The following is a 72,089-nucleotide window of genomic DNA, read 5'->3' as shown; positions in this document are numbered from 1 at the left end:
TGCCAACAAAGGGTATAATAATTTGCAATTAAATTCATTAAAAATCCTACAATGTGATTTTCTGGATTTCTTTTCTCATTTTGTCTGTCATAGTTGAAGTGTACCTATGATGAAAATTACAGGCCTCTCTCATCTTTTTAAGTGGGAGAACTTGCAGAATTGGTGGCTGACTAAATACTTTTTTTGCCCCAAACTGAGACAGGAAACTAGTACCTACTACTTCAACTGAACACAAGCCATTCAAGATTAAGGTTAAAGAGTAAGCCACACACTAACCTTTCCCTGACCCATGACCCTTTGTGATACAGTGAGAAAGACACATGAGAAGGCATGTGTGAGTTCAGCCCTCTTTAGGGCATGTAAAGTACACAGCCCCCTTGAGGGATTTGCACATGGTGTTGAGTGTGTCCTGTTGGATGTGTTGTGATGAGGGAGGAAAGGGTTGAGAACACCTCAGACACAGCTTGCCCTGGCACTGTCCGTAAGACTTCATTAAACAGGAGGAATTTAGGATCAGTCTCAGTGAGCTACAGAGATATCTGTGGAGAATGGGTTTAAATATGTCCAAAACAGTAGGTTGTGTCCCTGTGAATTTCCTTATAAGGCAATTTGGAAAATATAATAATACACCGAGGTAGACACTTGTCAAAAGTGAATGAGGAGAATTGGAGGTATCTGCATCTGTTGCTGTTGTTAGGGGTCACTGAATGTTTAAAAAGGAAGGGTTGACCTTTGCCCTCTGGGTCCTGAAGTTTGACCAAATGCTTTTGATCTATGTTGAGTTCTAACCAACCCAGGGCATCCAATCACCAGTCAATCCCTCAACCATGACGCCAACAGTGTCTGGTACTGTATAAGACTCGAAGCAGGAGACTCATAGCCTTCATAATAATTACCACAGGGAGAGACAACAGAGAGAACCATACAATGTAGCTGAGAGTGACTCGACTGAACTGGGCTGAACAGCTTGTGCTGTATCTGTGCTTTGCCTTTATATCTTGTAAAGCTGCAGAGGGTAATGGAACAAAAACTAATCTTACTACTTCTTCAATAAACTATAATTACTGTTATTGTTATCAAGCAGACTGAAATCGTCCATTTCAGTCTGTTTTTGCAACAAACTAAATGGCACTCTGCCTTATGTTATGGTAACAGTAATCATTAATGTGCTGATTAAACATCTTTCACATGACATGAGAACATTACAATGACTGTCTGTCCTTGAGATCATTAGAGTCGTCTAGAATATGCACCAACAACAGGGGAGAATGATGTCTGTATCATGGCAATAGTGAAAAGATATAAAAAGTGGAGTACCCAAAGATTCCGATAGATGCAGTAAAGAGGTCAATGGAATACAGACCGTGGGGGATAGAAGGACGCTAGATTGGTGCACATTTAACAAATCTGATCTAGCAAAGTAGATAATTATCAAATCCGTCATGATTGATGTATTGTAACAGGCCTACAATGTGGTTACTAAGTCCAATTTGGATATATTTGTCTGTTTTCTATGCATAACATTTAGAAGTGCATGCTAAATATTAACTCTTGTTAGTGTAAGCTGGTAGCATCGCTAGTATACAGAATTCGGTGGTGGTAGTCAAAGTCGTTTTTTAACTGCAAAGAAGTTGATTGGTGAAGATGACATGTGTTTAGGTTGACATCCATACAAGCATTATACTCAGATTGTTACCTCAGATTGTTATACTCAGATTGTGAAATACACATGTAAACAATAGCCTAAATGTGGGTTAATTTTGCTGAGGGGCAATGAGAAGATTTGGGATCTTTCTCCCACGGCATATTCCCCCCACACGTTTCCATGGCATTTCTATTGTTTGGGTCTAGTTCCATTGACCTATTTACCACATCTACTGTAAATCAAATTGAGCCCAACCCTGATGGACAAGCAATTGATAAGAGGCTGGCAGAGCAGCAAACCTAGACAGAAGGCTGTACCAGCCAGGCCAGGTCACTCACCTTTCACCTGTGGGTCACACTTTGATCCCAGACCATGCCAGGCTGAGGCTGGTGTCAGTGCAGCCTGTGATGGAACTACAACATGTCCTGTGTCATCCATCCTTGCTGTCAGACATCTGTACCTGGCATGTGACCCAGTGTCGTAGTACTCGAGACCGGTCTCACTGAGACACTCAATACGGATGCTCAATACGGATGATCAAACTAGCATGGGCAATGATCACAAGCCAGTCATAACGTGGCTAATAGGCTAGCCTATCTATTTATGTAGCAAGCTAAAAACACGGAGACTAACGTTAGCTAGCTAGCTGTTAGGAGGATGTCATGCCATTGGAGGAGTGGGTGAGTGACTGACCTTTTCCCCTCATATCGTTTTCAGTGGCTATACACAGCTAAAGATGCAGGTGTCATTTGTTTAGCTAGCAAGAGCTTGAACGACTATTATCCAGTTATCATATCTCTTGGGTTAGCAAATTCACTCTGGTTATCTACTCCAATCTCAGAGCACTTTCGTCGGAGTGTGCCAGAGAGCAGAGGAGCTGATGAATTTACAAACTAGCAAAACCCAGTTTAATATGACCGGTGTCAGTAAACATAGGCAAAATAAGTAATAGTTATATAGAGATTTCTTGACTAACATGTAAACAGACTAACCAGCTCTGCTACAGCGAGTAAAATGGGTAGTGAGGTTTCATTTGTGTCTGGAAGAAGCTATCTAGCAAGCTAGCCAACGTTAGCCAGTTAGCTTGGGTGCTTGGTTGGGACAAGCATGCATTAGCAGACAAGCTGCAGAAGGACGGGGAGGCTACAATTCCCCATTGTTTATCAGTGCAATATTGACAGCCAACTAGCTGAAAAAGTTTGAGTATTTTTATCTAATGTTCCTTTGTTAGATTTTAGCTCATTTTGCTTTGGCTAGCATTAGTTGTTTAACTTGTTGTTGATGTGCATAACTGAGGGAGAGAGAGAGCCTACCTTTTCATAGTTGTTTCATCAATAGGACTGTAAAGATGACTTCCACATATAAGAGGACTTCCATGGTGTTTACATATATGCAGAAATCCATTCAGGTGATTTTTTTGGTGAATGCGTTCTAATGATCTAAAGTCGCACTGTTGCAACTGCTTGTAAACACACAGTCCAGTTCAAAGTGAATTATGGAAGGCACCGTGGCAAATGGCTTGTTTGTATAAAGCCCTACTGTAGCTCTGATTGGCTATAGCGCACCGGTCTGTGTAAACTCCGGTTTTATTTCCTGCAGTGTCTATTAATTGTCCAAACGCATGGCCACTTTCCCAATCTATTGCTATAGAATTTTCACAAATGCCTTAGTACAGGTTTTGCCCCAGGGGAACGCGCAATTCCGTTGAGGGTACGCCAACGGCATTTTCAAACAGTACATTTATTTTTTCCAACAGGGCTATACGTTTGGGTGAGTTTTTTTTCTCACCTGAGTAGCATCGTTTCACTGCCAAAAATAAAATTAAACCATCAAGTGTTCAGCGAAATAACAACACAATGTAAAATATGGGTAACCTAGTCAAATAATTTACATCCAGTCACATTAACCGTTACTTTCTCGTGGGAAACCTTCACTCTTGCCTGGGAAACCTTCACTCTTGCACAGACATTTAGAAACAAAACATGACAATTTGAAAAATAAGCCACGCAAGTTTTTTGAGCGAGAATAAAGACGACTTTCGAGTAGTAAGACATGTATAAAAGCAACAGATACCATTAATAAGAAGGGGCTAGAAGTGTCTTATATGGTGAGCTACCGAGTGGCTAGGACAGGTAAGCCTCATACTATTGTGAAGGACTTAATTCCTCCTGCTGCCATGGATATGGTGGATATGGGGGGACAATGCTGGGGGGAAAGGCAAAACAACTATACAGACAGTGCCTTCATCAAACAACACGCATCAGTGACATGGCAGGAGATGTTTTGAAACAATTACTGCTTCGCATACAAGCCTGTGAATTATATGTGTTACAGCTGGATGAGTCAACAGACGTGGCGGGCCTGGCACATCTCCTGGTATATGTCCGTTACGTTTATGGGGGGGTCAATTAAGGAAGAGGATATTTATATACATGAGAGGATATTTTTAAAGTACTGTACAGCTTTGTGACATCAAATGGACGGTCAATGGTGGTCAAGATGTGATGGTGTCTGTACTGATGGCGCAAAAGCCATGACAGGGAGACATCGTGGCGTGGTAACGCACGTGAAAGCAGTTGCTCCCGACACCACTTGGGTACACTGCAGCATCCACCGAGAGGCTCTTGGTGGCAAGTGAATGCCTAACAGCTTGAAAGATGTTTTGGACACTACAGTGAAAATGGTTAACTTTCTTAAAGCAAGGTCCCTGAACTCTCGTGTATTTTCTGCATTATGCAATGATATGGGCAGCGACCATGTAACGCTTTTGCAACATACAGAAGTGCGCTGGTTATCAAGGGGCAAAGTATTGGCACGTTTTTTGAATTGAGAGACGAGCTTAAAGTTTTCTTTTACTGACCGTAATTTTCACTTGTCTGACCGCTTGCATGATGACCAGTTTCTCACACAACTGGCCTATCTGGGTGATGTTTTTTCTTTCCTGAATGATCTGAATCTAGGATTACAAGGAATCGCCACAGCTATATTCGATGTGCGGGACAAAATTGAGGCTATGATTAAGACGTTGGAGCTCTTCTCTGTCTGCATTAAACTTCTCTAGGAAAGGGGGCAGCATTTGGAATTTTGGATGAAAAGCATGCCTAAATTCAACTGCCTGCTACTCATCCCCAGAAGATAAGATATGCATATTATTAGTAGAAACTCTGAAGTTTCTAAAACTGTTTGAAACATGTCTGTGAGTATAACAGAACTTATGTAGCAGGCGAAACCCCAAGGACAAACCATTCAGATTTTCTTTTTTTAGGTCACTCTCTTTTCAATGGGTTTTCATTGGGAACTTGCTTGCAGTTCCTACCGCTTCCACTGGATGTCACCAGTCTTTAGAAATTGGTTGAGGTTATTCCTTTGTGTAATGAAGAAGTACGGCCATCTTCAACGAGGGTCACTTCATGTGTACTGTTTGATAGAGGCGCATGACCAGAAAGCATGCGTCAGTTTGTTTTCTTCCTGTATTGAACACATATCATCCCTGTCTTCAATTTGATCGATTATTTACTTTTAAAAATACCTAAAGTTGTACTACAAAAGTAGTTTGAAATGTTTTGGCAAAGTTTACAGGTAACGTTTGAGATATTTTGTAGTCACGTTAAGCAAGTTGGAACCAGTGTTTTCAAACGTGCCAAATAAATGGACGGAATTAATCGAACAAAGGGACCATTTGTGATGTTACATTTTTATTTCTGCATTTTGTGACGCGCCTGCAGGGTTGACATATGTTCTCTCTCTTTTGTTTATGGAGGTGCCATCCTCAGATAATAGCATCGTTTGCCGAAAAGCCTTTTTGAAATCTGACATGTTGGCTGGATTCACAACACGTGTCACTTTAATTTGGTATCTTACATGTGTGATTTCATGAAAGTTTGATTTTTATAGGAATTTATTTTAATTTGGCGTTCTGCATGTTCTCTGGCTTTCGGCCAAGTGGGACGCTACCGTCCCACATATCCCAGAGAGGTTTAACAAGGACAACACACAGGTCTTTCCATCATTTTTACATTGGATGAAAGTAGAGAGTTGGGGCTAGAAAATGTTATGTCATACACTGCAGTTGAGGAACAATAGGAAAGTAATTCTGCTTTGAAATTTGATAAATTTCTAACTACACTTTTGAGAAAATGGCCTTTGAATGTAATGGTACACCTACACCTACTGGAGAGCTCTTCTTGGTTTACACCCATTCAGCATCGTTCACACCCTCTTAAGCCTTAGCCCCACCAATCTCTTTAAAGATTCACATTTGGCCATGTGGTAAACACACGCTACATGAAGTTTATTTGTCACATGCACAGGATACAATCACTGCCCCAGGGCAGTGATTGGGGACACTGCCCTGTGTAGGGTGCCGTCTTTCGGATGGGATGTTAAACGGGTGCCCTGACTCTCTGAGGTCATTAAAGATCCCATGGCACTTATCATAAGAGTAGGGGTGTTAGTCTTGGCTAAATTCCCAATCTGGCCCTCAAACCATCACCGGCACCTAATAATCCCCAGTTTACAATTGGCTCATTTATCCCCCTCCTCTCCTCTGTAACTATTCCCCAGGTCGTTGCTGCAAATGAGAACATGTTCTCAGTCAACTTACCTGGTAAAATAACAAATAAAAAAATAAACGGTACACTGAAATGGTTCATTGCATAGTAGCAATATCAAAAACAGAAAGTGTCCAGATAAAAATATTTTATAATTATTATATGACGCTTACCCTACACACGTCTCTAAATTGATGGGACGTGTGAAGGAAATGCTATAACCATCCCCCAGCCACATCTAGCTGTGTATGGGTCACTATTGTCTAGACATTTACGTTCAAATGCCGCTCCTGTAAAGTAGTGATGTGCAACATACGCCTAGTTTCCTGAAACCAGTCACATCTTAGTGGTCGGTTGTCAGAAAATGTTTTAAAAAGTGTCATATTCTTCCCAGTGGTGTAAATTAAAAGATTTTAATGAGATTTCAAGTTGCTAAAATGCTGTCAGTTCCACTTTAAATGCTACAATGTTTCACGCACATAAGTTATTTTCAAAGAGATGGCGAACAACAGTAAGCACGCTGTAATAAACAACACAGTTTCACTCACCAGATGTCAATAATTTGAAACATAACCTCTTGTTGAAAGTTATTCTTGAAAAGGTAGTTGCTAACAAATTTGCAACACCTGATAACACCTGCTGCAGCCGCTGCAAACTAGCCAACAACAAAAGCTAGCTAGAAGTTTCCATGTGTTTTTGTAAAAACAATCCCACCCATTAAGTCAAAATGTGATGGGTTGATTCCACTGTCACTCCAAAATATTGCCCTAATATAGTTGAATGGCAGATGTCTTTATATAGCTAGCCAATGGCTGACATTGCTAGCTCGATTTATCTCCCCAGAGACCAGCAAAGAAAAATCCTGATTGGATATTGTTTTCTATTCAGTGTTAACCCTTTCCTTTCCAACAAAAACTGAACAGATTAAATCAGATCATTGAAAAATAACAATATAACTATAATAATTATTGTAGAAATCCTTAAACCTTCTCTGAAGGCGTAGTAGGCCCATTGTTCCCCACTGTGTTTGGGTTAGTAATCATTTGTAGACTCGCTCTATTTTCCCTCAGTATACATTTTTTCACTATTCTGAATGTCTGAAGAATCCATACATTGTTCTGAAATATGAACACAGAAATATTGGACATGTTGAACTCTGTTATGGTGGTGATTTGACAAAATTACAGTCATGGTCTTGAATGGTACTCTCATTTTTCTGGTCTCTGTCTTGCCTCGGTCTCGAACCCCTTGTCCCCCTCCTGGTCTCGGTCTTGAATTGGTCTTGCTTTAGGTGGTCTCGAACACAACACTGATGTGACCTACAGGGGCCCAGCTGCAGATTTATAGGACCAGATGGTGTTTGTGTTTACCTGCATGGCCCTGTCCTCATAACAAGCTCTTCTGGCTCCAGCATATAGGACATTATACTGAAAACAGTTCAAATCCCTCAGAGATCTGTTTATTCACTGAAGCATATGGTTAGTGCCCGACAATTACATGACCTGAAATGGTACTGTAGCTGTAATGAGCTTAGTTATCTTTAGCGTGCCTTGCTCTGAAGTTAATTACTGCCACCACGATCTGTAGAGAGCAGAGAAGTATACCTGTTTCTCCACTAGGTGGCAGACTCAACTCAATCTGATCATGTAAGAATCTGAATCAGTAACATTGGGTTTATTGTGTGTTGTTGTTGAGTGTCTGTGCGTGTCTGTGCGTGTGCGTGTGCGTGTGCGTGTGTGTGTGTGTGTGTGTGTGTGTGTCGTGCATGTTAAAGCCTGTTGCAGGAAAGGGAACGCTTTGTAGTTTACAAGGCCTCCCAGATCTGAACGTTACATCTTAAAACCATCTGTAAAACATTGTGTCCTGTCTAAGTGCATTACTTTTCCTTCCTGGAGGGTAGCTGGAATAGTGGAACATGGTTCATGTTGAGCTGTGATGACCTGTGGTGCAGAATCTGCCTTCCTGAGAAGACAGGGGGAGGTGAGAGTGACTAATGTACTGGCCTGAGGTGGGCACTGTCCCTAAGAACTGATCCGCTTCATGGCATGGTTCCCATCTTTGTTGTGCTGTGACCATCGAAGGCTGGGATTCAATCCGACCGGCAGTAGATCTGGGGCAGCAGGTAGCCTAGTGGTTAGAGAGTTGGGCCAGTAACTGAAAGGTTGCTAGATTGAATCCCTGAGCTGACAAGTAAAAATCTGTTGTTCTGCCCCTGATCAAGGCAGTTAACCCACTGTTCCTAGGCAGTTATTGTAAATAAGAATTGGTTCTTAACTGACTTGCCTAATTAAATAAAAAATTAAATAAAAAATACAAATCTGCGTTACAGCGCACTTGGCATTTAACGGTAATTTCCAATTGAGCCGACATATGCAGCATTTAATGTGATTGCAGTCTCCGTGAATGTGGGAACATTGTCTTATAGACTTATTTAGGAAAAGATAAGGACAGAGAGGGGCATGGAAAAGTGTATTTAGTAGCACAGACACATGCTGGTGACAGGCCCTTCAGCAGTGTACAACATGGTCAGTGTTTCAGTTTGCCCACTGATTACTCCAGTTAGGATTTGGAAAAGCTATGTTAGTTCCTTGGTAAGTCAGGATCTACAAGAGGTTTGTTTTGGGTTTGCCAACTGGGTCTCTATTTACAGGGTCCTGACTGTTTTTGTTTAATGAAAACTTGGGGTGGGTTTCAAACCGATCGTACTTTGCACCTTTTAAATAAACAATGCATTTGTTATGGTGAGTGAGCGTTGCGCCTTTTCCTTTTCAATGTCTTACTACAGGTGTCAGGTTCTAAATCTGCATTTTGGAGAGTATGTCAAGCCAACAATCTCTGGGGCAGTAGTTCCCTCTGTCTCATCTAATGGTAGTGTCCTGAATGCTGACAAGCTCTTCACCTTTCATCTCACTAGGAGAGCACTACGTTAAGGGGCTTGGTGAAGGCTGTCACCTTTCACCTTTCATCTCACTAGACTCAGGGGACTCAGCGCAAAACAAAAACGGTTGGTGAAGGCTGTCACCTTTCACCTTTCATCTCACTAGGAGAGCACTACGTTAAGGGGCTCATATGACTCAGGGGGCGTAAAACAAAAACGGTTGGTGAAGGCTGTCACCTTTCACCTTTCATCTCACTAGGAGAGCACTACGTTAAGGGGCTCATATGACTCAGGGGGGCGTAAAACAAAAACGGTTGGTGAAGGCTGTCACCTTTCACCTTTCATCTCACTAGGAGAGCACTACGTTAAGGGGCTCATATGACTCAGGGGGGCGTAAAACAAAAACGGTTGGTGAAGGCTGTCACCTTTCACCTTTCATCTCACTAGGAGAGCACTACGTTAAGGGGCTCATATGACTCAGGGGGGGGCGTAAAACAAAAACGGTTGGTGAAGGCTGTCACCTTTCACCTTTCATCTCACTAGGAGAGCACTACGTTAAGGGGCTCATATGACTCAGGGGGGGGGCGTAAAAACAAAACGGTTGGTGAAGGCTGTCTCCGACATCTGTCTGTTTGCTCTGACCTCTCCTGCTAAAAAAATACATTGAAACCTAAAGAATATTTCAGTGAGTGTGGGTTTTACGTTCTCATTGGGAACAGTAAAACGTCAAAATCCCTTATGTAGGGAACACAGTGTACTGTACTGAGGCAGTGTCAGCTACAAGACTTGATTTTGTAATTAGAGAAATGTATATCTAAATGTATTTATTTATATCCATGGTTGAAATGACTCGTGTTGACACAGTGTCCAATATTCAAATATTCAGTAAGACTCTATTCAAAGGGATAATCCAAACATAATCATAACTTTGTGTAATTATCATGATATACTCACATTTTGTGTGGGTGCATGTGTGCCTGCATACATGTTTGCGTATGTGTAACTGAGTGCTTAACTGGGCGTGAGCGGGTAATCAGGCAATATCAAGGTTATGGTTAAGGTGCGGGTTCAAGTTAGAGTTAGTAGTTGGAAGGTGCATTGCGTGTGTACTTTTCTAGCAACCCTACTCTCCTGTCCACGGCCTCTGCTAACAGCCTGTGTCATCTGGGTAACCTGACTACCCTGAGGGGTGAAACCAGAGCACCAGATCACCGGATCAGGGTCCAAATTGATTTGACAAAAAAAGGTCAAACCTCTTTGTCTCACCCCTTATTATAGGGTTAGAGGTATAGAATCACTTTCTGAGTCTGCTTAATAAAACATGAGGGAAATCAAACAGGACTCTGATTGGAAAGGTCAAATGACCACTAATGGTAATGAGACACTGGGCCAGGGAAAAACACAACACAACAAACACATTCTAGACCCAGGTCAGCCAGCCTGCACAGTAGGGACTTGGTCCAGTGCTTCCAGAACGGATTTAGACCAGGAATCCTCCAACTGGGATTTCTGGAAAGTTAGCAGAATTTTGCAGCCCTACTGAGACCTGTTTGGATTTAAATGTCCACTTACAGAAGCAAGCCACGAACCAGACCTGTTTGGATTTGATTGTCCACTTGCAGAGGCAAGCCACGAACCTTGATACACTCCTGGGGCAGGAAAATTAAGAGAATAAAGTTATGGACACGCATAATCACCGAGATCAATACGGAGCTTACTGTTCTTTATTCACACAGCTCATAGACGTTGTGAGGTGACTCATCAATGAGAGAGGGGTTTATGCAGTGTGGCTGTAAATATGGAGTTTTTATTCCCTCTAAGCTCATTTAAAACTTGACTCAAGTGTTATTAGAACAGGCTTTGCTTCTTATATCTTCTTAGTGAGCCCCTGGTAATCATAATACTGCTTAGAGCAACTATGTTGTACTTTAAAGCAACGAAAGAGAGCATGAATATTAGGAGCAATGTGTTGTAGAAAAAAATTATTATTTCCATTATTACTATTACATTTTAAACAACATAAATGTATTCCATTTACCAATTTAAAAACTAGTCTCTAGACATTATCATGACTGAAGCCTCTATTTTGATCATGTTAGAAAAAATAACATGCATAATAGTACATGATACAATCAACAGAGTTTAGGTATTTTCCATGTGAGGTCATCTATTATTCATGTTTGTTGCTGTTTGTCATATTTACAGAACATTTTTTAGAGTACATGAGGAACACCCTGTCCCAACACAGTGACAGAGACACATTTAGGAGAAAGAGATCATTCATTAAAACACTGCCCTCCCCAAACCTCCATTCCCCCAAACTCTCCATTTCCATGCACGACACAGAATTTACCCTGTACCCCACCAGTGGATTAACAGAAATGCCCCCACCCCCAGTAATGCCAGGGAGGTAGGGGATGGGGGGGACTCAAGACAGTAAGGGCCTTGTCACCAAACCAAGCCTGAGAAAGCCTCTCCTAGCAACCGTAGACGGCAACACAATATCCTTTCACACAGCCGAGAGGGCGTCCAAAAGGACCTTTGAATGGAGCTCAGCTCACCCCTGTGAAGAGGCTGTGCTGCAAGGCTTCAGTATGGACAACCAGGCCTCTGGGGCACTGTCAGAGAGAGAGGGATGGGGAGGGAGAGAGAAAGAGAGAGAGGGAGGAGAATGATGAACAGGAAGGGATGTGGGGAGCAGAAGGAAAGGGGGAGGAGCAGTAACAGAAGGGGTGTAGAGGTATGGGGAAGAGGAGGGATACGGTGAGGAGGAGAAGGGATAGAGGATGGAGGAGGAGGATGAACAGGAAGGGATGTGGGGAGCAGAAGGAAAGGGGGAGGGGCAGTAACAGAAGGGGTGTAGAGGTATGAGGAAGAGGAGGGATACAGGTGAGGAGGAGAAGGGAGAGAGGATGGAGGAGGAGGATGAACAGGAAGGGATGTGGGGAGCAGAAGGAAAGGGGGAGGAGCAGTAACAAAAGGGGTGTAGAGGTATGGGGAAGAGGAGGGATACGGTGAGGAGGAGAAGGGAGAGAGGATGGAGGAGGAGGATGAACAGGAAGGGATGTGGGGAGCAGAAGTAAAGGGGGAGGAGCAGTAACAGAAGGGGTGTAGAGGTATGAGGAAGAGGAGGGATACAGGTGAGGAGGAGAAGGGAGAGAGGATGGAGGAGGAGGATGAACAGGAAGGGATGTGGGGGCAGAAGGAAAGGGGAGGAGCAGTAACAGAAGGGGTGTAGAGGTATGAGGAAGAGGAGGGATACAGGTGAGGAGGAGAAGGGATAGAGGATGGAGGAGGAGGATGAACAGGAAGGGATGTGGGGGCAGAAGGAAAGGGGGAGGAGCAGTAACAGAAGGGGTGTAGAGGTATGAGGAAGAGGAGGGATACAGGTGAGGAGGAGAAGGGAGAGAGGATGGAGGAGGAGGATGATGAGAGGAATGGATAGAAGTAAAAGGAGTAAGAGGAGTAGAAGTGAGAGAGATGGAGGAAGAATGGAAGGGTGAGAGGGCCAGTTTAATGCCTGCTGTCACTGTGTGCCAGTGGCCTTTAGCTGTTTATAGCCCCCAAACCGGTAATGTCCATTTAAAATCAATGAGGAGACACTAATGACATCACAAGCATGCTGGGCGGATGTGAGAAATGGCAATGATCAGGGTCTGATGTATCGTCTGAACCCATTTCTATTTCTCTACCATCCCACCCATTTCTCTCTATTCTTCTTTCCCTCTCTCTACAGAAGACGTATAACATCAACCAACAGCAGCAGCAGCAGCAGTGTGTGAAAAACGGAAAGCACAGGAATGGCAGAGGTACGTCTGGCCCTCTCCGGTTACTGTCTCATGGAACAATAACATGCCTGGGAAGTAAAGCCAAGCAACTCTGAGTTACCATCTTGTGTTATCACTGCCTCTCATTGTACACAGCAGAGTAATGGACCTGGCCCTCCAATCACTGTGACCATGCCAGCCAGGTAGAGGTACTTCCGCACACTTGGCACGTTTGGCTGTCCACTGGTCTGGTTACACTGTTTGTGTTATGTATAAAAAAAAACGTTTTTTAAAGGGCTCAAAGCATCCAGTAAGAACCTTAAGAGTCTTAAAAGAGTCTTACAATTTAGTGCCTGTGCTAACATGATAAACTCTGATTACGTTGATTTTGTGAAAGGGATTTCGTGGTACTCGACATAAACTAAAGTGTCCAACTTTGAGATCAACATGTCTTGGAGAGTTTTCATCAGTGCTGAAGAGATTTACATTTCTTCCTAATCCCATGTCTTACTTTGTTGACAAATTTAGGATATTTTTCTATCAAAAGCATTATTTATAACTAACAAATAAGTCAGTGAACACCTTGTCACTTGTCACCCAGTTATTTTCTATAGTGGTAAGTGCACCTCTCTTTGTCAGGAAAAAAATATCACATTGATACTGACATCCCTCATAATCTCTATCTAGCTAACACTGTATACATTCTACATCCCCTTAAAGCAGAGGCATTGGGAAAGCCATGTGTAGATGAACAGCCCAGTGTGCTCTCTCCCAGTACTGCCAGCCTGGCTACTGTACTACACTGCTGAGTATGAAAGCACCCAGATGACTTATGGTTAATATGAGCATTAGGCGAGAGAGCTTAAGCCTTCTGCTAATCCTACCAGCTACAGACCACTGAGGATCAGAGAGAGGGAGAGGGAGAGAGAGAGGAGTGAGAGTGTGAGTGAGAAAGAGGGGATAGAGTGGAAGATTGAGAGAGAAAAGAGAGGGAAGGAAAAAAAGAAAGAAAGAAAGAATGGAGGAGAGAACTAGAGAGATTGAGAGTAGGGGAGAGAGGGAAAGTGAGAGCATAGAGAAAAAGACAAAAGAAAAAGAGGGAGAGAGAGTATCTAACAGCAGGCTGGAGACAGAGGGGAGAGGCAATAGATAGAGTAATAATATTAGAGATAAAGAGTGAGAGAGAGAGAGAGTGCGAGGGGTGTGAGAGAGGGAGGGGCGGGCAGTGGAATGCCTGGGGGTCATGTGACTGTTTACTCTAGCCTGGGCAGAGAAGCATGCTTAAAGGAGTGCTGAAGCAGGACACACACAGATACACCCGGACACAGAGAGAGGGAGACAGACAGACACCAAGAGAGGCATGGCACAGAGAGTCACCCACAGTCACAGCCTGTTCCCTTCTGGCCAGGCTGAGAGGACCAGGGATGTACTGGTCAAGTCAGGTAAGACCCATGCAGAGCTATGCTCCACTCTGTCACTATGACAGAACAGCAGGGCTGACACAGAGGCTTCAGCAGAAGCCAGATTTCGCAGGACAGTGGTTAATATGTTATAGGCTCTGTTTATTTATGGGAAAAGGAAATTGTGCAAGTAGAGAGAAGGTGGGGGAACAGGAGGGAACTTTGTAGATACTAGATGTTGTTATCTGCTACAATTGTCTCTACTTATGGGGGAGAAGGTATTTTAGACAAATTTAGGAGGGCTCATTGTTTGGGCCTGGAACAGACAAACATGAACTGAAATGTACTGTACATATATGTGTACTTGAGACACAGAAAGCATCAGGGGGCGGCAGGGGCAGCAGGGTAGCCTAGTGGTTCGAGCGTTGGGCTAGTAACCAGAAGGTTGCAAGTTCAAATCCCTGAGCTGACAAGGTACAAATCTGTCATTCTGCCCCTGAACAGGCAGTTAACCCACTGTTCCTAGGCTGTCAGTGAAAATAAGAATTTGTTCTTAACTGACTTGCCTGGTTAAATAAAGGTAGAAAAAAAGATCAGTTTCATAGAAAAATCCACTAGAGGACAGGTAGCTATGTCTATAACTTATGCATTGGTACAGCAGCACAGATTGTCATGTTAACAGTTTGGGAACGATGTGCTGGACACACGAAGGTATCACCAGGCACAATGACTTCACATAGCAAAAATAATTCAGATAATGTAATTATAATGCTTAAGCAGGATTTGCTTGTTTTGTACTCTTGAGTCTTGGGACATTACATGTTCTTTGTGTAGAAGAGCCATCTGTCCTTCAATTGGACAATACAGGACCACTTACAGTTGAAGTCAAAAGTTTACATACACCTTAGCCAAATACATTTAAACTCAGTTTTTCACAATTCCTGACATTTAATCATAGTAAAAAATTCCCTGTCTTAGGTCAGTTAGGATCACCACTTTATTTAAGAATGTGAAATGTCACTATAATAGTAGAGAGAATTATTTATTTCAGCTTATATTTCTTTCATCACATTCCCAGTGGGTCAGACGTTTACATACACTCAATAAGTATTTGGTAGCATTGCCTTTAAATTGTTTAACTTGGGTCAAACGTTTCGGGTAGCCTCCCACAAGCTTCCCACAATAAGTTGGGTGAATTTTGGCCCATTCCTCCTAACAGAGCTGGTGTAACTGATTCAGGTTTGTTGCTTCTTGCTCGCACAAGCTTTTTCAGTTCTGCCCACATATTTTCTATGGGATTGAGGTTAGGGCTTTGTGATGGCCACTCCAATACCTTGACTTTGTTGCCTTTAAGCCATTTGCCACAAACTTTGAAAGTAGGCTTGGGGTCATTGTCCATTTGGAAGACCCATTTGTGACCAAGCTTTAACTTCCTGACTGATGTCAGGGGTGGCAGGGTAGCTTAGTGGTTAGAGCATTAGACTAGTAACTGAAAGGTTGCAAGATCAAATCCCCAAGCTGACAAGGTAAAAATATGTTGTTCTACCCCTGAACAAGACAGTTAGCACACTGTTCCTAGGCTGTCATTGAAAATAAGAATGTGTTCTTAACTGAGTTGCCCAGTTAAATAAAGAAAAATGTCTTGAGATGTTGCTTCAATATAGCCTCATGATGCCATTTATTTTGTGAAGTGCACCAGTCCCTCCTGCAGCAAAGCACCCCCACAACATGATGCTGCCACCCCCGTGTTTCACGGTTGGGATGGTGTTCTTCGGCTTGCAAGCCTCCCCCTTTTTCCTCCAAACATAACGATTGTCATTATGGCCAAACACTTCTATTTTTGTTTCATTAGACCAGAGGACAATTCTCCAAAAAGTATGATATTTGTCCCCATGTGCAGTTACAAACCTTTGTCTGTCTTTTTCATGGCGGTTTTGGAGCAGTGGCTTCTTCCTTGCTGAGCGGCCTTTCAGGTTATGTCGGTATAGGATTCATTGTACTGTGGATATAGATACTTTTGTACCTGTTTCCTCCAGCATCTTCACAAGGTCCTTTGCTGTTGTTCTGGGATTGATTTGCCCTTTTTGCACCAAAGTACGTTCATCTCTAGGAGATAGAATGCGTCTCCTTCCTGAGCGGTATTTTTAATTTTATTTTACTTTTATTTAACTAGGCAAGTCAGTTAAGAACCAATTCTTATTTTCAATGACGGCCTAGGAACAGTGGGTTAACTGCCTGTTCAGGGGCAGAACGGCAGATTTGTACCTTGTCAGCTCGGTATGACAGCTGCGTGGTCCCATTGTGTTTATACTTGCGTACTATTGTCTGTACAGATAAACGTGGTACCTTCAGATGTTTGGAAATTGCTCCCAAGGATGAACCAGACTTGTGGAGGTCTACAATTTTTTCCCTGAGATCTTGGCTGATTTCTTTTGATTTTACCATGATGTCAATCAAAGAGGCACTTAGTTTGAAGGTATGCCTTGAAATACATCCACAGATACACCTCCAATTGACTCAAATGATGTCAATTAGCCTATCAGAAGCTTCTAAAGCCATGATATTATGTTCTGGAATTTTCCAAGCTGTTTAAAGGCACAGTCAACTTAATGTATGTAAACTTCTGACCCACTGGAATTGTGATACAGTGAATTACCAGTGAAATAATTTGTCTGTAAACAATTGTTGGAAAAATATACTTGTGTATGCACAAAGTAGATGTCCTAACACTTGTCAAAACTATAGTTTGTTAACAAGAAATTTGTGGAGTGGTTGAAAAACGAGTTTTAATGACTCCAACCTAAGTGTATGTAGATTTCCGACTTAAACTGTATGTGCATTTTAAACTGATCAATGGCAGCTCTGTTGTCATATGTCTCAAACTTATTGAGCCACATTTCACAAATTATGTGTGTTCACTTGCAGTATCTGGATGTCTTGTTTATTTAAATAGTATAACACTGGGTTCACCTCTGTGGTATGGCTGAGTTTTGATCAAGTCAAATAAACTGTGCTGCCTGCCGGACATGTTTGAACAGTTATCAGGGGATTGTGACTGACTGTCCTGAGGACAGAAACAGTAAAATACTGTACTTAAACAAGCACACCATGTACTGAGGTCCCTTATTCAAGCAGCATGTCTGTACTGTTCTGTCTGTATAACTGATTCATTCAATTCCATGAAGTTTACTGTATGTTCTGTATGATTCTGATGGCATGTCTGGTTAGTGGCCTAACGTGCGTCCTCGTTGGCTTCTGCTGTTATGTTAGACCCTTGCCTATTTGAATGATAATGACTTCATGGAGCCTCAGTCTGAATTTCATGGTGTGTCAACAATCTGTATTCACAGTGTATTCTGGGAAAACAACTCCCCCGCCCTGTCCCTTGGGAGACTGGGTGCTTTGGTCATCTTAGGGGCTAAGCCTGCGTTGCCACGACGACAACCAGTGTTCTGTTTGTATACAATCTGAGAACCCTTTCACTCTCAGATTTTTCCTCCCAAGGTGCATAGCGTCATAAAATGAGACAGGAATGAAATAATTTCCCTACCCATCTGCATTCACCTGTTGGGGTAGCAGTGAAGTAAATATCACATAACAAATGTGAATGTGCTTTGGCAAAAGTCAAAAGGAAATAGTTGGTTGACAGACCCAGCTATTTCACCATAATTTCCCATACTCATTTATAATCAAACAATGTGTAGCCTGCTTTGACTCCAATAACCACTTACTCAGAATATGCAAACATAACCTAATAGTGACATTATAAAGCATTTCAAAGAACAAACAGCGACTCAAATGGCATTTTACCTTAAAATGGTTTACTGCAAAGATTGTGGGATAATGAAGATTGAAAAGGCTCCTGTTTCTCTAGCCACTCTGTTGTAGCCTGAGCCTCATCCCCTGTCATAGACACCCAGAGGAAAATATGATTTGCCATACTCCTCCAGGGTTATAAGAGATCCATCTAAATGCATTGTGCCAATGTAACTGGATGATGGACTCAGAGCAGACAGATATTACTAATTTACCCAGGGTGCACTGAGATGACATCTAGCATGTCCTAAATGTCAAATCAATACAACCACAGCCAGGATTATATGACTCAAGAACTACCGAATTATCGTACATGTCTGTCTCTTATGTGACTAGGGTTGCAAAGGGAGGGTATTTTACTGGAAATAAACGTTTTACATTTACCAGTAAACTACCAGAAATGTGTAAATGTTCAAGGATTTTATGAAATCTATCACATCTAGTGGCCCTTTTGCGAACTTCAGATTTTTACAGTTGTTAGTAATTATCTTTGGTCCTCTACGAAATAATTCAATAAGATTAGAAAAAAACTAATAGAATTACAAATCTCTAAAACATTATCCTAAATATAAACCATGAACTTAGTGAATACCATTGGTATTTAATATGAGTCTTTCAGCATGAAATATAAAAAAAATTACACAATATTGTATTTATTTTTTGTAAGGACAGATGCTGGGAGATAAGAAGCAAGTACAGGGATGGGACGTTTAATAAATAACCGACATGAAACAAACAAGGACAGCATCATGACTGGAAGCATAACGTCAATAATGCTGACACGGGGATCAAACCGAGGAACAGACAGATATAGGAGGGGCAAAGTAATGGAGTCCAGGTGAGTCCAAAGATGTGCTGGTGCGCGTAATAATGGTGTCGTGTCTTTACAATCATTAACTGAATACTTTTAGTTTTTTTATCAAAGATTCTCTGTAATTAGCATTTCGTGATTAACTAATCAGGCACATGTAAATAACTAGGAAGTCAGGGCACCAAGGAAAATATTCCGATTACAAAGTTATAATTTTCCTAGTACAACTTTTCAGATATTTTAATATCTGATCAATTAGTCTTCTTAATTAATTAATTATTCATTTTACCTCACGTTAGTCTCATTCCAAATGTCGTAAATTGTTGGCTATCTGCACAAACCAAGTCTTCACTATGAGTCATCAATTGTCTTAAATCATTTATTTACTAATTTAGTAATTCACAGAAATGCATAAACAAACAGTAGATAGTTATAAGGAAATGATAATGGAGTTTCCCTAGTGGGATAAACTGGCATCGTGGTTTGGTGTACAAAAGGGAAGTGGGGGTCGACTGAGATAAGACACAGAGTTGATAATTATAACAATTAAAATGCTAATCCTTTGCACATGAACGCTCACTCATTCGGGAACAATTTCAATCAATCAATATATTTAAGCTCTCAGTGTGTTGTCGGGATCTCCGCTGAAAAGTTTGTTTCTGTTGGAGAGTTTGTCCTCCCTCTCTGTCGTGGTTAGAATGGATAGTTCAGAGTGACATTCATTCATGTCGTTATAGAATAGATGGTTCGGCGGTTGTCGTCTTCGCGTTCAATGATACCGAATTCCTAGCTGCAGACTAGTAATTAATATCAAAGACTTGTTCTTATTCTGTCGGTATCGATAGTCTAAGAGTTTAACCACGTGGGATGGTTAAAAGATTCACCAGTCTGGTCTCAAACCTTGGTCCTCTCGTTATCGAGGTAAGCTGGTCTGCAACCTTTGTCCTCTCGTAATTGAGAGCAACATGGTCTGTTGAGAAATTCTCAAGGTGGGGGTTTTATTCGGAATTGCAGAAAAAGCTGTCTCATGACGTCAGGTCCTAAATGTGCTCATGGGCGGTCCTCTGATTTAGTTCAACTCAAAAGGGAATTGGAGTTTCCTTCATTAAACAGTCCAAAATCACATTACACAATTTTACAAACAGTATCATCCTCAGTCATTCATCTTATACAACAATTAGATGTAAACCTCATATCTGAGGCTATTATATAAACAGCGTTATGGGAATGTGGCCATATTGCCTCCCATGAGTTTCACAAAATTGTACCAAACGGACCAGTTCGTAGCTGGATTCTTCACCAATCTTTTATACCTTCTCCAGAACCTAAATGTTGGTCGGACCTCAAGTTCTGTGAGGCGGAAGAAATTCCTTTGTTCTCTTCTATGAAAACTCTACTCTCTCTCTATACTGTGGCCATGAGGAGATAATCTCCTCCAGGATTTTACGACCTCACTCTGACCACAGCAGCCTGGGTGTAGGAGACAGGGAGAGGGGGATGGGGCTTGCTGTACCCAAAGAGGGAAACGTCATGACAATGGACAGCCTAGTGCTCTCGAGCGCCAGGGAGGGGGAGGAGGAGCAGGCGTGACAGTACCCCGCCGCTAGTGGCACCACCCTGGGTGAGCCTGATGGGCTTGCCGAGACATGAGAGTTGGCTGAGGCGTGGATGCCCGACGAGCCGGCTGAGGCGTGGGAACCCGATGAGTCGGCTGAGATATCGTGTGTGACTAAATAGTTAAAGATCATTACTATAGCTCCTGTCTTGGGCCAATGAGTTTAATTTTGTAAATGCCGGATCTCTATGGCAAGATACATCATTCACTCAAGTTTAGTAAAAATCGGCCCAATACTGTCTGAGATAACGCGCGTTACTAACGAAAAAATGGATGAACGAATGGACGGAGACAGATTTAAAAGTTATTCAAGTATGAATTACCAAATTTACGATAGATTGTCATCGATTTCTGTTAGTTACCAAAATGACTGAAGATTCCGGTAACATTACAGGTAGCTTTACAACTCTATTTGTGACACTGCATGTCTGTCTTGATCTTTTGAGGGAGACTTGTCTATTTTTATGAAGGATAAGCAAACATTCCACACAGAACTTTGTGGACTTACATTGCATAACAAATGACACAACTGGCCTTCCTTTTATGTTTGTTGCCAGCCTGGTCTCATAGACGAGTCGTAACATAGTAAATGTAAATCCGGGACCCTCAAATTAGTATGATACGTAATGTTTGGTGTGGTTACATAAGACAGATTTTACCTTTATTTTACTAGGCAAGTCAGTTAAGAACAAATTCTTATTTTCAATGACGGCCTAGGAACAGTGGGTTAACTGCCTGTTCAGGGGCAGAACGACAGATTTGTCAGCTCAGGGATTTGAACTTGCAACCTTTCGGTTACTAGTCCAACGCTCTAACCACTAGGCTACCCTGCTGCCCCGGGTAGTTAACACAGTGTCCAAAGAAGCGCCAGAAGTATACAGAATGGTATCGTCTGCGTAGAGGTGGATCAGAGAATCACCAGCAGCAAGAGCAACATCATTGATATACAGTATACAGAGAAAAGAGTCGGCCAGAGAATTGAACCCTGTGGCACACCCATAGAGACTGCCAGAGGTCCGGACAACAGGTCCTCCAATTTGACACACTGAACTCTATCTGAGAAGTAGTTGGTGAACCAGGCGAGGCAATCATTTGAGAAACCAAGGCTGTTGAGTCTGCCGATAAGAATGCAGTGATTGACAGAGTCGAAAGCCTTGGCCAGGTCGATGAAGATGGCTGCACAGTACTGTCTTTTATTGATGGCGGTAATGATATCATTTAGGACCCTGAGCGTGGCTGAGGTGCACCCTTGACCAGCTCGGAAAACAGATTGCATTGTGGAGAAGGTACGGTGGGATTCAAAATGGTCTGTGATCTGTTTGTTAACTTGGCTTAAGAATATTTTAGAAAGTCAGAGCAGGATGAATATAGGTCTGTAACAGTTTGAAGAGGGGGATGATAGCGGTAGCATTCCAATCTTCGGGGATCTCAGACGATATGAAAGAGAGGTTGAACAGGCTAGTAATAGGGGTTTCAACAATTTTGCCGGATAATTTTAGAAAGACAGGGTCCAGTTTGTCTAGCCCAGCTGATTTGTAGGGATCCAGATTTTGCAGCTCTTTCAGAACATCAGCTGTCTGGATTTGGGTGAAGAAGCGGAAGGGCCTTGGGCATGTTGCTGCAGGGGGTGCAGAGCTGTTAGCCAGGGTAGGGGTAGCCAAGTGGAAAGCATGGCCAGCCCTAAAAAAATGCTTATTGAATTTATTGATTATCGTAGATTTATCGGTGGTGACAGTGATTCCTATCCTCAGTGTAGTGGGCAGCTGGGAGGAGGTGCTCTTATTCTCCACGGACTTTACAGTGTACCAAAACTTTTTGGAATTAGTGCTACAGGATGCACATTTCTGTTTGAAAAAGCTAGCCTTAGCTTTCCTAACTGACTGTGTATATTGGTTCCTGACTTCCCTGAAAAGTTGCATATCGCAGGGGCTATTCGATGCTAATGCACAATGCCACAGAATGTTTTTGTGCTGGTCAAGGGCAGTTAAGTCTGGGGTGAACCAAGGGCTATATATGTTCTTAGTTCTATGATTTTTGAATGGGGCATGCTTATTAATTTATGATGGTGAGGAAAGCACTTTTAAAGAGCAACCAGGCATCCTCTACTGACAGGATGCGGTCAATATCCTTCCAGGATACCCGGGCCAAGTCGATTAGAAAGGCCTGCTCGCTGAAGTGTTTTAATTTGTGAGATTGAGGGCATCTATCTTAGATTGTAGGACGGCCGGGGTGCTAAGCATATCCCAGTTTAGGTCACCTAACAGTATGACCTGATAAATGACTATTGTAGCTTGAAACAGCTGATTTTTTATGGAATATCTACGTAGGCGTACAGAGGCCCATTATCAGCAACCATCACTCCTGTGTTCCAATGGCATGTTGTGTTAGCTAAGACAAGTTTATCATTTTAAAAGGCGAATTGATCATTAGAAAACCCTTTTGCAATTATGTTAGCACAGCTGAAAACTGTTGTCCTGATTAAAGAAGCAATAAAACTGGCCTTCTTTAGACAAGTCGAGTATCTGGAGCATCAGCATTTGTGGGTTCGATTACAGGCTAAAAATGTCCAGAAACAAAGCACTTTCTTCTGGAACTCATTTGTCTATCATTTGTCTATTCTTGTTCTGAGAAATTAAGGCTATTCCATGCGAAAAATTACCAAGAAACTGAAGATCTCGTGCAACGCTGTGTACTACTCCCTTCACAGAACAGCGCAAACTGTCTCTAACCAGAAAAGAAAGAGGAGTGGGAGGCCTCAGTGCACAACTGTCTAGTTTGAGAAAACAGACACCTCACAAGTCCTCAACTGGCAGCTTCATTAAATTGTACCACCAAAACACCCGTCTCAATGTCAACAGTGACGAGGCGACTCTGGGATGCTGGCCTTATTGGCAGAGTTGCAAAGAAAAAGCCATATATCAGACTGGCCAATAAAAATAAAAGATTAAGATGGGCAAAAGAACACAGATACTGGACAGAGGAACTCTGCCTAGAAGGCCAGCATCCCGGAGTCGCCTCTTCACTGTTGATGTTGAGACTGGTGTTTTGTGGGTACAATTTAATGAAGCTGCCAGTTGAGGACTGGCAGTTTGTATGTAAGCATTTCACTATAAGGTGAATACGTACGTGACAAATAATATTTGATTTGATTTGAACCTTTTTAGCTAACCCTTTTCTAACCCTAACATAACTCCTGAACTTAACCCTAACCTTAATCCCTAGCCTAGCTAACGTTAGCCAGAATTTGTAACATATTGTAAATTCAGCAAATTCATAACATATAATACAAATTGTAATCCGTATCATACGAACATATCATACGTAATGGGTCTTCGACAAACACAAATGAATACATACCATACGAAACGTAACATATCATACTAAATAGAGTGTCCGTATGTAACAATACGAAATTCTCTGAGACCAGATTGTTGTTGCTGGTCAAAACGAATGCACAGGAAAACAAGACCAGCACAATATGTTGCACATACAGATGTGAATGTACACCCAAACAGTACAATACATACTCTCAGCATGCATGTTCATTAGTATGTCCTGTAAGTGTTACAGTATAGCCATAGAGAGGGTATGAGTATTAGTGATTGTGTAGGGATCCAGCAGAGAGCTGGAGCACAGTAAGCTGCTTTAGACATCGCTACTGCTTTAGAAACCTCTCCCTCCATTTACCTCCAAGGCATTAGAAGGCATCTGTGATTACAGTGAGTCTGCATTGCTGGACCAGCGCTCATAAAAAAAACAATTACCTTGGGCTTCTCTTTCTCTCTCTCCCCCATTCTATTTCTTTCTACGTGTCCCTCCCCTTCTGTTGCTCACGTTCTTTTATGACCTTTATATCCTGTCTCTCTCCGTTCCCCTGTCTCTTTCATTGTAATACTTCTGTTATCTCCAGCTCTCTGTGTATTGCTCTCTTTCTTTTTATTACTTTCTCTTTCATTTCCTCCTCTGTATTGCTTTCTCTCTTTCTATTACTTTCTATCTTTCCCTCTCTATGAATTGCGTTCTCCCTGTGCTCTCCCTAATGCCCTATTAATCCTCAGACAAATGACACAGTCTGGATCACATGTTTCTGCTGTTCCTTCAGAGTTACTGCAAGTTACTGCACTGTACAAGGCTAAAAATCAATAATTGTACTGTAGTTGTCAATCTGCTGTTAGTGGCATTCTGTCAGAATGAGAATGAGGCAGATAAACAAAATGGCCCAACTAGCATTTCAAGCAATGGCCTGAATTCAATTACCTGTATTTGCTAATGCAACACAGGAACCAGATGTATTTTTCCATCTAAAATGTGTTGATGTGTTTGTTACTGTTTCCAATGCCCAAATCATCTCCTGTTGGCTCCAGCCTATCAACAACCTGTCACTAGCCCTGATTGGGAAAAGCTGGAACAAGACAACCACAGCTCATTTCATTTTTCTGAAATATTAAGTAGCAGAGATGGTATCTGGTTGCACTTGAGAAAGAGTCATTGTTCTGAGCTGGCCTGCTTGCGTATGACATCTGATCTCTCTCCAGAAACACTCTAGCACAGATCAGGTGCCTCTTAATCTGTCTGTTCTGATGGAACAAAACCCACTGAAATATGGAAAATACAATGGGCTGGGACATTTGGTACAGACATTACGAAACCATGTCTATGCTTGAATGTATCTTTGTATGTTCTGATGGGACCATTCACATCCTAACGACGGAACCAGCATTCTATGAATGATCCTATCACTTCCATTGAGAGTGCTGCAGAATGACTAAATCCCATGCACGTCACAGATGTCACTGAGGGAATGAGTGGTAGTTGCCCCACCTTTATGGAGTACCTAATAATTGACGCAGAAAGTTAAAGCTCGGTGAACATGACATTCCCAAAGGGGGTTGCTTGCGTGCATGGTTTACAGTGAGCAAAGAAGGTGTATCCTAGTGTGTCAGCATCTCAACCCACAGCAGAGAGGGGAAAGGGGATATGGAATTTCCTCTAGCTCTAAAGAACACAAACGGAGCCAAGTGCCTGGCGGCTCACCTGCCCTTGCTCAACTGCTGCCCGGCTACTGTGTGAAAATGAGCTGGATCCAGAGATTTCCCCATGATGGGACTTTGGAACCTCTGCTATGGGCAACTTCCTGTTACCTTCAGTCACGCCTCAATTTCTAGGATACGTTTCCACTGTTTGTTTCTTAATCACTAACACTGTTGTCTTTCTCTGTCCATTTCTCCTGTCCCACCCTCTCTCCTCCTCTCTGTCATTCAGCGTCAGCCTATGCAGACCTTCAGTGGGAGCAGCAGCCCAGGCAGGATGGGAGCCACCCACCTCAGGACTACCCTCACAGGGACCACCCCCCCGTGGCTGGCTATGTCCCCCAGCCAGATTACATGGAGGGAGATGATGATCTCATCAAGCCCAAAAAGCTCCTTAATCCAGTGAAAGCCTCCAAAAGCCACCAGGAGCTCCACCGAGAGCTGCTCATGAGCCAGAAACGGTACAACTCCCACCCAACAGAGTCCCATACAAGATCTAAAACTAACAGCTGATTTAGCTTATTATCCAGCCATCTAGCTATTGGTATGATTTCAACACTTTCACTGTGCTTGTTTGCATGTTTATGCATCTGTGTGTGCACACAGACAGTCAACCTGACAAGTCATTCAGAATTCTCAGCCAAGCCCTCTGTAATGTTTTGCCTCACATATACTTATATTATATCACAGAGGATGGATATTTCCGACTGTAATTCCCAATTATAGATTCATATGATATGATATTTTAGGCACATACCCATATCATGGCATTACGTAAATAAAGAAATACAGGATTTCTAGTGATCACTGTACATGCCTCAACATGTATGGATTTACATAAAAGGAGAAGTACATTCTAAAACATAAACATGAGTCATGAAAGGTCAGATGACAAAGGTGTAATCTAGCTTCTCATTTATATAAGCCAAAGGTACTGTATTGTAACAACATACCAAACAGAAAGGATAGGTTTAAAAAGGGTCATAATGATCGAAAGTGTGATCGTAGGCAGCATTCCCATTTACCCTCTCACTGCCCCTCTAAAATGCTTTCTGAAAGTGGTATTGGTCATCCACTCACAACATAGGCTAGTAAGTACACTTAAAAGTTCCAGAAATATTTAGCTAGCTACTGCAGCACTGGAAGTAAGAGGACTGTTCAAAGCAGCAGATGCCTCCCTTTAAACTAAGGAAGCAGGATATTTTCAGCATGCCAGGTTTGGGTATGGGGATTGGAAGGGGAAAACACCCCCTATTTAAAATGTCTCAAATAGGAATTCTAAATCGGCTTCAAAGAATCAGCTCTGTTTGGAGTTTGGTATGAAGAAAAACATGCCAGCATTTAGGAAAAATTTGCAAGTTCATCACAAGTCCAGCTGTGATTGCAATAGTGGTGGGGTGAACAGAAAAGTGTGGTTCAACTTTATACTACTGCTAAGCTATGGCAAAACAAGCCAGTGATCATATATATAGTTCATATTTGTGTTAACACCCAAAGTTTTAACCAATCCTAGACTCAGTTGTTATTCTTTTACCCCTACGAATATGAAAAAAATGCCATTCTAAATAAATACTGCACAGACAGTGTATGGCATATCAAATAGCAACTACCCAAACAGAGCAGTATTTTCTCTCCATTGAAGCCTGTCGTCTGTCTCTCTTGATCAACATCTCTTTAATTAGCAGGCCCATTAGAAGCCAGTTGTTGCTAGGTGACAGCCCACCACGATCCTGTCCCTATCACTGTGTTGTTGGGATCTGGGCAAATCCCCATGGCTCCAGTACTCCAACCCTCCATGAGGTGACAGTGGGAACTCAGACCCTTAAGAGAGTGGGCAACAGAGGACCGTTTATGCCCCTCCAGCCCTGCTGTTTCACTGCCATTGAAGAGTAGGCCCATAGAAAACCAGGCTCTGGAAGTAAAAATTACATTCTTCTAGTGTTCTTCTTGTTTGTGTCATTATGCAGTCAGATTTCTCTTTATAATCATGGTTTTCAGTGATCATAAACATGAATCCTAATATTCTCCAATACGCAAGAAAAATGTCATTGTAGAATGCCGTAGAATGCCACAGAATGTCAAAGATTGCCATTGCGCGGAAACTCAATTTCCAGGAATATGGAATGCAGTATACAACAGGCAAATATCTCCCTTATCTGCTCTTAACTTCCCTTTCTGTAATCTCTCTACAGTACGATCATTTCCCGTCTTATCTGTGTGGTGTGTCTGACCTGTATCTGAACTTGTTTACTCTGTAGCATTGGTCAGTTAATCAGTCAGGCGCTAAATAGGTTATAATAACAATATCCTACAGAAGAGCCAGACCAATCAGTCATAACCCACTAGTCTACTAATAAATAATTCATTGTGAAGCAAATCTGGTAGAAAAGGACATGCATGTCACGTCTGCTGTCTGTCTATCTTCTAGTAATATGACTCTTATCGAATATATCCACATCCTAGTATTGATCTGACAGAGAGAAAGACACAGTACACTAAAACCTGGAGTGTAATTAGTGTGAGAAATGGGAAGAATATAAAAAATGTATGTTAATAGATAAATATAGCAGAACATTCAAGTCTAATTTACAGTATCCAATATCTTCCCACATAACAAATACTACAGTTTACTATAGAACACCATAGTACTTCATTTAGAATTCTTTAGAATTCTGTAGTAAAACTGTAGTACACCGTAGAATCCTATACTCCACACTGTAGTATCCCTCAAACATGTAGTGCATACTACAGACTTTTGTAGTATACTGTAGTGTACTATACTACACACTAGTATCCCTCGATCATGTAGTGCTGCTTACTTTAGAATTTTGTAGTATACTGTAGAATACTTTATTACACGCTGTAGTATCCCTCAATTGTGTGGTGCTTACTATAGAATTTAGTAGTATACTGGAGAATACTATACACTGTAGTATCCCTATACTACACATTGTAGTATCCCCCTCGATTGTGTAGTGCGTAATATAGAATGTTTTAGTATACTGTAGAATACTATACTACACACTGTGGTATCCCTTGATCACGTAGTGCTTACTTTATAATGTTTTGATCGATTGGACTGCTAGCCAGCTTTACTGCTAGCTGCTAGCCAGAGGTGGTTACATGTACTTAAGTACATTCTGGTGGCGGATGAATGGCACGGCAATGGTCCTCAGGATCTCGTCACGGTATCTCTGTGCATTCAAATTGCCATCGATAAAACGCAATTGTGTTAGTTGTCCGTAGCTTTTGCCTGCCCATACCATAATCCTACTGCCACCATGTGGCACTCTGTTCACATGGTTGATATCAGCAAACTGCTCGCCTACACGATGCCATACGGACGACAAGCATGCAGATGAGTTTCCCTGAGTCCGTTCCTGACAGTTTGTGCAGAAATGTTTCAGTTGTGCAAATCCATAGTTTCATCAGCTGTCCGGGTGGCTGGTCAGACAATCCCGCAGGTGAAGAAGCCGGATGTGGAGGTCCTGGGCTGGCGTGGTTACACGTGGTCTGTAGTTGTGAGGCCGGTTGGACGTACTGCCAAATTATGATGATTTTATTTATTACTTACATGATTCTTATCGGAATTCCTACCTTGATGTTTATTCCATGCTGAAAGGTGTCTGATTTGCATACTAGTAACATGATTGATTAGTGACATTTCAATATTGTTATTTGACTGTTTTATCACTTACCTGATCCTCTTGATATTTCCTTCTGAGTTAAAAATAATTAAACATCACACTTGGTGTAAATATTTTTAGCAAGCATTCACCATCACATGTACTTGAAATTATTGTGAAATTAATTTTCATTAATGTTATTAATTTACCTTTTTATGAAATTGAGCACATTGATAGATATTAAGTCAACATTGAATAGGACCGTAGTTTAAACTGTACAACCTACACACACGCATTCAGAGGTAAACTGGCAGGGTGTCATGCTTTCAATTAAGCATCTACATGTATCTGCTGGGCTTGGGTTGGCACTGCTACTAGTGCTAAGAGGGGTACGGCTATGAGAGTCAAAGCCCAGAACAGGCCATCTGTGTTGGGCACCATGACAGAGAGAGAGTCCTTACAGCGCTGGGAGATCAGCCACACCACTGGGATGGGAGTGCAGGTCATCAACTTGAACAGTCTTTCTCATTCTTACTGAGTGGTCTCCATTTTCTCTGATTGCTGTTTCGCTACCTCTCTCGTTCACTCTCTCACTCTAGATAAGTATTTTTGTGTCATTGAGCATTGATGTCTGAGGTGGTAGATGTAAGATGAAAGAGGGAAAAAAGCATGGACCACAACACAGAAAAAAACATGTTTTGTTTCAAATGTCAATGCCGTTTACAATGCTGAGTAGTAAGAAAGGACTGTATATTGATTTTTGAGCAGTGAGAAGGTATAGAGGAGTCAGAGGTCCCAGAGTATGTTATGAATAGGACTATGGATGACAGCAACCAGAAAGTAATATAGTGGACTCAAATATTAGCCCTTTCACTGTGCTATTCTTGTCCTGTGCTTGGCGATCAAACCTTCTACAGATTTTTTGGTAGTGTGTTTCTTTCATAAACTATCTACAGTACACAGGCTACTGCTATAAACTGTGTGTGTGTGTGTGTGTGTGTGTGTGTGTGTGTGTGTGTGTGTGTGTGTGTGTGTGTGTGTGTGTGTGTGTGTGTGTGTGTGTGTGTGTGTGTGTGTGTGTGTGTGTGTGTGTGTGTGTGTGTGTGTGTGTGTGTGTGTGTGTGTGTGTACGTACACCGCTCTGACTTATTTGATGAGCAGAGACAAAATTAACAAAAACACTAATCACACCTCAATAGCAGCCCTCACTCTCTCTACCAAACAAAAACTACGGTGACTGCACCTCACTAAGGGGGCCAAAGGCACTAGATGAATTGAATTAGCAGTTTTAAAGAGGAGAGGTGAGAGGAGGGTTACAAAGAGAGCTCAACACTTTCTATCTTATCCTGAGTATAATGGCATTTCACTCTGAAGAGGTCTGATGTGAGATATTGGGGGGAGATATTGAATGAATTCTTGATGAGTTTTAGAGGCCATTTCCTGTGATTGAATAAACTCAAAGTTGATTAACAATTGAGAAAGATGGTTTTCTTCCTTTCGAATAAAACAAAACAAGGGTCCCACCACCAAACCTCAGCGGTGTGCTCCCTGCTGTCTTTTTCAATCTAATAAGAAAACAGGATCCTAATTAATCTGGCATCACCATAGAGATTTAGAGACAAACACCGGTCTGTGGATCACAAGTCCCGTAGCCCTTGTTAGGACTACAGGAGCATTTATGAGCAGGGAAATAAGCTTTACTTCTATGCAATTGTTATTTGCTAAAATGCAACATAATCCTTTTGCATTTTATTTTTGTCATATTAATGTAATTGAATCCTGAAAAAAAATCAATGGGTGAGCAGTGGTGTGTATTTATGGATGTCAAGGGGAGCCAAATATTTTAAAAAACATACACAATAATTTTTTTGATCTCTCTGAGTTTTATAAATGTCCTTCAAATCGCAAGAGGCTGAATATACAGTATCTCACCGGAGAAAGCATCCGAACTAACAAAACTGTGCCCCCTCTGTCTCAGTATGTGTGGTCCATCTAGCTGACGCCGTCAGGTCAAAAAGGGTATGACACTGTTGTCAGCAAGCATTTGGCCTCCCTTGAAAACAAAATATATCAAATATAGCCAATCAGCGTTGAGCTAAACTGAGTGAGCTCAGCTGTGAATAGTCCTGGCACACCAAAAAAAAGGGAAGCCAGTTTGGATTTGGCTTCACACCAATCACATTACATCTGAAGCCAATGTCATTGACAGAAAAAAAACTTGAATTGTTGCGTCTCGTTGTGTTGCTGTCCTCAGGTGGCTAGCTAGCTAGCTAAAATCGGCCTTTTCTTAAATTAGACAGAAATATATATAGGGATTTGGACTTGTGGTTTTACCTAATTCTCCATAATAGCATCTACATGTGATTTATAACGCAGATTCTGATCAAACCATTAATTCATACATTGTGCCCCTGGCCAGAGAGGATGGAAGTGCAACATGTGGTTAGATGTACTAGGCTAATGTTACCTAGCTGGGCTGGCGCATCGTTGCCCATGAAAGGCAGTTAGGCTAGCAAGCAAGCGTAGGAAAACAAAAACTAAAAGTATGTACTGTGTGACCGAGTTATAGACCATTTAGCAGTGGTGTAAAGTACTTAAGTTAAAATACTTTAAAGTACCACTTAAGTAGTTTTTTGGGGTATTTGTACTTTAATTTAATATTTATATTTTTGACCATTTTTACTTTTACTTCACTACATTTCGAAATAAAATAATGTACTTTAACTCCATTCATTTTCCCTGACACCCAAAAGTACTCGTTACATTTTCAATGTTTGGCAGGACAGGAAAATGGTCAAATTCACGCACTTATCAAGAGAACATCCCTGGTCATTCATATTGCCTCTGATCTGGCGTACTCACTCAACACAAATGCTTAGTTTGTAAATTATTTCTGAGTGTTGGGGTGTTCCCCTGGCTATGTGGTTTGCTTAATAAGGAATTTGTAATGATTTATACTTTTACTTTGACTTTGACACTTATTTTAGCAATTACATTTACTTTTGATACTTAAGTATATTTAAAACCAGATACTTTTAGACTTTTACTCAAGTAGTATTTTACTGGGAAACTTTTACTTGAGTTATTTTCTATTAAGATATCTTTACTTTTACTCAAGTATAACAATTGGATACTTTTTCCACCACTGCCGTTTAGGGAACATAAAAGAGGAGGATGGTGTTGGCGTTTCTCTACAATTAGGCTGAGTCAACATGTTTTTTCTTTGCACGAACACACACACACACACACACACACACACACACACACACACACACACACACACACACAGATATCAGTAACATGGTAACATGGACAGCCACATCATATTTAGCTTACGTTGATTGGAGTAAATCGTTATTGGTATCTTTTAGTTGTAACTGTATTAGACTAAGCATAGGTGTTTAGATGATGTTGAAAAGTTGTCATGGTGCTGGAAGAGTGGCGGCAGCTCCTGTTGTCTTTGCAACTTGCGGTAACTCTCTGTGGTTCTAAATCAATAGTTATTTAGTGGTTTGAAAATGTCGGAAACATTAACTTGCTCTACCATGCTGTATGTCACGTAACTGTTTGTGGACTTCACCGGACAGATGTTGAATTTATTCTGCTCACTCTGTCTTCTTATTGTCTCAGCCATAGGCCTATACAGTTGAAGTCGGAAGTTAACATACACATATGTTGGAGTCATTAAAACTAGTTTTTCAACCACTCCACAAAATTCTTCAAAGTTAACTTCTTAAGGTAATAGGGGGAAGCATTTTCACTTTTGGATGAATAGCGTGCCCAATTTCAACCTCCTGCTACTCATGCCAAGAATATAAAATATGCATATTATTAGTAGATTTGGATAGAAAACCCTCTGAAGTTTCTAAAACTGTTTGAATCATGTCTGTGAGTATAACAGAACTTATGTAGCAGGCAAAACCCTGAAGACTAACCGTTCAGATTTTTTTGTTTTTGAGGTCTCTGTCTGTTCAGTGAGTTTTCATTGGGAAACGATATTTCTTAGGAACTTGTTGTCAGTTCCTACCGCTTCCACTGGATGTCACCAGTCTTTGGAATTTGGTTGAGGTTATTCCTTTGTGCAATGAAGAAGTACGGCCATCTAGGAACTGCGTAATACTGTTGAGAGTTGCGCAAGACTTGAAAAGTAGCTTGGTTTGTTGTCTTCCTGTATTGAACACAGATAGACCCGTCTTCAATTTGATCGATTATTAACGTTTAAAAATACCTAAAGTTGTATTACAAAAGTAGTTTCAAATGTTTTGGCAAAGTTTACAGACAACTTTTGAAATATTTTGTAGTGACGTTGCGCAACTAGGCAGAGTAGCCTAGTGGTTAGAGCGTTGGACTAGTAACCGGAAGGTTGCAAGTTCAAATCCCCAAGCTGTCAAGGTACAAATATGTCGTTCTGCCCCTGAACAGGCAGTTAACCCACTGTTCCTAGGCCGTCATTGAAAATAAGAATTTGTTCTTAATAAATCCTCTTAGAGCAAGGTGAGACGCTAGCGGAAATGCAAATGAAAATGCGCAACGCCAAATGCTAATAGTACTCGCTAAAACTCAAACTTTCATTAAAACACACATGCAGGGTACTCAATTAAAGCTACACTCGTTGTGAATCTAGCCAACATGTCAGATTTTTTAAATGCTTTTCGGCGAAAGCATGAGAAGCTATTATCTGATAGCATGCAACCCCCCGAAATACCTGAAGGGGACGTAAACAAAATAATTAGCGTAGCCGGCGCTACACAAAACGCAGAAATAAAATATAAAACATTCATTACCTTTGACGAGCTTCTTTGTTGGCACTCCTATATGTCCCATAAACATCACAATTGGGTATTTTTTTTAGATTAAATCCGTCCATGTATACCCAAAATGTCCATTTATGAAGCCCGTCTGATCCAGGAAAAAACAGCTTTCCAAAACACAACGTCATTTTCTTAAATTAAAAAAGTTGCCTATAAACTTTGACAAAACACTTCAAACTACTTTTGTAATCCAACTTTAGGTATTAGTAAACGTTAATAATTTATCAAATTGATCACGGGGCGATCTGTATTCAATAGCAGCAGGTCTTGAAATCTTGGTCGATATTCTCTTTCATAACTTCCTCCGGTGTACCCGATGACAGGAAGTGCCTATGCTTCATTTCACCCAAGGATTAAGTTCAACCCAATTGCCAAGACTGGCGACATCGTGTGGAAGCTGTAGGCATTGTAAACTGGGCGCTATCTATTTTCCCTTGCCATAGACAGTACAGACAACTGGCAGAGGTATATATTTTTTTTTTGGGGTGAACAGTTTTCCTTGGGGTTTTGCCTGCTACACACGTTCTGTTATAGTCACAGACATGATTTAACAAGTTTTAGAAACTTCAGAGTGTTTTCTATCCACACATACTAATCATATGCATATACTATATTTACATTTACATTACATTTAAGTCATTTAGCAGACGCTCTTATCCAGAGCGACTTACAAATTGGTGCGTTCACCTTAAGACATCCAGTGGAACAGCCACTTTACAATAGTGCATCTAAATCTTTTAAGGGGGTGAGAAGGATTACTTTATCCTATCCTAGGTATTCCTTAAAGAGGTGGGGTTTCAGGTGTCTCCGGAAGGTGGTGATTGACTCCGCTGTCCTATATTTCTGGCATGAGTAGCAGGACGTTGAAATTTTGCGCGATTTTTAACAAAACGTTGAAAAAATTCACCCGATCTTTAAGATTAACTGACTTGCATGGTTAAATAAAGGAAAAATAAATAAACATTTGGAAGCAGTTTTTTTCTGGATCAAACGCGCCAAATAAATGGACATTTTGGATATATATGGACGGAATTTATCGAACAAAAGGACCAATTGTGACGTTTATGGGACATATTGGAGTGCCAACAAAAGAAGCTCGTCAAAGGTAAGGCATGTTTTATATTTTATTTCTGCATTTTGTGTAGCGCCTGCAGGGTTGAAATATGCTACCCTCTTTGTTTACTGTTGTGCTATCATCAGATAATAGCTTCTTATACTTTCAGCGAAAAGCCTTTTTAAAATCTGACATGTTGGCTGGATTCACAAGGAGTGTAGCTTTAATTTAGTATCTTACTGTATATGTGTGATTTAATGAAAGTTTGATTTTTATAGAATTTTATTTGAATTTGCCGCTCTGCATTTTCCCTGGCTTTTGGTCAAGTGGGACGCAAGCGTCCCCTATACCATAAGAAGTTAACAAACTACAGGTTTGGCAAGTCGGTTAGGGCATCTACTTTGTGCATGACACAAATAATTTTTCCAACAATTGTTTACAGACAGATTATTTTACTTACAATTCACTGTATCACAATTCCAGTGGGTCAGAAGTTTACATACACTAAGTTGACTGTGCCTTTAAAGAGCTTAGAAAACTCCATAAAATGATGTCATGGCTTTAGAAGCTTCTGATAGGCTAATTGACATAATTTGATTCAATTGGAGGTGTACCTGTGGATGTATTTCAAGGCCTATTTGTTTGACATGATGAGAAAAATGAAAGAAATCAGCCAATACCTCAGAAAAAAATTGTAGGCCTTCACAAGTCTGGTTCATCCTTGGGAGCAATTTCCAAACGCCTGAAGGTACCACGTTCATCTGTACAAACAATAGTACGCAAGTATAAACACCATGGGACCACGCAGCTGTCATACCGCTCAGGAAGGAGATGCGTTCTGTCTCCTAGAGATGAACGTACTTTGGTGCGAAAAGTGCAAATAAATCCCAGAACAACAGCAAAGGACCTTGTGAAGATGCTGGGGGAAACAGGTAGAAAAGTATCTATATCCACAGTAAAACGAGTCCTATATATCGACATAACCTGAAAGGCCGCTCAGCAAGAAAGAAGCCACTGTTCCAAAACCGCCATAAAAAAGCCAGACAAAGGTTTGCAACTGCACATGGGGACAAAGAATGTACTTTTTGGAGAAATGTCCTCTGGTCTGATGAAACAAAAATAGAACTGGGGGAGGCTTGCAAGCCGAAGAACACCATCCCAACTGTGAAGCACGGGGGTGGCAGCATCATGTTGTCGGGGTGCTTTGCTGCAGGTGGGACTGGTGCACTTCACAAAATAGATGGCTTCATGAGGAGGGAAAATTATGTGGATATATTGAAGCAACATCTCAAGACATCGGTTAGGAAGTTAAAGCTTGGTCGCAAATGGGTCTTCCAAATGGACAATGACCCCAAACATACTTCCAAAGTTGTGGCAAAATGGCTTAAGGACAACAAGTCAAGGTATTGGAGTGGCCATCACAAAGCCCTGACCTCAATCCCATAGAATATTTGTAGGTAGAACTGAAAAAGCGTGTGCGAGCAAGGAGGCCTACAAACTTGACTCAGTTACGCCAGCTCTGTCAGGAGGAATGGGCCAAAATTCACCCAAATTATTGCGGGAAGCTTGTGGATGGATACCCAAAATGTTTGACCCAGTCAAACAATTTAAAGGCATTGCTACCAAATACTAATTGAGTGTATGTAAACTTCTGACCCACTGGGAATGTGATGAAAGAAATAAAAGCTGAATTAAATCATTCTCTCAATTTTTCTGACTTTTCACATTCTTAAAATAAAGTGGTGATTCTAACTTACCTAAAACATTAGGATTTTTACTAGAATTAAATGTCAGGATTTGTGGAAAAACTGAGTTTACATGTATTTGGCTAAGGTATATGTAAACTTCCGACTTCAACTGTATATCAGGTTGTCAAGCAATATTATCTAACACGATACAGCAACCAACGCAATTATCACTACACATAGGTTATAATATGGTTTTTTCCCCAGTGATTTTACCCACACACCACTGCTTTGGGTGAGGAAAGGATATTGTTTGAGAGAGCAAAATCAGAACATAGCATTTAGCATGATTAGAGTTCCCTCTGCTGGATACAAGAGGAAAACACTGAAGTTAAATTAAAATGCAGATGACCTTAGTAAATACCTTCTCTCTCGGTCTCTCAGGAGTGGCGGTGTTGGGATGGAGTCTAAGCCGGAGCTGCAGCGTGTCTTGGAGGCCAGGAAGAGGGAACAGATCATCAAGCAGAGGAAGGAGGAAGATGAGGCCAGAAAGAAGATCTCCCCTCTGGAACAAGAGCTCCTCAAGAGGAAGGAGAAGCTAGAAGAGGTAGGAGAGATCATCAATTGGTCAATACAATTATATTGCTATAGAGCTTTTTACAATTTAATCTAATCGTAATTGATTGAATTAACTCCCTTTTGTTTCTGATTCAGCTGGAGAAGGAGCAGGGAAAAAAAGAGGAGACTGTGAGAGCCCCAGAGTTTGTCAAGGTCAAAGAGAACTTGAGACGGACGTCCTTTCACAATAATGGAGAGAAAGAGGTGTAGGGACAAACCGGTCCAAGTATACCATTGAGTTGGAATCTGCTGGAGTTTGTACACTTGTGTGTATTATGCGCGTGAGTGGACACAGAACAGCTGTGTTGTGTTGCTCTGACTGCACCACTCAAGACAACAGCAAGGAACTTCTACCTACAAGGACTGGTCGGCAAGCCATGACACAATGCCTTCACTAACCCACTCAGAGCAGAGACACAGCGGGAGAGACAGAGAAGGAAGGTTGACTCTGCAATGGGCTACTGTTACAGGGATAGGTCAAACTGTATCTGTGTTATCTCAATCCAGAGTAACTGACATGAGAGTGAGTGTTAGGGTCAAAAAGGACAACCTGGACTCGGGGGTAGACGTAACATAGTAAACGTAATTCTGGGACACGCCAAATAGTATATGTTACATTTCGTATGGTATGAATTAGTTTGTGGATGTCCGTCATGCATTTCGTATGATATATTACGAATGAGAATTAATACGATATGTTACGGATTGTAATTTGTACAATATGTTAAGAATTTGCTGAACATATGATATGATACGAATTCCAATTTGTTTTCGCTAACGTTAGCTAGGTGGCTAGCGTTAACTAAGCTAACGGTTAGTGTTAGGGGTTAAGGATAAGCTTAGGAGTTAGGTTAAAGGGTTCGGGTTATGGGAAGGGTTAGCTAACATGCTAAGTAGTTGCAAAGTAGCTAAAAAGTAGTAAATACCTGCAAAGTTGTTAATTAGCTAAAATGCTAAATGTTGCCCGTGATGCGATTTGAATACACAACCTTTGGGTTGCTAGACATTCGTGTTATAGGCCTACTCATGCATCCCGACCAACCACCCTACTTTTGTTTTTACCTTAAGTAACCTTCTGTCTTATGTAACCATACCATACCAAACATAACATATCATACAAGTGTCAAATGTACGTTTACTATGTTACTTCTAGTCTATAAGATCAGGCTGAAGAAGAGGGGAGAAGCTATTCAATAGTGGATGTAGTGTTCCGTACTGCAATGACTCTAGAAACAAGGACACGTAAGATGTTAAGAGACCAAGCCAAAGTTGGTTGTTTTTCTCAAGTGTGTCACAAAGCAGTGGTTACTTTTCATCTTAGGCTGTGTATATCCAATAGTAATTCTCTAGGTTACCGTATAAGAAGCACACTGTACCTGCACACACAATCAGTACAGATTGTTAATAACAGTAAACAATCAAATGTTCCTCCTACTAATGGCATTTATCTGCAATTCAAGGTCACATGTCTCAATGTGAAATCTCTCACTGAAAAAGCACCTATCTCTAACAGTGCCTTCCTACCTCTAGCTGCATGTCATCCTAATCAAAAAGTTCAAACCAACGCTATCTTTATGAAATGGTGGTGCGTGTATCGCTTATACCAACGGTATACTATCAAACCACATGATCTGAGGAATCAGATAAGAGTATTTGTACAGTATGTAGGTGAGTGTGAGTGGTTGTGTGAATGCATGTTGAAGACACAAGAGACTGACAGATATGGCGGTCCTTTGTAGCTCAGTTGGTAGAGCATGGCGCTTGTAACGCCAGGGTAGTTTAATTCCTGAGACCACCCATATGTACAATGTATGTGCGTGTGAGATTGTATAAAAGCATCTGCTAAATGGCATACGTTATATTAAAGATTTTTCTCTAACCCCATTTCACCATTTTTTTGTAACATATACATGTTTTGAAAAGGGATATTTATGTTTTGTGCTTAAGGTCTGAGACCAGGTAGATATTCTCACATTTGTAATTGTATCACAGCGCTTTTTAAATAGTATTATGTAGCGATACAAAATAAAATGCAATCATTTGAATCTTATTTCCATAAGGCACTTTAGAACATTGAAATTATGTATCTGAACATTTATTTTACCAATCAATTATGCATTTGTCATTTTTGAAATGTATTTAATATGTTTTTATCCTGATTGCATATAGATGGCCATTTGTATTTTGGTGTTTTTTGCACCAAATATTGTTCTACTTGTATGAAATATCTGCCTTTACTGACTCCTGAAGCCACTTAAGATGTTTAATATTACAAAACTGTACATGTTATAAACATGAATACATTATCTCATTTCTTTTTCAGTCTCTTCATTGCATAGAAGCATGAATATATTAATGTATGAATATTTCAATAGCTTTCACAATGACAGAATGATTGTTATGAATAACAAAGGTTTCTACTTCAAATTACTATGGTACATGTTTGAGAAGAGAGGTACAAAGAGCTGGAGAAAATTGTATTCCTTTCTAAGAAAATAAATAAAGGACAAACACTGCATTGATAGTTGCACTGTGACCTTTCATTTGGTCTGATAATGTCTGGATCATTCCACAAAAATAGTGGCTTTCCTGTCCCCCGCCTTAACCACCTGGAAAATCACTTAAAAAGGTCAGATAATAACACAAAATACATATTTTTGTTTTAATTTTAGTGTATTATTGTTAATAAAACATATGTAACACAGTTACATTGCAAAACATTATTGTATACATCTTAGAACAGGGTTTCCCAAGCTCGGTCCTGGGCCCCCCCTGGGTGTACGTTTGTTTTGGTTTTTGCCCCAGCACTACACAGCTGATTAAAATAATCAGGTTATTTGAATCGGCTCTGTAGTGATAGGGCAAAAACCAAAACGTACACCCAGGTGGGGGCCCCAGGACAGAGTTTGGTAAACCCTGTCGTAGAACACGGTCAGTATCATGAAAATGGCTTGTCCCTCGGGTCATGAGTCGTGGTTTAGTGACATATTATTGAGTTAAAATATATTGTTTTATGTCATAATACAAAGGAAAGTATTACAGTTATTTAGTAGATTACCTGAAAAACTAAAAGATCAACTAAATATTGTAAATAATTTACAGGGAATAGTTGTCCCTCAATTTCATGCCACTGGTGGTACACCCATTATAAAAACAGCCATTTAAATAAAAAAAACGTCCTTTCCAACTAATTCCTGGGTCAAAGGTTCATTGGAGTTGGGGCTGTTATGAAAAGCACATGGTGAGTCTGCACTCTCTCTTCATATGTTAGCAACTTGATTATTAATTTGGTAATTCCATGAGAAGCATAAAGATGTGTCACTGGTGTTACACAGTTTATACTAAAGGGAACAGGAAATTTGATTCAACTCATTTATCAAATCACATGATTAAGTCATTTATTTACCATTTAAGGACTGTGGTTTGAACAACTGTGGCCACCATCTTAGATATTATATATTTTCTGCAGATTTGTCACTGGTGTTACTGTTCCTGCTGGATGTAATAGAATAGTCTGAAGATACTGTCAATGGTGCTATTATAGAAAAATGTGTTTTGTTTAAAGTAAATTATTACTCATTTAAAAAAAATCAATATTATCAATGACCTTTTCTGTCTTAATTATATATGCAAAGTAAATAGTCAAATTACTTTCTGGAAAGCCTGAATTGTCATTAAAATATACAGTAGGTAACACAAGGCAACACAATCATTTTTAAAATGTAATGTAGTAGAAAATATAAAAATACATTAAGATTGAATTTATGTTGATAAAGGGGCTTATTATTATCTAAGTCCAAAATAAATCAATAATAATAGAACAACCCGTCTAGACTCATCGATTGTTTATTGAATGATGTTGAACAGGAGATTAATAATATTATTTGGTGAGCTAAGTTACAGAGACAAACACACAAAGTTCTAGAAAGTTTTAGCAAACAACATTCCATCAGTATGCATCATCAGTGAGTTTGCAACAGCGTATTGAGTTTAGCATCCCTATTGGGTCCATTTAGGGAGAGCCAGGGAGCTGTCTCTTTTGCCAAACAACCTGAACACAGTGCACTCATTCCACTTCCTATATAATGTTACAAACCAGAAAATGATACGTGAGTAGCAGTGTCAAGGCTGGAATTCTGAACTGGTAACACCTGAACAGGTAACAAACCAATTCCTAATATTGAGTTGCACCCCCCCCCCATTGCCCATTCACCCTCTGAATAGCACACATACACAATCAATGTCTCAATTGTCTCAAGGCTTAAAAATCATTCGTTAACCTGTCTCCTCCCTTTCATCTACATTGAAGTGGATTTAACAAGTGACATCAATAAGGGATCATAGCTTTCACCTGGATTCCCCTGGTCAGTCTATGTCATAGAAAGAGGAGGTGATCTTAATGCTTTGTACACTCAGCATAGATTCATACTACACACACAACACAACTGATCCTACCAGACTCTTATTATACTGCTCAATTTATACACTTGCCCCCCCCATCCCCCCTTCCCCAATACACATGTAAATATTGGAATATAAATAGTGCCTTCCTGTATTATACTTACATGCTAAAATGTTTATTTTATTCTACTGCCATTTACATTATGTTCATATTCGTATTTTTGTTTTTGTCTTAATGTTGATGCATTGTCGAGAAGGAACCTGCAAGTAAGCATTTTGTTGGACAATGTATACTACATAGTGCATTCGGAAAGTATTCAGACCTCTTGACTTTTTCCACATTTTGTTATGTTACAGCATTATTCTAAAATGGATAAATAAAACAATTTCCTCATCAATCTACACACAATACCCCATGATGACAAAGCGAAAACAGAAATGTTTGCAAATGTATGTAAAAAAATACCTTATTTACATAAGAATTCAGACGCTTTGCTATGAGACTCGAAAATTGAGCTCAGGTGCATGCTGTTTCCATTGATCCACGAGAGGTTTTTACAACTTGATTGGAGTCCCCCTGCGGTCAACTAAATTGATTGGACATGCTTTGGAAAGGCACACACCTGTCTATATAAGGTCCCACAGTTGACAGTGCATGTTAGAGCAAAACCAAGCCATGAGGTCGAAGGAATTGTCCATAGAGCTCTGAGACAGGATTGTGTCGAGGCACAGATCTGGGGAAGGGTACCAAAGAAAATTATGCAGTATTGAAGGTCCCCAAGAACACAGTGGCCTCCATTTTTAGATGGAACAAGTTCGGAACCCCCAAGACTCTTCCTGAAGCTGGCCACCTGGCCAAACTGAGCAATCAGGGGAGAAGGGCCTTGGTCAGGGAGGTAACCAAGAACCCAAAGCTCACTCTGTGGAGATGGGAGAACCTTCAAAGAAGAACAACCATCTCTGCAGAACTCCACCAATCAGGCCTTTATGATAGTGTGGCCAGACGGAAGCCGCTCCTCAGTAAAAGGCCTCTTGGAGTTTGCCAAAAGGCACCTAAAGGGATCTCAGACCAAGAGAGAGAGACTTTTGAAAAAAGCTGTGGAGTATAATCGAATACTATTTTACTTAGTTCTATCACTATCAATAGTGGACTTGTTATTTGTTGTCATCAAATAATACATTGGATAGTTAAGTAACTTAAGATATTATTCCTAGATAAACACAGCAAAAAAAGAAACGGTCCTTTTTCAGGACCCTGTCTTTCAAAGATAATTTGTAAAAATCAAAATAACTTCACAGATCTTCATTGTAAAGCGTTTAAACACTGTTTTCCATGCTTGTTCAATGAACCATACAGGGAGACAGGACGGACAGCTGATTGTCCTCGCAGTGGCAGACCACAGGATCGGTACAGGATCGGCACATCCAAACATCACACCTGCACGACAGTTACAGGATGGCAACAACAACTGCCCGAGTTACACCAGGAACGCACAATCCCTCCATCAGTGCTCAGACTGTCTGCAATAGGCTGAAAGAGGCTGGACTGAGGGCTTGTGGGCCTGTTGTAAGGCAGATCCTCACCAGACATCACCGGCAACAACATTGCCTATGGGCACAATCCCACCATCGCTGGACCAGACATGACTGGCAAAAAGTGCTCTTCACTGATGGCTTGCGGTTTTGTCTCACCAGGGGTGATGGTCGGATTCACGTTTATCGTCGAAGGAATGAGCGTTACACCAAGGCCTGTACTCTGGAGCAGGATCGATTTGGAGGTGGAGGGTCCGTCATGGTCTGGGGCGGTATGTCACAGCATCATCAGACTGAGCTTGTTGTCATTGCAGGCAATCTCAACGCTGTGCGTTACAGGGAAGACATCCTCCTCCCTCATGTGGTACCCTTCCTGCAGGCTCATCCTGACATGACCCTCCAGCATGACAATGCCACCAGCCATACTGCTCGTTCTGTGCGTGATTTCCTGCAAGACAGAAATGTCAGTGTTCTGCCATGGCCAGGGACGAGCCTGAATCTCAATCCCATTGAGCACATCTGGAACCTGTTGGATCAGAGGGTGAGGGCTAGGGCCCCCCAGAAATGTTCAGGAATTTGCATGTGCCTTGGTGGAAGAGTGGGGTAACATCTCACAGCAAGAACTGGCAAATCTGGTGCAGTCCATGAGGAGGAGATGCACTGTGGTGTTTAATGCAGCTGGTGGCCACACCAGATACTGACTGTTACTTTTGATATTTACCCCTCTTTGTTCAGGGACACATTATTCCCTTTCTGTTAGTCACATGTCTGTGGAACTTGTTCAGTTTATGTCTCAGTTGTTGAGTCTTGTTATGTTCATACAAATATTTACACACATTAAGTTTGCTGAAAATAAATGCAGTTGACAGTGAGAGGACGTTTATTTTTTTGCTGAGTTTTTATTAAGTACTGTGTTTTTCTTTTTGTTAGCTCTGCTGAGGAAATACACAGCTTCTGACTTCCTGAGACCAGTGAGAGAAAAGTGTGCTGCAGGGTGTTTCCCTGCACGCTACAGTATGGAGGACAATGAGGCTGAGGAGCTAGTGGAGGCCGACTTCTTGAGTTCAGGCTGGCAGACACACATTGAAGTATAGACAGTACATATGGGTCACTCTATATCATAGTTTTACTCAAATTTCAAAATACTGCACTTGAGACCAGCATGCTATGGTGTTCCTCCTTTTAGAATGGCTTAGTTAAAGCTAGAACTAATCAAATCTGTTTCAGCTAACTGGGTCTCCTGAAAAATAGATGTTTATCTCTGTAACTATATTGGCCATAAACACTGCAACCTGGACTCAGATAAAATCAAGGACACACAAATGAGCGTAATATGTTACATTTGGTATAGTATGTATTAATTTGTGGATAATACATGTATTTTCATTTAACCTTTATTTAATTAGACAAGTCAGTTAACAAATTCTTATTTACAACGACGGCCTACCCCGGCCAAACCCTAACAATGCTGGGCCAATTGTGTGGCGCCCTATGGGACTCCCAATCACGGCCGGTTGTGATACAGCCTGGAATCAAACCAGGGTCTGTAGTGACACCTCTAGCACTGAGGTGCAGTGCCTTAGACAGCTGCGCCACTCGAGAGCACAATCCATATGATATGTTACGGATTACAATATGTTCAAAAGTTGGAATTTGTTGTGGCTAATGTTAGCTAATAGCTAGTTGGCTGATAGCTAGTTGGCTAACATTAGCTAGACTATGGGTAAGGGTTAGGGTTAGGAGTTAGGTTAAATGTCTAAAGTTAAGGGAAGGGTTAGCTAACATGCTAAGTAGTTGCAAAGTAACAAAACAAGTAGTAAGTATTTGCTAATTAGCTAAAATGCTAAAGTTGTCCGTGAGGAGATTTGATCACACAACCTTTGGGTTACTTGAAGTTTGCATTATAGCCCACTCATCCACACCAACCAACTACCCTCCCTCCTTTTGTTTTTGCGTTAAGTAACCTTCTGTCTTATGTAACCATACCTAACATAACATATCATACTAATTTAAGTGTGCCGGATTTTCGTTTACTATGTTGTGTCTAGTCTATAAGGTCAAGCTAGACTGACAAACATTACTCTGGAAGTTGAACCTCCAGGGCAGTGGTGCAGCTCCCACTACCATGCTCTGACATACAGAGGAACAAAGACAGCTCAGGACATTGACCCTGACGTTGTTACAATCTGTTTCATTTGCACCCGCCTCAAATATCACATTAGATTTCTAGTATGAGAATCGTTACTAGTCCTGAACTAAAACAACTGTGGCTAACTCAACAGACAGTAGTAATATGGAGTACTTCATATTCTGTAATACAGTAAAGCCTGCTATGTGTAGCACAATTTGTGAGGATTACATTACTTTTTCAATTCACATGAGGACAGTTCAAAGATGCTGTTGAATGGCGATACTGTGGCAGTGGTGAAATCAGTGAGTTACAAGTTTTTCAAACTTTTGATTGAAAAGAAGGTGCACAGTCCATAATTTTGTTTTCTGTGTCTTTTTTTCAGAGCCCTAGCAGTGGGGCTATGCTGGAAGGCTCAGAGATGTAGCCCTGGGGTGTAATGTAGCATAATCAGGCCAGGCCAAGGCCAGGAGAGCTGGAGCGGAGAGAGAGAGAGGAGAAGCATGGGTCTTATCTATAATGAATGACACAATGGAAGGCCAAATATTCCACTTTATTCATCATTATCTCTTGGGGTGGGAGGAATCATTAAACATTTAAATATAGGAAGTATATAACTACAAGGTCTTTGTGAAATATGGATGTATTCTAATATTGTTATTCTATCTGCTTTGTCAAACCATTTGATTTATGATTTGTGCGTTTTCAAAGTATTTTTTTTATTTCAACAAAATAACTTCTAACACTTGTTTTATTAGTTAACCTTAGAAAGGATTATATAAATGCCTACTTTCATATTGGTGCTTTGTAAGAATGGTGCTCACTTAATTTATTTAGCAAGTTATCATTGTATCATCATAGATCTTAAATATTTAAGTACAATTCTTCAGAAGCCATGCATTGTCCAAAGAAAACTATTTTTCCCTTTGAAAGTTAAGGGGTAAAACGTGATCTACGAGAGGCAACTTGAAGTGCAATAATAATATTATGTGATGCATTGGAAAATGTTGTTTTTGCAGATTTTGCTAAACATTTTTTGTAGAGTAATGTTTTGGAATGAGCCAACTCCCAAGTAAAATTGTTTACTTATGGGAATGTATAATGTACAATTAAATTCACCCTAGACTGTATTACCTGTACTTAAACATCCAGCTTACTGATTTAGAAATAAATAGGCAGGCTTACCTTGATATGTCTGTGTCAAGATCTCAATAAATGAATATTTTAACCAATTGCTGTCATTTGTCTCAGCCTCCAGTATTTATGCTGCAGTAGTTTATGTGTCAGGGGGCTAGGGTCAGTTTGTTATATCTGGAGTACTTCTCCTGTCCTATTCGGTGTCCTGTGTGAATTTAAGTGTGCTCTCTCTAATTCTCTCTTTCTCTCTTTCTTTCTCTCTCTTGGAGGACCTGAGCCCTAGGACCATGCCTCAGGACTACCTGACATGATGACTCCTTGCTGTTCCCAGTCCACCTGGCCGTGCTGCTGCTCCAGTTTCAACTGTTCTGCCTTATTAATATTGGACCATGCTGGTCATTTATGAACATTTGAACATCTTGGCCATGTTCTGTTATAATCTCCACCCGGCACAGCCATAAGAGGACTGGCCACCCCACATAGCCTGGTTCCTCTCTAGGTTTCTTCCTAGGTTTTGGCCTTTCTAGGGAGTTTTTCCTAGCCACCGTGCTTCTACACCTGCATTGCTTGCTGTTTGGGGTTTTAGGCTGGGTTTCTGTACAGCACTTTGAGCTATCAGCTGATGTACGAAGGGCTATATAAATACATTTTATTTGATTTGATTTTGATTTGTATGTGGTGTCTAAGATAATAGCATTCCCCAATCTACATAACTAATTAAGTGCAAGGCAATATTATTTCACATGAAGAGAGCAATGGAAAGAGCTATGTAAGCTTGTAAAGAGGAAAACACAATATTTTTAATATAGAATGGAACATCAGTACCTCGGAAGGCAAATTCACTTTTTGAGAAATCAGTAAATGAGAAGAATGTGTGTAAATCTAAACTCTGCTGCCATCATCAGGCAAAAGATGAAACCATGCTTAGAACCATGAACCAGAAAGGAACGTCCCAGATTTCTGAAAAGATATAATTACTATCCTAAACAATACATAATTCATTCTCACTGGAAATTACTTTTCCTACCAGGAGAGAGAAACCACATGTGAATCCAACCTACCTGCATCTGTCCATTGTTGTCCCCAGCTCAGTGTATGAGATTATGTATTTTATTTGTTTTGTTTCCTGTTTGGACCACAGGAAGAGTAGCCAGCAGCTAATTGAGGATCCCAATAAAATACTAAATACAAAAAATACTAAAACATGTTGACAGGGGGGCTTGGCAGGTCCAGACAAGGATATCAGGGAGAACTACAGTATAGACACCTAACACTGTGTTCTGACACTGTCCTTACCTGTTGCTGGTGAGATGTTCCTAGGAGAAGCCAGCCAGGAAAGTATGGAGGCTTGTCAGCTATACTGTGGGAGAAGAAACGCTCTAGAGAGCTGGGAAAGGGACCAAGTCCGGAGTTGGGCTGGGCTGGGAATGGGAGAGGAGTTGTAAGGATGGAGGTCTGAGAAATAGGAACACCACAAAAACAAACAGGAAGCACAAAAGGTACTTTGATTTTCTAGAATGTAAACTGCTGGCGCCATTGTTAGCCCTCTGTTTTATTTGATTGAGTTAGGGTGTTAGTCCCATGAGATAAACATGTAAAACAGTACTATGGACCAGAGCACTCAAAAGGATGTTGTACATTCATTTTCTAATGAGTGTGTCGTCTGTCGGTTGGAAAATAACATATAACACGGTTGGCTGCCGCTATCTACTACGCTACTGCCACAAGGGGGCAGGAACACACTGTAAGTATTTGCCACTATAATTGCTCTCAACTCTCAAATGATGTATTTTCAGATGTTGCTGTCTAGTAATGGAACAGTGAAGTGTAAGGTCGAATTCCTGACAGATTAGATGTGCACGCATTGTATGTATGGAACGATTCAGAAGGGTTGGGTTAAATGCGGAAGACACATTTCAGTTGAATGCATGCAGTCCCTTCCGTCTTCAAGAGAGCGAGAGTTGCACCCCTTCTGAAAAAACCTACACTCGATCCCTCCGATGTCAACAACTACAGACCAGTATCCCTTCTTTCTTTTCTCTCCAAAACCCTTGAACGTGCCGTCCTTGGCCAGCTCTCCCGCTATCTCTCTCAGAATGACCTTCTTGATCCAAATCAGTCAGGTTTCAAGACTAGACATTCAACTGAGACTGCTCTTCTCTGTATCACGGAGGCGCTCCGCACTGCTAAAGCTAACTCTCTCTCCTCTGCTCTCATCCTTCTAGACCTATCGGCTGCCTTCGATACTGTGAACCATCAGATCCTCCTCTCCACCCTCTCCGAGTTGGGCATCTCCGGCGCGGCCCACGCTTGGATTGCGTCCTACCTGACAGGTCGCTCCTATCAGGTGGCGTGGCGAGAATCCGTCTCCTCACCACGTGCTCTCACCACTGGTGTCCCCCAGGGCTCTGTTCTAGGCCCTCTCCTATTCTCGCTATACACCAAGTCACTTGGCTCTGTCATAACCTCACATGGTCTCTCCTATCATTGCTATGCAGACGACACACAATTAATCTTCTCCTTTCCCCCTTCTGATGACCAGGTGGTGAATCGCATCTCTGCATGTCTGGCAGACATATCAGTGTGGATGACGGATCACCACCTCAAGCTGAACCTCGGCAAGACGGAGCTGCTCTTCCTCCCGGGGAAGGACTGCCCGTTCCATGATCTCGCCATCACGGTTGACAACTCCACTGTGTCCTCCTCCCAGAGCGCTAAGAACCTTGGCGTGATCCTGGACAACACCCTGTCGTTCTCAACTAACATCAAGGCGGTGGCCCGTTCCTGTAGGTTCATGCTCTACAACATCCGCAGAGTACGACCCTGCCTCACACAGGAAGTGGCGCAGGTCCTAATCCAGGCACTTGTCATCTCCCGTCTGGATTACTGCAACTCGCTGTTGGCTGGGCTCCCTGCCTGTGCCATTAAACCCCTACAACTCATCCAGAACGCCGCAGCCCGTCTGGTGTTCAACCTTCCCAAGTTCTCTCACGTCACCCCGCTCCTCCGCTCTCTCCACTGGCTTCCAGTTGAAGCTCGCATCCGCTACAAGACCAACGGCTCAGACACAAGAGGCATGTGGCAGGGTCTACAGTCAATCACGGACTACAAGAAGAAACCCAGCCCAGTCACGGACCAGGATGTCTTGCTCCCAGGCAGACTAAATAACTTTTTTGCCCGCTTTGAGGACAATACAGTGCCACTGACACGGCCTGCAACGAAAACATGCGGTCTCTCCTTCACTGCAGCCGAGGTGAGTAAGACATTTAAACGTGTTAACCCTCGCAAGGCTGCAGGCCCAGACGGCATCCCCAGCCGCGCCCTCAGAGCATGCGCAGACCAGCTGGCCGGTGTGTTTACGGACATATTCAATCAATCCCTATACCAGTCTGCTGTTCCCACATGCTTCAAGTGGGCCACCATTGTTCCTGTTCCCAAGAAAGCTAAGGTAACTGAGCTAAACGACTACCGCCCCGTAGCACTCACTTCCGTAATCATGAAGTGCTTTGAGAGACTAGTCAAGGACCATATCACCTCCACCCTACCTGACACCCTAGACCCACTCCAATTTGCTTACCGCCCAAATAGGTCCACAGACGATGCAATCTCAACCACACTGCACACTGCCCTAACCCACCTGGACAAGAGGAATACCTATGTGAGAATGCTGTTCATCGACTACAGCTCGGCATTCAACACCATAGTACCCTCCAAGCTCGTCATCAAGCTCGAGACCCTGGGTCTCGACCCCGCCCTGTGCAACTGGGTACTGGACTTCCTGACGGGCCGCCCCCAGGTGGTGAGGGTAGGCAACAACATCTCCTCCCCGCTGATCCTCAACACGGGGGCCCCACAAGGGTGCGTTCTCAGCCCTCTCCTGTACTCCCTGTTCACCCACGACTGCGTGGCCACGCACGCCTCCAACTCAATCATCAAGTTTGCGGACGACACAACAGTGCTAGGCTTGATTACCAACAACGACGAGACGGCCTACAGGGAGGAGGTGAGGGCCCTCGGAGTGTGGTGTCAGGAAAATAACCTCACACTCAACGTCAACAAAACTAAGGAGATGATTGTGGACTTCAGGAAACAGCAGAGGGAACACCCCCTATCCACATCGATGGAACAGTAGTGGAGAGGGTAGCAAGTTTTAAGTTCCTCGGCATACACATCACAGACAAACTGAATTGGTCCACTCACACTGACAGCGTCGTGAAGAAGGCGCAGCAGCGCCTCTTCAACCTCAGGAGGCTGAAGAAATTCGGCTTGTCACCAAAAGCACTCACAAACTTCTACAGATGCACAATCGAGAGCATCCTGGCGGGCTGTATCACCGCCTGGTACGGCAACTGCTCCGCCCTCAACCGTAAGGCTCTCCAGAGGGTAGTGAGGTCTGCACAACGCATCACCAGGGGCAAACTACCTGCCCTCCAGGACACCTACACCACCCGATGTTACAGGAAGGCCATAAAGATCATCAAGGACATCAACCACCCGAACCACTGCCTGTTCACCCCGCTATCATCCAGAAGGCGAGGTCAGTACAGGTGCATCAAAGCTGGGACCGAGAGACTGAAAAACAGCTTCTATCTCAAGGCCATCAGACTGTTAAACAGCCACCGCTAACATTGAGTGGCTGCTGCCAACACACTGTCATTGACACTGACCCAACTCCAGCCACTTTAATAATGGGAATTGATGGGAAATGATGTAAATATATCACTAGCCACTTTAAACAATGCTACCTTATATAATGTTACTTACCCTACATTATTCATCTCATATGCATACGTATATACTGTACTCTACATCATCGACTGCATCCTTATGTAATACATGTATCACTAGCCACTTTAACTATGCCACTTTGTTTACTTTGTCTACATACTCATCTCATATGTATATACTGTACTCGATACCATCTACTGTATGCTGCTCTGTACCATCACTCATTCATATATCCTTATGTACATATTCTTTATCCCCTTACACTGTGTATAAGAGAGTAGTTTTGGAATTGTTAGTTAGATTACTTGTTGGTTATCACTGCATTGTCGGAACTAGAAGCACAAGCATTTCGCTACACTCGCATTAACATCTGCTAACCATGTGTATGTGACAAATAAAATTTGATTTGATTTGATTTGATGGTGCTTGCCTACGGAGCTGTGAGGGGAACGGCACCTCAGTACCTCCAGGCTCTGATCAGGCCCTACACCCAAACAAGGGCACTGCGTTCATCCACCTCTGGCCTGCTCGCCTCCCTACCACTGAGGAAGTACAGTTCCCGCTCAGCCCAGTCAAAACTGTTCGCTGCTCTGGCCCCCCAATGGTGGAACAAACTCCCTCACGACGCCAGGACAGCGGAGTCAATCACCACCTTCCGGAGACACCTGAAACCCCACCTCTTTAAGGAATACCTAGGATAGGATAAAGTAATCCTTCTCATCCCCCCCCTTAAAAGATTTAGATGCACTATTGTAAAGTGGCTGCTCCACTGGATGTCATAAGGTGAATGCACCAATTTGTAAGTCGCTCTGGATAAGAGCGTCTGCTAAATGACTTAAATGTAATGTTAAATGTAACTGACTAGGTATACCCTTTTCCCCACCCACAGAACACAACTGTGAAGAGTTTAGGCACGTAGGAGTTTACGCACATATTCGCGTCGTAGGAGCTCTTATTTTGGGACTTTGACTGTGGGAAATCACCTCCCCAATCAGCCTATTGTTTGTATTGACATTTATATTGCACTGGACAGCCTTACCCCATTTCATTGATCCCCAATCCTTAGGTATCAGTCTACTCAGTACCCAAGTGCTTTTTTCCCCAAAGTCCTCCTCAAGAGTTATCAGGTTCCCAAACATCCAGGTCGTATTGTTTTTCCTCTGGAATAGTGTTCAGTACACATAGTAGGTTGACTGGTACAATAAATGTGGTTCAATTCACAGTGGTTTCAGAGTCCCGCAATAAGAGCTACGACACTAATGTCCTCTTGGTGTCACTGATACCCCATCCACAATCCATAGGTAAGGCTGTACAGTGAAATAAAGTATGTCCCCAATGCAATTCTAAAATCTAATACATCCAGTGTGATTAAGATTTTTTTCATATTAACAACTTATTGTATTTTGTTGAATTTATATAAGAACATTCCAACCTTGTTTAGCATGATTTATTCCATTCTCCATTATGACATGATTCCACTATTTGTATTCATTTGCATCAATTTCAATGAGACTTATTTTTGAAGGCGAACTGCAAATTCCACTATTATAGATACTCCTTATTGTGGCTAGCTTCGCATAGGTGGGTCAGATCACTATTAATCAAATAAGGACTGTCTTATAAAGTAAGGGTATTTTAGATGATGACGCCTAGCTAGATAGTTAGCTAGCTAACTATAGCTACTGAAAGAGATTGTCGTTTTGCTATGTTTTTGGGGAAGAACATTGTTTGCATCCATCAACTAGCTAGTTTATTTATAACCAGCACTGTCCAGAGCTTTGGGATGTGTTTGCATGAAATACGAGTGATGGTATTATCAATGTGTAATATTACGTCAAAAATTCATGGACGTGTTAAATTATTACGTGAAGTGCAGCCATATTCAGGTCCTGATTGGTCAACAAGCTTATTTGATGCATCAAATAGTGATATTTGACTTGTATATTTTTTGACATGCAAAGACCCAAACGGTGTTCCATATGTATCAACCAAAGGTTCCGTGCCATGTCATCAACTGTGCAGTCTGACATCAAATTGCTATACACCTATCCTGCATTATGAGATCTGGAAAGCGTCTACAATATTTTCGGGCCATTGGCATACCACTCACCCCGCAGACCCGGCAAGGGTCCAAAGCCCCTGGACATAGGTTTATCTCGATTCAAACTCAAAAGTTGTTAACCTGCGCAGACATTGCATGCATTAACCAATGGTTGTGTGACACGTCATCGACTGTGCTGTCAGGCACCAGATTGCAGATTGGAACACAACCAAAAATGCCATGTGACATTATTGACAGCCAATGACCTAACCTGTTGGCCTAGGCAACTCCATCCACATAAATATGAATTTGCTGAATCTAAATAAAGTATATGTTTTAAACTAGGCTAGACTACTCACCAAGAAATGAGAGATTGGAACTTTTATTTTAGTGGCTCCATGAAATGCTACTGTTGACAACTTGACACTCTATAGTAGTGTTACCCAACTCCAGTCCGAAAGTACCAAAAGCACACGTTTTTGTTGTAGCCCCGGTGGTTTGGAGTTGGGAAACACTGCACTATAGCATTGATATTTAAATCTTACCCCTGAAGAGCTGAAGTAATTTCCTCCTGGTTTTCTGTTTTACCTGATAATTAATTGCACCCACTTGTTGTCAGGTCTAAATCAGCTTTGAGGTCCAATGGCTTTGAGGTCCAGATTTTAATTTGAGAATACTATAGCCTGAAATATGCCAAGGGCTAGGTTAGATAGTCCTACAGTACATATTAGGTTACGTAGGCTTAATAAACCTTACCTGGACATAGGGCTAATAAACCTCACCTTAAAGGGATAGTGCGAGATTTTGGCAAAAATTAGTAGAGACAGGAGTCTTATAAAATGTGTCCAGCTGCAGGGAGTCAGCATTGAATTTAGAAAATGCTCAGTTATTAAAATAAATACTTTTTTGTCGATAGAGGAGGAAGGGAAGCGCTACTAAGGTACACAACAGTACATTTTGGTAGACAGAAGGTGCTCTTTGGTAAAAGGGGTGAATTGGTCATCAAAAAGAAAGGAGGACCAAGGCACTCTTCATATAATTAATTAAAATGCCTTTATTTGTATGCATGTTCAATAGAATAAAAGTTTTGAAAATCTGACGCTTTTCGGCTGCATGGCCTTCGTCAGGGAGTACAAGGAAAAAATACAATGTCCTCTTTTGAACAGCTTTTCCAGTGATCCCTAAATTGAAGAGGGAGTGGTTGCAAAATTGATTGGACACACCGTGTAAGCAATACTATACACATTAAAAAGTGAAAAGTATGTTATCAAAAAATTCAACTACGAGTTGAAGTATCAGAATGCAGAAGGTAGTTCTAACCTTAAATATGACTGGGAGAAGTGTCAAGAATAAGAAAGCAATATATTCCGTAGTACACTAGAACACAGAAAACATGGACAAAAACAGTCTAAACATAGCTGAGGGCAATTGAGCAAAATGTCCACTAGATGACAGCAAATGGACTTATCACAACCCTACAGGAAGGGTGAGAAATCCATATCTTCATTTAAATCAGGGTACTTAGTGGCCTGTAGTTTGTAAATCCAAAAACGTTCCCTTTAGTTTAACTGTTTAAGACAGTCCCCTTTTCTAATTGAGGCCGGAACATGATCAATACCCATAGGGAGGCAGGGTTGCCATGGTGTAAGGTCTTGTAGTGCTTGGCCATGGGGTAGTCTTCATTGCCTACCCCATTCATTGCCATTGCCTATGGCGTACTTGTGTTCTGCTAAGCGGTCTTGGAGGCTTCTCTTTGTCCGTCCAATGTAGAACACCTTGCACTGTGGACATTCCAATCTGTAGATGGCATGAGTGGTTTTGCAGTTAATGAAATGCTTGACGTAATAGTCCATTTTAGAAGCTGTGTCAACAAAATGCTTTTTTTGTTCCATGCAGTAGTCCAACAATGTCTGAGAGAGATGTCTGTTATCATGACATACAGCACTTTGGAATGGACACTCAATGAGAACAGACTTGAAACAGATAAGATGGCAGCGTACACTTTGTTGAATTACTTCATGGAGCAAAAACGTTTTTCTTTTCATAACGGAGCATTTGAAACATTTAAACGGACCCCCTTCTACTGGACACAGACATTTTGAGACTCCTGTTTCCACGAATTGAGGACAAAGACAGCATCGCCAAGCTAAGGTTGTTGCAAAATTCACTGAGCTACACCAAACAGTACCTATCCTGTAACTCTTTTTATATATATTTTTTAATTAACTAGGCAAGTCAATTAAGAACAAATTCTTATTTACAATGACGGCCTACCAAAAGGCAGGGATTTAAAAAATAAATACAAATAAATACAAATATAGGACAAAACACACATCACGACAAGGGAGACAACACAACACTACATAAAGAGAGACCTAAGACAACAACATAGCATAGCAGCAACACATGACAACACAGCATGGTAGCAACACAACATGACAACAACATGTTAGCAACACAACATGGTAGCAGCTCAAAACATGGTATCAAATCAAACTTTATTTGTCACGTGTGCCAAATACAACAGGTGTAGACCTTACAGTGAAATGCTTACAAGCCCAAACCAACAGTGCAATTTTTAAGTAAAAAAAATAGGTATTTGGTAAACAATAGATAAGTAAAGAAATTTAAAATTTAAAACAGTAAAATGACATTGAAAAAAAAGTAGCGAGGCTATATACACGTGGTACCGGTACAGAGTCAATGTGTGGGGGCACCGGTTAGTCGGACTAATTGAGGTAATATGTACATGTAGGTATAGTTAAAGTGACTATGCATAGATGATAAACAAAGAGTAGCAGCAGCGTAAAATAGGGATTTGGCAGGTGGGGGGTGGCGTGACACAATGTAAATAGTCCGGGTAACCATTTGATTATCTGTTCAGGAGTCTTATGGCTTGTGGTAAAAGCTGTTGAGAAACCATTTGGTCCTAGACTTGGCGCTCCAGTACCACTTGCCATGCACTAGCAGAGAGAACAGTTTATGGCTGGGGTCTTTGACAATTTTTAGGGCCATCCTCTGACATCGCCTGGTGTAGAGGAACTGAATGGCAGGCAATTTAGCCCCAGTGATGCACTGGGCCGTACACACTAACTCTGTAGTGCCTTGCGGTCGGAGGCCGAGCAGTTGCCGTACCAAGCAGTAATGCAACCAGTTGCTCTCGATGTTGCAGCTGTAGAACCATTTGAGGATCTGAGGACCCATGCCAAATCTTTTAAGTCTCCTGAGGGGGAATAGATTTTTCAGGACTGTCTTGGTGTGTTTGGACAATTCTAGTTTGTTGGTGATTGGAAGGAAATTGAAGCTCTCAACCTGCTCCACTACAGCCCCGTCGATGAGAATGGGGGTGTGCTTGGTCCTCCTTTTCCTGTAGTCCACAATCATCTCCTTTGTCTTGATTACATTGAGGGATAGCTTCTTATTCTGGCACCACCCGGCCAGGTCTCTGACCTCCTCCCTATAGGCTGTCTCGTCTTTGTCGGTGATCAGGCCTACCACTGTTGTGTCGTCTGCAAACTTAATGATGGTGTTGGAGGCGTGCCTGGCCATGCAGTCATGGGTGAACAGGGAGTACAGGAGGGGACTGAGCACGCACCCCTAAGGTGCTCCAGTGTTAAGGATCAGAGTGGCAGATGTGTTGCTACCTACCCTCACCACCTGGGGTCGGACCGTCAGGAAATCCAGTTGTAGAGGGAGGTGTTTAGTCCTAGGATCCTTAGCTTAGTGATGAGCTTTGAGGGCACTATGGTGTTGAACGCTGAGCTGTAGTCAATTAATAGCATTCTCCCATAGGTATTCCTTTTGTCCAGGTGGGAAAGGGCAGTGTGGAGTGCAATAGAGATTGCATCATCTGTGTATCTGTTTGAGCGGTATGCAAATTGGAGTGGATCTAGGGTTTCTGGGATAATGGTGTTAATGTGAGCCATTACCAGCCTTTCAAAGCAATTCATGGCTATGGACGTGAGTGCTACGGGTCTGTAGTCATTTAGGCAGGATACATTAGTGTTCTTGGGCACAGGGACTATGGTGGTCTGTTTGAAGCTTACTGGTATTAGACTCAATCAGGGACATGTTGAAAATGTCAGTGAAGACACCAGCCAGTTGGTCAGCACATGCCCGGAGCACACGTCCTGGTAATCCATCTGGCCCAGCGGCCTTGTGAATATTGACCTGCTAAATTAAAGGTCTTACTCACGTCGGCTACGGAGAGCATGATCTGCTTTCATTTTTGCTTGTAAGCAGGAATCAAGAGGATAGAATTATGGGCAGATTTGCCAAATGGAGGGCAAGGGAGTGCTTTGTACACGTCTCTGTGTGTGGAGTAAAGGTGATCTAGATTTTTTTCCCCCCTGGTTGCGCATTGAACATGCTGATAGAAATTAGGTAAAACTGATTTAAGTTTCCCTGCATTAAAGTCCCCGGCCACTAGGAGCACCACCTCTGGGTGAGCAGTTTCCTGTTTGCTTATTTCCTTATACAGCTGACTGAGTGTGGGCTTAGTGCCAGCATCCGTCTGTGGCGGTAAATAAACAGCACACTTTGCCAAAACATTTCAAACTACTTTTGTAATACAAATGTAGGTCTTTTTTAAAGTAAATAATCAATAAAATTGAAGACGGGATGATCTGTGTTCAATACAGGAAGAAAACAAACTGACGCTACCTTTCTGGTCACGCGCCTCTATCCAACAGTACACTTGAAGTGACCCTCGTTTTGAACAGGGCTACTTCTTCATTACACAAAGGAAAAACCTCAACCAATTTCTAAAGACTGGTGACATCCAGTGGAAGCGGTAGGAACTGCAAGAAGGTCCCTTAGAAATCTGGATTCCCAATGAAACTTAATTGAAAAGAGAGTGACCTCAAAAAATAATTCTGAATGGTTTGTCCTCTGGGTTTCGTCTTCTACATAAGTTATATTATACTCACAGACATGATTCAAACAGTTGTAGAAACTCCAGAGTGTGTTCTATCCACATCTACTAATAATATGCATATCTTATCTTCTGGGGATGAGTAGCAGGCAGTTGAATTTGGGCATGCATTTCATCCGGATGTGAAAATACTGCCCCCTGGCACCAAGATGTTTTAAAATCCCTCTGATAATCTTTGGTCACCATAAATATCATTCTTGATATCCGCAAACTACTGGCAACATCAGGGTTCATCTCTGGTAGGTAGAATTGTGAAAAGGTGAAAGATAACTCATTTAGCACAGACATGCAGAACACCACACGGGAATGATGACAAGCAGTGTAAAACAACCTTTTTCAAAATAATTTTAATAGAGAAGTTATGAGATGACTGTGTGTTGGTCGTTCGAAGTAAACAACACCATCAACCAAGTTTCTTGGCATGCCTAGTGGGGCAGTATCTGCATTTGCTATGAATGCTGTACATTGAGCAGAAGAATACAAAGAGAGAAAAAAAAATATTCCTGCAGTTAAAATATATATATATATATATATATATATATATATATATATATATATATATATATATAATAAACATTGTAAAAGAAAATTAATTAGTCAGTGTACTGGTAAAACATTTGGTTATGATTGGGAAACCAGCTATACATTTAAACCCTACATGTAAATGTAAATAAGAGGAACTACCATGTGGGTACAACATTTAAAATTACATAGAGTCATTTGAAGAATATTTTGATGACTATTTTCAAATTATAAGGAAGGAAGACCTTCCTAACCAAATACGGTTTGTTTTGTGTGTCTATTTTTGTTCCCAAGTGGGTGTACTGACGAGAGATTTATATTATGAATGGATGATGTACCCTATCAGCCTGACTGGCTGCACTGGGTGATTGAATAAAGAAGGACATATTCTCCAGTAGTAAATTGGCAGACGTTCCGGTATTGGTTCTAATGCAAGGTATCAAAACTGTTGACAATTAAAAGGCACAAATACCAACGACTCTCCGGGAAATTGGGTATCACTACCTTAGAACATTTTTAATTGACATATATTAGAGCCGTGAGTGAGTAAATCTAAACACTCTGGCCACGGTCAGGAAGAGGTCAACTATAAAAAAGCCATAGAGGCAGTAAAAGAAGCGCAAGGGTATTCTAGTAATTTGGCTCGAATATGAAAAAAATTCCAATCATGGATAAAATTGGGCAGCATTTCCCTACTGATGGGAAATATTCGAGAGCAGATATAAATGTATTGCTTTAACCAATTATAGCTATTTGTTAATTACGCTATCCTTATGAACCGCATAGCAAATCATTACAGCAATATGTACTGGTAGTATATGTTAGCTAGCTACCTAACGCTAGTTGGCTACTAATACATCGAACTTTCCAGTATATTAATTAACTACAATTGAAGTCGGAAGTTTACATACATCTTAGCCAAATACATTTAAACTCAGTTTTTCACAATTCCCGACATTTAATTCCTAGTACAAATTCCCTGTCTTAGGTCAGTTAGGATCACCACTTTAATTTAAGAATGTGAAATGTCAGAATAATAGTAGAGAGTGATTTATTTCAGCTTTTTTTTCTTTCATCACATTCCCAGTGGTTCAGAAGTGTACATACACTCGATTAGTATTCGGTAGCATTGCCTTTAAATTGTTTAACTTGGGTCAAACATTTTGGGTAGCCTTCCACAAGCTTCCCAAAATAAGTTGGGTGAATTTTGGTCCATTCCTCCTGACAGAGCTGGTGTAACTGAGTCAGGTTTGCAGGCCTCCTTGCTCGCACACGCTTTTTCAGTTCTGCCCACAAATTTTCTATAGGATTGAGGTCAGGGCTTTGTGATGGCCACTCCAATACCTAGACTTTGTTGTCCTTAAGCTAATTTTTTTTTAAAGCAACTTTGGAAGTATGCTTGGGGTCATTGTCCATTTGGAAGACCCATTTGCGACCAAGCTTTAACTTCCTGACTGAAAAGCATCCCCCTTTTTCCTTCAAACATAACGATGGTCATTATGGCCAAACACTTCTATTTTTGATTCATCAGACCAGAAGACATTTCTCCAAAAAGTACAATCATTGTCCCCATGTGCAGTTGCAAACCGTAGTCTGGCTTTTTTTATGGAGGTTTTGGAGCAGTGGCTTCTTCCTTGCTGAGTAGCCTTTCAGGTTATGTCGATATAGGACCCGTTTTACTGTGGCTATATATACTTTTGTACCTGTTTCATCCAGCATTTTCACAAGGTCCTTTGCTGTTGTTCTGGGATTGATTTGCACTTTTTGCAAAAAAATTACATTTATCTCTAGGAGACAGAACGAGTCTCCCTCCTGAGCGGTGTGAAGGCTGAGTGTTCCCATGGTGTTTACACTTGCGTACTATTGTTTGTACAGATGAATGTGGTACCTTCAGGCGTTTGTAAATTGCTCCCAAGGATGAACCAGACTTGTGGAGGTCTACAATTGTTTTTCTAAGGTCTTGGCTGCGTTATATTGATTTTCCCATGATGTCAAGCAAAGAGGCACTTAGTTTGAAGGTATGCCTTGAAATACATCCACAGGTACACCTCCAATAGACTCAAATGATGTCAATTAGCCTATCAGAATTTTCTAAAGCCATGACATAATTTTCTGGAATCTTCTGACCCCCTTCAGTTGTGATACAGTGAATTATAAGTGAAATAATCTGTCTGTAAACAATTGTTGCAAAAATTACTTGCATAAAGTCATGCATAAATTATATGTCTTAACACACTTGCCAAAACTATAGTTTGTTAACAAGAAATTTGTGGAGTGGTTGAAAAACAAGTTTTAAGGACTCCAACCTAAGTGTATATAAACTTCAGACTCTAAATGGTATAGTCGTTGTGCGTTCCCATCGGACATTGTTAATTAGAATGCTTTCTAAATTCGCTCTGGCTATCTGCTCAGATTTCAGAGCACTCTTGTCTGAATGTAACAGAGTGCAGAATAACTGATTAATTTACGAACGCTCAACACTGTTGAATATGGCCAGTGTCAGTAAACGTCGGGGGAAAATAACGTAATTAAATTGTTACCAGCAGCACAGTTAGTCATCAAAGCTTTGGATAACATGGGAAAGGCCAAACCAGCTCTGCTAGTGTGAGTAAAATGGTCTGAGTGAGGAGGTGTTCTCTTATTTGTGTTTGGAAGTAGCTAGCAAGCTATTCAACTTAAGCCAGTTATCTTGGGTGTTTGACTGCCAATGTAAGGTCAGAACGCTCTGATCAACCCTGCTCCTCGTCCAGGGCGGGCAGTGTTCGCTCTGACCATTCTGAATTTCTAAAACACCCGAAGTTGTAAAATGTCTAACAAAAAAACTTCTAACAAGCTAGCAAGAGGCTGCATAGCAACAGCATCAACCTCCAGTAGACATGCAAAGCTCAACTGAAAGGTTACCGTTTGTTTGCAGTCTTTTAAGTAGCAGAAATCTATTCTGAGGAGGTTGCATTGTTAAAAGAATCTGAGAATAGGATTAAACAGTCACACTGGTCTCAGAAATCACAGAGATAATCCTTCCTTTATGCAGTTGCTGCTTTCTAATTTCTTACGCTATCTGAAAAATTAATCTCCCTTGTGTCACGCCCTGGCCATAGAGAGGCTTTTATTCTCTATTTTGGTTAGGACAGGGTGTGACTAGGGTGAGCATCCTATGTTCAGTTTCTATGTTTTGTTTTGCTTTGTTGTTTGGCCGGGTGTGGTTCTCAATCAGAGGCAGCTGTCTATCGTTGTCTCTGATTGAGGACCATACTGGGTTTGTGGGTAGTTGTTTTGTGTGTCTACACCAGATAGAACTGCTTCGTTTGTGCCGCTTTGATAATTTTTGTTCTAGTGTTCGGTTATAATAGAAATCATGAACACGTACCACGCTGCACCTTGGTCCTCACCTTCTTCCACCAACAGCCGTTACACCTTGAGAATTAGACTAGGATACAATGAATTAAAAGTATGAAGTATATACTCAATAATGATATAGTATACCGTATATTAGTATGTGAGTATATTGATTAAATGTGTACATATGTTTTGATGGCAAGTTTGAAACCTGTTATCAAAATGGATATTGGGGGGTTAGCAGAAAAATATCGAAGCGTAGGGCGATAGATCTGTGTTATATGTGAAAGCACAACTATTGAAACAAGAGTTAACATATTTAGAGGTTTTAATCTCGTGAGATTTATTCTGAAATTTGATTTAGAAAATAGATTTATAGAATTGACGAAAGGGAAGAGGGGGGTCACGAGTAATTAAAGTGGACTCCCGCTGAAGAGATGTTTTGTTTTGTCTGTAATTTAAACCTTTTGTTCGCCTGGTAAAGTAAAGTTAGACGGAAAGACAGAGGTAGAGTATACTGTAGTAGAGATTGAGAGGGCTTCTGAGTTAAAGGAAACAGAGATGTAGACTAGTGACGTTAACAAAGGTAATTAGAAAGTAAGAATTTCTCATTTGAATTGTTTGGACTGATTAAGATTTAGCCAAATGGAAATGAACTAAATGTTTATTTTCTCTCCCTTTGAAATGTTTCCAGAGGCTGTTGCATTGGGAGAGTAGTTAGTGAAATTCAGCAGTTCTATAAAAGTGTAAAGTTATCAGATCCGGACGTAGAGGGAGCTCCCAAATAAGTGAGACCTGGCATTTGGTTTGTTTGTTTTACCACACGTTTTACCAGCACATGCACACACAACTCACTGGTTATGAATATGTGTTTAAGTGGTGTTATTACCATGTTTGATTTATTGTGTGTTTTTTTTGGGGGGGGGGCAGTTGTTTACTGGGTATGCAGAATGATGGAAATGTTTGAAATGGTTTTAAATGGGTTCGAAAGAATAGGAAAAGAAAACACTTAATGGGGTTGAATGACCTTTGTTATGACTTCCTAGTGATGCCTGATCACCCTCACTAGAAAGACTGAAGAGATTGGGTGAGATTTAAATGGGCTATGTAAACAATAATAATTAGGAAGAAGTTTATAATTTAGCAGTAGTCCTATGTGTGATTTGGAACACGAGAAGGAGATAGAGAGAGGGCGTTGCTCCTGAATGAGGAATGACACCTGTCTCTAGTCTATTATACTATTACCTTATGGAATACAATTATTTCCTTATGGAGTTATCAAGAGTTGTAATTCTAATTGTCACGAGTGGCGCTCGGCGGTCGTCATCACCGGCCTATTAGCTGCCACTGATTGTCTTTCCTCCCCCTCCTTGTATGTTTATTGGTAGCACCTGTTTAGGTATGATTAGTTTGTCTTTATTAGACAGCCGGCCCGCCTGGTTGTTGTGCGGGATTATTTCAGTGTAACCTTCGGCTCTGTTGTAGAGGTACGTGTTAGTGCCTGGTCGTGACTTTTCCGTTGTACATTTTCATTCCCTGTGTTTGGGGTCGTTACTATTGTGAGTACCCTGTGGTGCGTTGGTGCAATTAAAGACGCACAGCATTGCACTCTCTGTCTCCTGCATCTGACTCCACACCCACGACACCCGCAGCATTACAGAATCCCGCACCTAAATCAAATTGAATGGAGTCAGCAGGAGCAGCAGCCAACCCTCTCCCATCGATGGAGGAACGGGTTCTCCACCACACCACCGTTCTCCATCGGATCGGATCCGCGATGGATCAAGTAATGGAGAGAATGGACCGATGGGAGAGGAGTGGTCTCCTCTCTCCACCTTCGGCACCCACGGCTCCGGACTCCCCATCACTCGACTCCAGCACCCTCCGTCTGACGCTACCGAGGGCTTATGATGGAGCGGCGTCGGGTTGCCAGGGGTTTCTGCTTCAGCTGGAGCTATACCTGGCCACCGTTAGACCCACTCCCTCAGGAGCGGAGAGGGTGAGTGTCCTCATCTCCTGCCTCACGGGTCGTGCTCTGGGTGGGCGACGCAGTCTGGAATGGCCCAGACTCAGCGGGGAGCACTACCCAGAGTTTTCCCTCCGCTTCCGTGCCGTGTTTGATCACCCTCTAGACGGCCGAGCGGTGGGAGAACGACTTTTTCATCTCAGGCAGGAGAGGAGGAGCGCCCAGGATTACGCGCTGGAGTTCGGACCTTGGCAGCCGGATCTGGGTGGAACGACAGGGCCCTTATGGACCACTACAGGTGTAGTCTCCGAGAGGGCGTCCACCGGGAGTTAGCGTGTCGGGACACCACTCTGTCACTGGATCAGCTGATTGACATGTCCATTCGACTGGACAATCTGCTGGCTGCCCGCGGGCGTTCAGAGAGGGTCCTGTGCGTTCCACCACCCAGCCCCTCCGCTCCCATTCCGATGGAGTTGGGAGGGGCTGCGCCGAGGGCACCGGAGGAGGAGGCCTTCCCTGCACCAACTGTGGTCGGAGAGGACACACGTCTGATCGGTGCTGGGGGTCCGTCTGGGAGTAGAGATGGCAGGCGGAACGCTTCGATCATCCCAGGTGAGTCTGCATCAAACTCACCCAGAACCCCTGTTGGCCACATGTTTGTCTTAACCTTTTTCTTCACTTTTTTCCCTCTTCCCAGCATAGGGCGCTAGTCGATTCAGGCGCAGCTGGGAACTTTATGGATCGCGGACTCGCCCTTAAGTTAGGGGTTCCGCTGGTGCCGATAGATTCTCCTTTCCCCGTGCACTCCCTAGATAGCCGGCCATTAGGGTCAGGGATGGTCAGGAGACCACGGTCCCACTGGACATGGTGACGCAGGGGAATCATAGGGAGCGTATCAGTTTTTTTATTATTGATTCGCCTGCGTTTCCAGTGGTGCTGGGGACTCCCTGGCTGGCCCGGCACAATCCTAAAATTTCGTGGAAACAGGGGGTTCTCCAGGGGTGGTCAGAGTGTTCTGGAAGGTGTTTGGGAGTTTCCATCGGTGCTACGTCGGTGGAGAGTCCAGACCAGGGTTCCACGGTGTGCATTCCCCCCGAGTATGCCGATTTGGCAATCGCTTTCAGTAAAGTGAAAGCGACTAAATTACCACCTTATCGACCGGGAAGGGATTGTACGATAGATCTCCAGGTAGACGCTGCGCTTCCCAAGAGTCACGTGTACCCGCTGTCCCAGGAGGAGACGTTGGCAATGGAGACATATGTCACGGAGTCGCTGGGACAGGGGTACATTCGGCACTCCATTTCACCCGTCTCCTCGAGTTTCTTTTTTGTGAGGAAAAAGGAGGGAGGTTTGCGTCCGTGTATTGATTATAGAGGTCTAAACGCCATCACAGTGGGGTATAGTTACCCTCTACCTCTCATCGCTACGGCGGTGGAATCATTCCACGGAGCGCAGTTCTTCACAAAACTGGATCTCAGGAGCGTGTATAGTCTGGTGCGTATTCGGAAGGGAGACGAGTGGAAAACCGCATTTAGTACCACATCAGGCCACTATGAGTACCTCGTCATGCCGTATGGGTTAAAAAAATGCTCCAGCCGTTTTCAATCCTTTGTAGACGAGATTCTCAGGGACCTGTGCGGGCAGGGAGTGGTTGTTTATATCGATGACATTCTGATCTACTCGGCCACTTACACCGCGCATGTGTCTCTGGTGCGCAAGGTGCTTGGTAGACTGCTGGAGCATGACCTATACGTCAAGGCTGAGAAATGCGTGTTCTCTAAACGAGCCGTCTCTTTTCTGGGATATCGCATTTCCACCTCGGGGGTAGTGATGGAGGGCGACCGCATTAGGGCCGTGCGTAATTGGCCGACTCCAACCACGGTAAAGGAGGTGCAGCGGTTTTTGGGTTTTGCCAACTACTACCGGAGGTTTATCCGGGGTTTTGGCCAGATAGCGGCTCCCATTACCTCACTGCTGAAGGGGGGCCCGGTGCGGTTGCAGTGGTCAGCAGAGGCCAACGGAGCGTTCAACAAGTTGAAGGCGCTGTTCGCTGATGCGCCCGTGTTGGCGCATCCGGACCCCTCTCTAGCATTCATAGTGGAGGTGGACGCGTCCGAGGCTGGGGTGGGTGCCGTGCTATCGCAGCGCTCGGGTACGCCACCAAAACTCCGCCCCTGCGCTTTCTTCTCAAGGAAGCTCAGCCCAGCGGAGCGTAACTATGATGTGGGGGACCGGGAGTTGCTAGCGGTGGTTAGAGCTCTGAAGGTGTGGAGACACTGGCTTGAGGGGGCTAAGCACCCTTTTCTCATCTGGACCGACCACCAGAACCTGGAGTATATTCGGGCAGCTAGGAGACTTAAACCACGTCAGGCAAGGTGGGCCATATTCTTCACCCGGTTCCGGTTTACTTTGTCTTATAGACCGGGCTCCCAGAACGTAAAGGCTGACGCACTGTCCCGCCTTTACGACACGGAGGATGGGTCCACCGAACCTGCTCCCATCCTTCCCGCCTCAAAGCTGGTAGCACCAGTGGTATGGGAGGTGGACTCGGATATCGAGCGGGCGTTACGGGCTGAACCCGCTCCTCCTCAGTGTCCAGCGGGGCGAAGGTACGTGCCGCTTGGTGTTCGGGACAAGCTGATTCGGTGGGCTCATGTCCTACTCTCCTCGGGTCACCCTGGGGTGACGAGGACAGTGGGAGCCTTCAGGGAGGTATTGGTGGCCTACTTTGGCTAAGGACGTTAAGGGTTATGTCTCCTCCTGTTCAGTGTGCGCTCAGAGTAAGGCTCCTAGGCACCTTCCTAGAGGGAAGTTACAACCCCTCCCGTTCCACAGCGGCCATGGTCACATCTGTCCATAGATTTCCTGACCGATCTTCCGCCGTCTCAGGGGAACACCACGGTTCTTGTGATTGTGGATCGGTTCTCTAAGTCCTGCCGTCTCCTCCCGTTGCCCGGTATCCCTACAGCCCTACAGACTGCGGAGGCGTTATTCACCCATGTCTTTCGGCACTACGGGGTGCCGGAGGACATCGTTTCTGATCGGGGCCCCCAATTCACGTCTCGGGTATGGAGAGCGTTCATGGAACGCTTGGGGGTCTCTGTCAGCCTGACCTCCGGTTATCACCCGAGAGTAATGGGCAGGTGGAGAGAGTGAACCAGGAGGTGGGTAGGTTTCTGCGGTCGTATTGCCAGGATCGGCCAGGGGGAGTGGGCACGCTACATTCCCTGGGCTGAAATGGCTCAGAACTCACTACGCCACTCCTCTACTAACGTGTCCCCTTTTCAGTGTGTGTTGGGGTACCAGCCGGTCCTGGCACCATGGCATCCGAGCCAGACCGAGGCTCCTGCGGTGGAGGAATGGGTACAGCGCTCCAAGGAGACCTGGAGGGCCGTCCAGGAATCTCTACAACAAGCGAGTGGACGGCAGAAGAGGAGTGCTGACCGCCACCGCAGTGAGGCCCCGTGTTTGTACCGGGGGACAGGGTCTGGCTCTCGACCCGAAACCTACCTCTCCGCTTGCCCTGCCGGAAGCTGGGTCCGCAGTGTGTAGGGCCCTTTAAAGTCCTGAGGAGGATAAACGAGGTGTGTTATCGATTACAACTCCCTTCCTATTATCGTATTAACCCCTCGTTTCATGTGTCTCTCCTCAGGCCGGTGGTAGCTGGTCCCCTGCAGGACAGTGAGGTGCTGGAGGTCCCTCCCCCCCCTCTGGACATCGAGGGGTCCCCGGCGTACACGATCCGGGCCATTCTGGACTCAAGACGCCGGGTGAGGGGCCTGCAGTACCTCGTGGACTGGGAGGGGTACGGCCCGGAGGAGAGGTGCTGGGTACCGGTGGGGGACATCTTGGATCCATCCATGTTGAGGGATTTCCATCGCCTCCATCCGGATCGCCCTGCACCTCGTCCTCCGGGCGACCTCGAGGCCGGTGTCGGCGCGCTGCGGGAGCCGCGCGTCAGGGGGGGGGTACTGTCACGAGTGGCGCTCGGCGGTCGTCATCACCGGCCTATTAGCTGCCACTGATTGTCTTTCCTCCCCCTCCTTGTATGTTTATTGGTAGCACCTGTTTAGGTATGATTAGTTTGTCTTTATTAGACAGCCGGCCCGCCTGGTTGTTGTGCGGGATTATTTCAGTGTAACCTTCGGCTCTGTTGTAGAGGTACGTGTTAGTGCCTGGTCGTGACTTTTCCGTTGTACATTTTCATTCCCTGTGTTTGGGGTCGTTACTATTGTGAGTACCCTGTGGTGCGTTGGTGCAATTAAAGACGCACAGCATTGCACTCTCTGTCTCCTGCGTCTGACTCCACACCCACGACACCCGCAGCATTACACTAATTTTACTTGTTATTCTAATTTGTTTATTTTTCATTTAACAGGCGGCGTTGTTGTTTTTAATTACCGTCCACTGGGACCTTTGGTAAATATGCAAATTTGTTTCTTCACATGTCTGCCTGTAACGGTTCTCTTGTGGTGAAGGAGAGTCGGACCAAAATGCAGCGTGTAGATTGCGATCCATGTTTATTAAACTGAAGTAACACGAATCTAAATACAAACACTACAAAACAATAAACGTAGCGAAAACCGAAACAGCCTAATACTGGTGCACATACACACAGAACAAGGACATCAAGACACTAAGGACAATCACCCACGAAACACTCAAAGAATATGGCTGCCTAAATATGGTTCCCAATCAGAGACAACGATAAACACCTGCCTCTGATTGAGAACCACTTCAGACAGCCATAGACCTAACTAGAACACCCCACTAAGCTACAATCCCAATACATACACACCACATACAAAAACCCATGCCACACCCTGGCCTGACCAAATAAATGAAGATAAACACAAAATACTTCGACCAGGGCGTGACAGAACCCCCCCCTAAGGTGCGGACTCCCGAACGCACCTCAAAACACTAGGGAGGGTCCGGGTGGGCGTCTGTCCATGGTGGCGGCTCCGGCGCGGGACGTGGACCCCACTCACTCAATGTCTTAGTCCCCTCTCCTCGCGTCCTTGGATAGTCCACCCTCGCCGCCAACCATGGCCTAGTAGTCCTCACCCAGAACCCCACTGGACTGAGGAGCAGATCGGGACTGAGGGGCAGCTCGGGACTGAGGCAGCTCGGGACTGAGGGGAAGCTCGGGAGTGAGAGGAAGCTCGGTAGTGAGAGGAAGCTCGGGAGTGAGAGGAAGCTCGGGAGTGAGAGGAAGCTCGGGAGTGAGAGGAAGCTCAGGAGTGAGAGGAAGCTCAGGCAGGTTGATCGATCTACCAGATCCTGGCTGGCTGGTGGTTTCGGCAGATCCCGGCTGACTGGCGGATCCTGGCTGACTGGCGGATCCTGGCTGACTGGCGGATCTGGCAGATCCTGGCTGACTGGCGGATCCTGGCTGACTGGCGGATCCTGGCCGACTGGCAGATCCTGGCGGATCTGGAAGAGTCTGGTTGACTGGCGGATCTGGAAGAGTCTGGTTGACTGGCGGATCTGGAAGAGTCTGGTTGACTAGCAGATCTGGAAGAGTCTGGTTGACTAGCAGATCTGGAAGAGTCTGGGTGACTGGCGGATCTGGAAGAGTCTGGTTGACTGGCAGATCTGGAAGAGTCTGGCTGACTGGCGGATCTGGAAGAGTCTGGTTGACTGGCGGATCTGGAAGAGTCTGGTTGACTAGCAGATCTGGAAGAGTCTGGTTGACTAGCAGATCTGGAAGAGTCTGGGTGACTGGCGGATCTGGAAGAGTCTGGTTGACTGGCAGATCTGGAAGAGTCTGGCTGACTGGCGGATCTGGAAGAGTCTGGCAGACTGGCAGATCTAGAAGAGTCTGGTTGACTGGCGGATCTGGAAGAGTCTGGTTGACTGGCAGATCTGGAAGAGTCTGGCTGACTGGCGGATCTGGAAGAGCCTGGCAGACTGGCAGATCTGGAAGAGTCTGGTTGACTGGCGGATCTGGAAGAGTCTGGTTGACTGGCAGATCTGGAAGAGTCTGGCTGACTGGCGGATCTGGAAGAGTCTGGCAGACTGGCGGATCCTGGCTGACTGGCAGATCTGGAAGAGTCTGGCTGACTGGCGGATCCTGGCAGACTGAAAGATCTGGCTGCTCCATGCAGACTGGCATCTCTGGCTGCTTCATGCAGACTGACAGCTCTGGCTGCTCCATGCAGACTGACAGCTCCTTGCAGACTGGCAGCTCCGTGCAGACTGGCGGCTCTTGCAGACTGGCAGCTCCATGCAGACTGGCAGCTCCTTGCAGACTGGCAGCTCCTTGCAGACTGACAGCTCTGGCTGCTCCATGTAGACTGACAGCTCCTTGCAGACTGACAGCTCCTTGCAGACTGACAGTTCTGGCTGCTTCATGCAGACTGGCAGCTCTGGCTGCTTCATGCAGACTGACAGCTCTGGCTGCTTCATGCAGACTGACAGCTCTGGCTGCTTCATGCAGACTGACAGCTCTGGCTGCTTCATGCAGACTGGCAGCTCTGGCTGCTCCATGTAGGCTGGCAGCTCTGGCTGCGCTGAACAGGCAGGGGACGTCGCTCTGGATAAGAGCGTCTGCTAAATGACTTAAATGTAAATGTAAAATGTAGGGGACTCCAGCAGCGCAGTAGAGGAGGAAGGGTCTGGCTGCGCTGAACAGGCGGGAGACTCCAGCAGCGCAGTAGAGGAGGAAGGGTCTGGCTGCGCTGAACAGGCGGGAGACTCCAGCAGCGCAGGAGAGGATAAACACAAAATACTTCGACCAGGGCGTGACACTGCCTATGAAAGGAAGAAACGTTTTTCCCACCTCTAGTTTAATATGAATAAATGTATTTCTCTTCCTGTGTTGTTTGTTGTTGTCTTGCTTCCATAACAAATCTCATCAGATTGGGTTTGCTGTATGGTCGGGATGACTCCCTAAGGATTGGCCCTCAAACTCCCTGACCCTGTAACTTTGCTGTGAGATCGCCAAGATGATAGAGGAGTAAAAGCCAATTTGGGGGGAAATTGTTTAAACTGTGTATTCTTATTCTCTTTGACATTTGTTTTAGAAATCTGTATTAAGAATATTGCTAGTAGTAAAAATTTGTCATGCAGAAATATTAGTACCAAGAACAGTGTGGACTTCAACCCTCCCTAACTGGCTGAAGCAATGTTGACAATGGCATTCAGTATGGTCCTGCGCCACTCCTACCTTGAAACCGAACCAGCAACCTTTACACAGCATCCAGTCAAAGCTATCATCTGCCTTTTCTCTCATGCTTTTTCTCTCAGGACTGCAACATGAGTCCACATGGAGTGAGCATGGAGAGAGATCCTGTAAACTTCTCCCATGCTACTGGTGTACTGTTAGCAAAATGGACATGACATAATGGACTCTAAAGGACAGTGGCGGCTCAGGTGCAAAGCATTATCAAGTGCCATCCACTTTGAACATGTGCCATTGGAAGGAAGAACTGAAACACTATCTGAAGAAGAACATGAAGACACGACAGAAGGAGAAGTGCCGGGAGGAGGAGGGGGGGTGGTCAACCGTGCCCATAATTGTTTATTTGGGGTATCAGGTTGATTATGGAGGTCTGCAGACAGCAAAATGTATAGTAATTTAGACTAAGAATGCATTGAGCTACCAATCTGTCAGTAACATGCCACTAATGACAGTGTAAGACGGGGATAGACGGGGGCTGTAATGAGAAAAGTTCATACTGGTAATAAGTAGTACAAACTGTATGGCCCCCTGTTTGTAAATACACATTCTAACTGTGTTGGTGTTGAATTTGAGTGATAGACTCAACATGGAGCATTGAAGACTGTCATTAATATTAGGGGTTTTGTTTTACCATCAGAATTCCAATGTTAAATCGCACCAATAGATATGGCTTTCTGGATAATACAGTACAATTGACTTGAACATGTTTTAGTATGTTAATAACTATGTAAGTGGACTAGCAGTAGTGACTAACGTGTTATGGGTCAGGTAGAATGAATAACTGTGCAAAATGTATTTGTAGCCGGAGGCTAAGTGCATACGGGGACAGAATGTTTGCATAAGAGTGTGCCAAATGATAGGTGACCATTGCT

General features: G+C 42.8%; 1 pseudogene; it reads left to right on the top strand.

The window, feature by feature from the left end:
- Positions 1-14,117: 14,117 nt before the first annotated feature.
- On the top strand, positions 14,118-39,617 carry LOC115143306 (protein FAM107B-like; annotated as a pseudogene).
- Positions 39,618-72,089: the final 32,472 nt, after the last annotated feature.

Source organism: Oncorhynchus nerka, linkage group LG15 (assembly GCF_034236695.1).
Source record: "Oncorhynchus nerka isolate Pitt River linkage group LG15, Oner_Uvic_2.0, whole genome shotgun sequence".
NCBI classification, from domain to species: domain Eukaryota; kingdom Metazoa; phylum Chordata; class Actinopteri; order Salmoniformes; family Salmonidae; genus Oncorhynchus; species Oncorhynchus nerka.
This window is presented reverse-complemented; position numbering and strand designations above follow the sequence as displayed.